The 60948-nt window shown below is 41.7% G+C and overlaps 1 protein-coding gene across 1 annotated transcript; it reads right to left on the bottom strand.

The window, feature by feature from the left end:
- Positions 1–16005: 16005 nt before the first annotated feature.
- On the bottom strand, positions 16006–33893 carry LOC134909740 (protein starmaker-like). The gene is made up of 6 exons (XM_063916964.1): positions 33830–33893; positions 30442–30534; positions 30324–30362; positions 26143–26193; positions 22708–23019; positions 16006–20992 (listed from the first exon to the last, which is right to left on the bottom strand). The coding sequence occupies exons 2-6, from the start codon at positions 30493–30495 to the stop codon at positions 19250–19252; spliced, it is 2199 nt and encodes a 732-aa protein (XP_063773034.1). The 5' UTR covers positions 30496–30534; positions 33830–33893; the 3' UTR covers positions 16006–19249.
- Between the last annotated feature and the right edge of the window lie 27055 nt (positions 33894–60948).

Genomic DNA, 60948 nt, shown 5'->3' with positions numbered 1-60948 from the left:
ATCCTGCATAACTGCAAGCGCACGTTTATGAGAATATACTGCAGGGGACCCCAAGGAGGCAGAATCAGACCATACGACCATAGAGGACTGAAGGACCTGAGTGGCATGCTCAGTCCTAGCAACCCTATCAGAAATCTGAGAAATAGTCCCCCTCAGAGAGACTAACCATTCTGGCTCTCTAACTGGGATCTGCGCTAAAACTGTGCAATCCTGATTACATGGAATGGAGTCTTCCTGGGAAGACAAATCCTCTGCAGCATATGAAACAGTGTCCCTAGACATGTTGACATACACACTCAAACACCCCACAAACACACAGGGTATTATGCAAATAGAGTTTCCCCCCCAAGAATGGCAGAGAGACACAGAGATTGGAGCCAACCCACACACAGCGCTCTTGAGGCAAAGGGAGTCCCTTCCCAGCGCTGACTGTGTCCTTTAATAGGTGACACAGCCTTTAAGCAGTCTCCCCCCCTTCTACAGCCCCCTGGTACTGTACAGACTGCTGGAAAAAGCTCTGATGGGACCTGGATCCAGTGAACCGTGACTGCAGGCAGGAAAAATGGCGCTGAATGCCCCCTTCAATGGCACTGTCTTCCCGCTCACAAGATGATTATACTGGCCGGAGGAATATGCTGACCTGGGTCCGCAGACCCCGACACGCTGTAGACAACCAGTGCAGGGTCCGGAGCTGGCTCAGGGCGCTCCCTCCCAAGCGCCACACCAAGGTACCACTCAGCCTTCCTGGAGCGCGGGAACAACCGCGCTCCTGACCCGTAGCCACCCTCTTCACACTGTACCCCCGCTTGCAAGGGGGGACAGTGCCTGACTCGCCACACTTCAGCTTCTGAGGGGGTGGCGTCCTGCTGCCGGGGCGAGCGTTCTCCTGCGATGGAGCCACCGTCCAGTCAGCGGGAGCAGTGGCTCAAGACCCCGCGGGACGGACACTGCTCCCCCCCCCAGTCCCACGTTGCAGGGAGGCTGTCGCCAACTGCCTCCCTGTAAAATAAAAAAACCTGAAAGAAAAAATTACTCTTTACCAGAAGGACTCTGTAGAGCTCCCCTAGCTATGACCGGCTCCTCCGGGCACATTTTCTAAACTGAGTCTGGTAGGAGGGGCAGGGAGGAGCCAGCCCACACTATTAAACTCTTAAAGTGCCCATGGCTCCTGGTGGACCCGTCTATACCCATGGTACTAATATGGACCCCAGCATCCTCTAGGACGTAAGAGAAAGGATGGATATTGCAATTAATGACCGATGGTCATTATCGCGGTACCCTATTACAGGCCGTTTTCATCGGCCGAAAAAAATCGGCTTGCGATCATGCGAAAACACATGGGATCGGGGATAAGTCCCCTGATCCCATGTATTATCGTGGCTCCGGAAGCCCACTTATCGCTGATTATCATTTGAAGCATAATTTGCAATAAGTGCAGGCATCTGGGGGAGGAGCCCGCCACATCGGGGCTAATAGGATAACCCCCAACTATACAATACCATGGGTAATTAGATACCACCCAATGTGTAGTGAGCACTGTAAACAGTTCTCTTTGTCTGCCTATTACCTACTAAAGGCTTGAAAACCTTGTTCAGGTTTCAGCACAACTTGAATTTTAGGCGGAAGTAGTTGCAATAGCTGTAAAAGGACACTTACAGTACATCAGATAAGTCATATAACATGATATCTTCTTATCTCCTGCAGTTTAAGGGTACAAAGATATATAGTGGAAATTTTTGACTACACTGACCTGAGAAACACTCTTACACTGTGCACACGCATTGTAATATCAAATTAAATGTGTGTGGGTCCCATCTTGAGCGCAATGGGAAAGATCTGGACAAAGTAATTCTTACGGTTTCAGTAACATAGCAGATACTGTCGTAAATTTGGTTGGAATATGACTGCTTGTTTCCTATGCGTTATCTTCTCTTGCAACTCCCATGTAGTCTGGAAGTTTTCTGGGCACTTAGCCTGAATGCTGGGCTTTTGTATCTTGTCCAGTTTAACTTAATTTTATATATTTATATTGCATTTCAATGTAGTGTGTGCAATGCTTGTGTGGTACTCTAAAGTTTTGAAAGGGTTGGAAAGTAGGTTAATATTGATGTTTTAAAGTGTTGAACACAAAGTCATGTTTCTTAATTGTGGTATTTTCTAGAGATGAGCGGGTTCGGTTTCTTTGAATCCGAACCCGCACGAACTTCACTTTTTTTTTTCACGGGTCCGAGCGACTCGGATCTTCCCGCCTTGCTCGGTTAACCCGAGCGCGCCCGAACGTCATCATGACGCTGTCGGATTCTCGCGAGACTCGGATTCTATATAAGGAGCCGCGCGTCGCCGCCATTTTCACACGTGCATTGAGATTGATAGGGAGAGGACGTGGCTGGCGTCCTCTCCATTAGAATAGATTAGAAGAGAGAGAGAGAGAGAGAGATTGTGCAGACAGAGTTTACCACAGTGACCAGTGCAGTTGTTGTTAAGTTAACTTTTATTTAATATATCCGTTCTCTGCTATATCCGTTCTCTGCCTGAAAAAAACGATACACAGCAGTCACACAGTGTGACTCAGTCTGTGTGCACTCAGCTCAGCCCAGTGTGCTGCACATCAATGTATAAAAGCTTATAATAATTGTGGGGGAGACTGGGGAGCACTGCAGGTTGTTATAGCAGGAGCCAGGAGTACATAATATTATATTAATTTAAAATTAAACAGTGCACACTTTTGCTGCAGGAGTGCCACTGCCAGTGTGACTAGTGGTGACCAGTGCCTGACCACCAGTATAGTAGTATATTGTTGTATACTATCTCTTTATCAACCAGTCTATATTAGCAGCAGACACAGTACAGTGCGGTAGTTCACGGCTGTGGCTACCTCTGTGTCGGCAGTCGGCACTCGGCAGGCAGTCCGTCCATCCATAATTGTATAATTATATACCACCTAACCGTGGTATTTTTTTTTCTTTCTTTATACCGTCGTCATAGTCATACTAGTTGTTACGAGTATACTACTATCTCTTTATCAACCAGTGTACAGTGCGGTAGTTCACGGCTGTGGCTACCTCTGTGTCGGCAGTCGGCAGGCAGTCCGTCCATCCATAATTGTATTATTATAATATATACCACCTAACCGTGGTTTTTTTTTCATTCTTTATACCGTCATAGTGTCATACTAGTTGTTACGAGTATACTACTATCTCTTTATCAACCAGTGTACAGTGCGGTAGTTCACGGCTGTGGCTACCTCTGTGTCGGCAGTCGGCAGGCAGTCCGTCCATCCATAATTGTATTATAATATATACCACCTAACCGTGGTTTTTTTTTCATTCTTTATACCGTCATAGTGTCATACTAGTTGTTACGAGTATACTACTATCTCTTTATCAACCAGTGTACAGTGCGGTAGTTCACGGCTGTGGCTACCTCTGTGTCGGCAGTCGGCAGGCAGTCCGTCCATCCATAATTGTATTATAATATATACCACCTAACCGTGGTTTTTTTTTCATTCTTTATACCGTCATAGTCAGTCATACTAGTTGTTACGAGTATACTACTATCTCTTTATCAACCAGTGTACAGTGCGGTAGTTCACGGCTGTGGCTACCTCTGTGTCGGCACTCGGCAGGCAGTCCGTCCATCCATAATTGTATTATAATATATACCACCTAACCGTGGTTTTTTTTCCATTCTTTATACCGTCATAGTGTCATACTAGTTGTTACGAGTATACTACTATCTCTTTATCAACCAGTGTACAGTGTGGTAGTTCACGGCTGTGGCTACCTTTGTGTCGGCAGTCGGCAGGCAGTCCGTCCATCCATAATTGTATTATAATATATACCACCTAACCGTGTTTTTTTTTCCATTCTTTATACCGTCATAGTGTCATACTAGTTGTTACGAGTATACTACTATCTCTTTATCAACCAGTGTACAGTGCGGTAGTTCACGGCTGTGGCTACCTCTGTGTCGGCAGTCGGCAGGCAGTCCGTCCATCCATAATTGTATTATAATATATACCACCTAACCGTGGTTTTTTTTTCATTCTTTATACCGTCATAGTCAGTCATACTAGTTGTTACGAGTATACTACTATCTCTTTATCAACCAGTGTACAGTGCGGTAGTTCACGGCTGTGGCTACCTCTGTGTCGGAACTCGGCAGGCAGTCCGTCCATCCATAATTGTATTACAATATATACCACCTAACCGTGGTTTTTTTTTCATTCTTTATACCGTCATAGTCAGTCATACTAGTTGTTACGAGTATACTACTATCTCTTTATCAACCAGTGTACAGTGCGGTAGTTCACGGCTGTGGCTACCTCTGTGTCGGAACTCGGCAGGCAGTCCGTCCATCCATAATTGTATTACAATATATACCACCTAACCGTGGTTTTTTTTTCATTCTTTATACCGTCATAGTCAGTCATACTAGTTGTTACGAGTATACTACTATCTCTTTATCAACCAGTGTACAGTGCGGTAGTTCACGGCTGTGGCTACCTCTGTGTCGGAACTCGGCAGGCAGTCCGTCCATCCATAATTGTATTATTATAATATATACCACCTAACCGTGGTTTTTTTTTCATTCTTTATACCTTCATAGTGTCATACTAGTTGTTACGAGTATACTACTATCTCTTTATCAACCAGTGTACAGTGCGGTAGTTCACGGCTGTGGCTACCTCTGTGTCGGCACTCGGCAGGCAGTCCGTCCATCCATAATTGTATTACAATATATACCACCTAACCGTGGTTTTTTTATACCACCTAACCGTGGCAGTCCGTCCATAATTGTATACTAGTATCCAATCCATCCATCTCCATTGTTTACCTGAGGTGCCTTTTAGTTCTGCCTATAAAATATGGAGAACAAAAAAGTTGAGGTTCCAAAATTAGGGAAAGATCAAGATCCACTTCCACCTCGTGCTGAAGCTGCTGCCACTAGTCATGGCCGAGACGATGAAATGCCAGCAACGTCGTCTGCCAAGGCCGATGCCCAATGTCATAGTACAGAGCATGTCAAATCCAAAACACCAAATATCAGAAAAAAAAGGACTCCAAAACCTAAAATAAAATTGTCGGAGGAGAAGCGTAAACTTGCCAATATGCCATTTACCACACGGAGTGGCAAGGAACGGCTGAGGCCCTGGCCTATGTTCATGGCTAGTGGTTCAGCTTCACATGAGGATGGAAGCACTCAGCCTCTCGCTAGAAAACTGAAAAGACTCAAGCTGGCAAAAGCACCGCAAAGAACTGTGCGTTCTTTGAAATCCCAAATCCACAAGGAGAGTCCAATTGTGTCGTTTGCGATGCCTGACCTTCCCAACACTGGACGTGAAGAGCATGCGCCTTCCACTATTTGCATGCCCCCTGCAAGTGCTGGAAGGAGCACCCGCAGTCCAGTTCCTGATAGTCAGATTGAAGATGTCAGTGTTGAAGTACACCAGGATGAGGAGGATATGGGTGTTGCTGGCGCTGGGGAGGAAATTGACCAGAAGGATTCTGATGGTGAGGTGGTTTGTTTAAGTCAGGCACCCGGGGAGACACCTGTTGTCCGTGGGAGGAATATGGCCGTTGACATGCCAGGTGAAAATACCAAAAAAATCAGCTCTTCGGTGTGGAGGTATTTCACCAGAAATGCGGACAACAGGTGTCAAGCCGTGTGTTCCCTTTGTCAAGCTGTAATAAGTAGGGGTAAGGACGTTAACCACCTCGGAACATCCTCCCTTATACGTCACCTGCAGCGCATTCATAATAAGTCAGTGACAAGTTCAAAAACTTTGGGTGACAGCGGAAGCAGTCCACTGACCAGTAAATCCCTTCCTCTTGTAACCAAGCTCACGCAAACCACCCCACCAACTCCCTCAGTGTCAATTTCCTCCTTCCCCAGGAATGCCAATAGTCCTGCAGGCCATGTCACTGGCAAGTCTGACGAGTCCTCTCCTGCCTGGGATTCCTCCGATGCATCCTTGCGTGTAACGCCTACTGCTGCTGGCGCTGCTGTTGTTGCCGCTGGGAGTCGATGGTCATCCCAGAGGGGAAGTCGTAAGCCCACTTGTACTACTTCCAGTAAGCAATTGACTGTTCAACAGTCCTTTGCGAGGAAGATGAAATATCACAGCAGTCATCCTACTGCAAAGCGGATAACTGAGTCCTTGACAACTATGTTGGTGTTAGACGTGCGTCCGGTATCCGCCGTTAGTTCACAGGGAACTAGACAATTTATTGAGGCAGTGTGCCCCCGTTACCAAATACCATCTAGGTTCCACTTCTCTAGGCAGGCGATACCGAGAATGTACACGGACGTCAGAAAAAGACTCACCAGTGTCCTAAAAAATGCAGTTGTACCCAATGTCCACTTAACCACGGACATGTGGACAAGTGGAGCAGGGCAGGGTCAGGACTATATGACTGTGACAGCCCACTGGGTAGATGTATGGACTCCCGCCGCAAGAACAGCAGCGGCGGCACCAGTAGCAGCATCTCGCAAACGCCAACTCTTTCCTAGGCAGGCTACGCTTTGTATCACCGCTTTCCAGAATACGCACACAGCTGAAAACCTCTTACGGCAACTGAGGAAGATCATCGCGGAATGGCTTACCCCAATTGGACTCTCCTGTGGATTTGTGGCATCGGACAACGCCAGCAATATTGTGTGTGCATTAAATATGGGCAAATTCCAGCACGTCCCATGTTTTGCACATACCTTGAATTTGGTGGTGCAGAATTTTTTAAAAAACGACAGGGGTGTGCAAGAGATGCTGTCGGTGGCCAGAAGAATTGCGGGACACTTTCGGCGTACAGGCACCACGTACAGAAGACTGGAGCACCACCAAAAACTACTGAACCTGCCCTGCCATCATCTGAAGCAAGAAGTGGTAACGAGGTGGAATTCAACCCTCTATATGCTTCAGAGGTTGGAGGAGCAGCAAAAGGCCATTCAAGCCTATACAATTGAGCACGATATAGGAGATGGAATGCACCTGTCTCAAGTGCAGTGGAGAATGATTTCAACGTTGTGCAAGGTTCTGATGCCCTTTGAACTTGCCACACGTGAAGTCAGTTCAGACACTGCCAGCCTGAGTCAGGTCATTCCCCTCATCAGGCTTTTGCAGAAGAAGCTGGAGGCATTGAAGAAGGAGCTAACACGGAGCGATTCCGCTAGGCATGTGGGACTTGTGGATGCAGCCCTTAATTCGCTTAACAAGGATTCACGGGTGGTCAATCTGTTGAAATCAGAGCACTACATTTTGGCCACCGTGCTCGATCCTAGATTTAAAGCCTACCTTGGATCTCTCTTTCCGGCAGACACAGGTCTGCTGGGGTTGAAAGACCTGCTGGTGACAAAATTGTCAAGTCAAGCGGAACGCGACCTGTCAACATCTCCTCCTTCACATTCTCCCGCAACTGGGGGTGCGAGGAAAAGGCTCAGAATTCCGAGCCCACCCGCTGGCGGTGATGCAGGGCAGTCTGGAGCGACTGCTGATGCTGACATCTGGTCCGGACTGAAGGACCTGACAACGATTACGGACATGTCGTCTACTGTCACTGCATATGATTCTCTCAACATTGATAGAATGGTGGAGGATTATATGAGTGACCGCATCCAAGTAGGCACGTCACACAGTCCGTACTTATACTGGCAGGAAAAAGAGGCAATTTGGAGGCCCTTGCACAAACTGGCTTTATTCTACCTAAGTTGCCCTCCCACAAGTGTGTACTCCGAAAGAGTGTTTAGTGCCGCCGCTCACCTTGTCAGCAATCGGCGTACGAGGTTACATCCAGAAAATGTGGAGAAGATGATGTTCATTAAAATGAATTATAATCAATTCCTCCGCGGAGACATTGACCAGCAGCAATTGCCTCCACAAAGTACACAGGGAGCTGAGATGGTGGATTCCAGTGGGGACGAATTGATAATCTGTGAGGAGGGGGATGTACACGGTGATATATCGGAGGGTGAAGATGAGGTGGACATCTTGCCTCTGTAGAGCCAGTTTGTGCAAGGAGAGATTAATTGCTTCTTTTTTGGGGGGGGTCCAAACCAACCCGTCATATCAGTCACAGTCGTGTGGCAGACCCTGTCACTGAAATGATGGGTTGGTTAAAGTGTGCATGTCCTGTTTTGTTTATACAACATAAGGGTGGGTGGGAGGGCCCAAGGATAATTCCATCTTGCACCTCTTTTTTCTTTTCTTTTTCTTTGCATCATGTGCTGATTGGGGAGGGTTTTTTGGAAGGGACATCCTGCGTGACACTGCAGTGCCACTCCTAGATGGGCCCGGTGTTTGTGTCGGCCACTAGGGTCGCTAATCTTACTCACACAGCTACCTCATTGCGCCTCTTTTTTTCTTTGCGTCATGTGCTGTTTGGGGAGGGTTTTTTGGAAGGGACATCCTGCGTGACACTGCAGTGCCACTCCTAGATGTGCCCGGTGTTTGTGTCGGCCACTAGGGTCGCTAATCTTACTCACACAGTCAGCTACCTCATTGCGCCTCTTTTTTTCTTTGCGTCATGTGCTGTTTGGGGAGGGTTTTTTGGAAGGGCCATCCTGCGTGACACTGCAGTGACACTCCTAGATGGGCCCGGTGTTTGTGTCGGCCACTAGGGTCGCTAATCTTACTCACACAGCTACCTCATTGCGCCTCTTTTTTTCTTTGCGTCATGTGCTGTTTGGGGAGGGTTTTTTGGAAGGGACATCCTGCGTGACACTGCAGTGCCACTCCTAGATGGGCCCGGTGTTTGTGTCGGCCACTAGGGTCGCTTATCTTACTCACACAGCGACCTCGGTGCAAATTTTAGGACTAAAAATAATATTGTGAGGTGTGAGGTATTCAGAATAGACTGAAAATGAGTGTAAATTATGGTTTTTGAGGTTAATAATACTTTGGGATCAAAATGACCCCCAAATTCTATGATTTAAGCTGTTTTTTAGTGTTTTTGGAAAAAAACACCCGAATCCAAAACACACCCGAATCCGACAAAAATAATTTGGTGAGGTTTTGCCAAAACGCGTTCGAACCCAAAACACGGCCGCGGAACCGAACCCAAAACCAAAACACAAAACCCGAAAAATTTCAGGCGCTCATCTCTAGTATTTTCTCAAATTCTAATTATTCCTCAAATCATATATTTATTTTATCCTGTTTCCTCTCGCCCTGCTCTAGTATAACTTAGTGTTACTCCTGGCATTTCAAGAACCATTTTTCATAGTTGAACTTATAAAGGGGGTTATTCAGGTTTGTTAGCAAACCAATAAATCACTAATGGGCAAAACCATGTGCACTGCAGGTGGGGCAGAAGTAACATGTGTAGAGTTAGATTCGGGTGGGTTATATTGTTTCTGTGCAGGGTACATCAGTGGCGTAACTACTGCCCCCGCAGTCCTCGCGGTGGCTTGGGGGCGAGGGGCTGCGGGGGCGCCACTGATATAGTACAGATTGACATGCGGACGAGCGTCCGCATGTCAATCTGCGGTCTCCTTCCCTCCGCTGCTGTGTTGGAGGGACACGGAGGGCACAGTGCGCGCCTCTCCCGTGTCCCTCCTGGGTCTCCGGCCGGTCTAATAAAGGAAGTGCCGTTCGTGAGCTCTGATTGGCTCACGAACCGGCACTTCCTTTATTAGACCGGCCGGAGAGCCAGGAGGGACACAGGAGAGGCGCGCGCTATGCGCTCCGTGTCCCTCCAACACAAAGGAGCGGGGGGGAGCAGGCACTTAGGAGGGCATATACCTGGCACTGTGGGGGAATATCTGGCACTGGGATCATATACCTGGCACTGTGGGGGAATATCTGGCACTGGGGGGAGCAGGCACTTAGGTGGGCATATGTGGCACTGTGGGGGAATATCTGGCACTGGGGGGAGCAGGCACTGAGGGGGCATATGTGGCACTGTGGGGGAATATCTGGCACCTGGCACTGTGGGGGAATATCTGGCACTGAGGGGAGCAGGCACTGAGGGGGCATATGTGGCACTGTGGGGGAATATCTGGCACTGGGGGCATCTGTGGCACTGGGGGGGTATATTTGGCACTGGGGGCATGTACCTGGCACTGTGGGGGAATATCTGGGACTGGGGGCATATACCTGGCACTGTGGGGGAATATCTGGCACTGGGGGCATATACCTGGCACTGTGGGGGAATATCTGGCACTGGGGGGAGCAGGCACTTAGGAGGGCATATGTGGCACTGTGGGGGAATATCTGGCACTGGGGGGAGCAGGCACTGAGGGGGCATATGTGGCACTGTGGGGGAATATCTGGCACTGGGGGCATATACCTGGCACTGTGGGGGAATATCTGGCACTGAGGGGGCATATGTGGCACTGTGGGGGAATATCTGGCACTGGGTGCATATGTGGCACTGGGGGGGTATATTTGGCACTGGGGGCATGTACCTGGCACTGTGGGGGAATATCTGGGACTGGGGGCATATACCTGGCACTGTGGGGGAATATCTGGCACTAGGGGCATATGTGGCACTGGGGGGGTATATTTGGCACTGGGGGCATGTACCTGGCACTGTGGGGGAATATCTGGCACTGGGGGCATATGTGGCACTGGGAGCACGGCCCTAGCAACAAGCACTACCCCCTAGCAACGAGCATGACACCCAGTGCATGAAACCCCTGGAAACGAGCATGACACCCTGAGCATGAAAATCCCTGGCACCGTGCATGGAACCAAGAGCATGAAACCCCTGGCAACGAGCAGGTAATTTAAAAGTAATTAGAAGCCTTACTGTAGAACTTAATGTATAATGGGCATTGCGGTGTGTGGCATAATGTATCACGGACATTGCAGTGTGTGTCATAATGTGTCAGGCATTACGGTGTGTTGTATACTATATCACGGGCATTGTGGTATGTGGTATAATGTCTCAGGATCATTGCAGTGTGGCATAATGTATAACGGGCATTGCGGTGTGTGGCATAGGGTATAACGGGCATTGCGGTATGTGTCAGGCATTACGGTGTGTTGTATACTATATCACGGGCATTGTGGTATGTGGTATAATGTCTCAGGATCATTGTGGTGTGTGTCATACTGTGTCACAGACATTGTATGTGCTATAATGTATCAGGGGCATTGCAGTGTGTAGCATAATGTATAACGGGCATTGCGATTCCTGTCATAATGTGTCACAGGCATTACGGTGTGTGGCATAATGTGTCGGGGGCATTACAGTGTGTGCATATTGTGTCATGTGCATTATTGTGTGTGGCATAATGTCTGAGGGCCTTTGCAGTATGTGGCATAATGTATACTGGGCATTACTATAAGGAGGAAAAATGACAAATAATGTAAGGGGCATGAATCAGGATTATTTTTCTTTCCTGTGGTGGCTAACGTCTGGGCGTGCAGGTTGCAAAACTGGGGTATAAGGTAGTCTTTTCCTGCAATGACACGCCCCTTTAGGCGAAGCCACGCCCATTTAAACAAAGCCACGTCCCCTTTTTTGGCGGTTTACTAGTGCCAATCATGGGATAGGGGGGGGGGGAGCGCCAAATAATTTTTTGGCTTGGGGGAGAAAAATTTCTAGTTACGCCACTGGGGTACATAGTAACTGGCTGCTTCATCTTTACACTGCAATTTCGATTTCAGTTTGAACACACCCCACCCAAATCTAACTCTCTCTGCAAATTTCACATCTGCCCCGCCTGTACTACAACATGGTTTTGCCTATTAAGGTGCTTTTTTGGTTTGCTAACAAACCTGAATAAGGCCCAAAGTCTTTTACAGGAGCAAATAAATACCAATAACCCACAATAAATAATATTAGTAATAATTATTATTATTATTTATTTTTATTTTGTTTATTATACCTGTAGTCACATCTCTGATTATTTGACAGCTTTGGGAAATGTTACCATTGCGACTTTTTGCCATTACAGCCAATGCATGTAATGACTTGCTTCATTTCTATTCTATAGAAATTCTTTGTGTTACCCACTGACAGCCTATCCTAAAAAATGAGTAGCTGGGAAACCATATTTCCTAAGTTCTCCTGGAAAGTCCTATTATTAAGTTTAGTTTTCTAACCACAATATCCACAATGGCTAGATCTTTGCACACATCCATGACAATTATTAATTTACAAAAAAAGCCAAATATCCTGAATAATACTTAATGAAAAGATATCCAGTCATATTTAAGTAATCTAAATTTTTGTGTGGCCTCCTGAGGATGCTAATATTACTGTAACTACTGCCCCATATCATCTACCCTCTTTCTGTTCTCACATTTGTGTTCATTTTTTTCCTTTCATTTATCATTCAAAGTCAATAGTCCTTTCTTTTCACTCTGCTTTCATTACATAATTATTGTTTTGCATAAAGATTGCTTTTAGGATTTGACTACCAATGGACTAAGCAGAAGAACATATGATGGAAACATACGGCTCCTGTGGGTGTACTTCTCTAGGTCTGGAATAATCATGCTGTGCTTTTGCTTTTATAGTTTGATGCAGTCTGAATCATTAAGGAAAATACGCATTTTGTGATAACCTGTACATCTAATAAAAGCTACATGTAAAGGAATTATTATCATTTGTACTCAGGGGCGTAGGGAGGGTGGAGCAAGTAGAGCTCAAGCTCCAGGCGCCGCTGGGCACACAGGACGCCGGCTTCCTGTAACACAGCTGAGAGCCGGGATCTCGGGGGGTTGGTTCTATATCGGAGGGGCTGAAGGGACCTTGTGACGTATTGAGGGGAGGAGCTACATCACCAGGGGGAGGAGCTACGGGCGAACAGGGTACCCGAAAAGTACGCTCGCCACGCTTCGGGCACGGTGGCTCGCTTCGCTCACCACCTAATTACTAAAGGTAATAGTTGGTGGCGTGGATAGTAGAGGAACTATCCGGTTGGCCTAGCTCCTCCCCCTTGCGTCGTAACTCCTCCCCCTTACGGAAAAGGTCCCTTAGCCCACTTGATTCTAGCATCTACCAATCTCGGGGTAGGAGGAGATGACTAGAAGAGAGGGAAGGGGTGGCCACCACACTGCCTGCATGTTCCATTTCACTGATTGCAGTGCAGAGTCCAGAGCAGTGTAGTGTGGTGTGTTGTTAGGGAAGTGGGGTTTGGAGGCTTATCAGAAGATAGATGCTTACTGGCTGTCAGGTATCTGCATTCAGTAAAGTGGAACATGCAGGCAGTGTGGTGGCCACCCTTTCCCTTTCCTCAGTCCTTTCCTTCTACCCACGAAGGCCCAGCCTGTCAATCACATAGAAGCTCTGCCCCTCCAGGCTAGAACGAGGAGTTGCTCTGCTGCTGTCCTCTTGGTGAGAATTAATGTGTGTGTATATGTCTGTGTTTGTGTGTGTAAATGTGTGTATACAGTATGTCTGTGTGTATATGTGTGTTTGTGTATACATGTATGTGTGTGTTTGTGTGTATATATCTTTGTATACAGTATATGTATGTGTGTGTATATTTGTGTTTGTGTGTATATATCTGTTTATATGTGTGTGTGTGTGTGTGTGTGTGTGTGTGTGTGTGTGTGTGTGTGTGTGTGTGTCTGTGTGTGTGTCTGTATATCTGTGTGTATATGTGTGTTTATGTATGTCTGTATATCTGTGTGTATATTTGTGTGTTTGTGTGTATGTATATATCTATGTATGTGTGTGTTTATGTATGTCTGTGTATATCTGTATATTTGTGTGTATAGATATATATATATATATATCTGTATATATCTGTATATGTGTGTATATATCTGTGTGTGTATTTATGTATATCTGTGTGTATGTGTGTGTGTGTGTGTGTGTGTGTGTGTGTGTGTGTGTGTGTGTGTGTATATATATATATATCTGTGTATATGTGTGTGTTGATGTATGTCTGTGCCTAAATGTGTGTGAATGTATGTACGTATGTATGTGTTGTGGTGGGTGGGGGCGCCGTGACATGGCCCTGTTCCGGGTGTCATGTCTCCACGCTACGCTTCTGTTTGTACTTGTTAATTCAGACATACTGTACACACCAGTGGAACATAAATTGATTTTATTTGAAAATAATATACACAACATACATACATTGATGTTCCAGAATTGTATAAATCTATTATCTGGTTTCTGTGTATAAATTTAGCTTTGACTATTATTATTAGTATTGGGGGGCCTGATTCAGGGATGAATGCAGATCACATAGCAGCTGGGTCTTTGGATGCAGCTGTTGTAGGAAAATATGCTAATACTGCAGGTTGCAACAGTAAATACACACCTCCTGCCAGCTTCTCTGATCCGCTGTTGCACCCGCAGATGCAGCATTGGATCACTCTGAGTGACCATCAGGTTACTCACTTCCCGGCCACCAATCAGCCACAACATGCCAATCATGCTGTGGCTTAGGGGATACTGCAAAAAGGTCTGCACATGCGCAGCACACATCCTGCTCATGCGCAGATCTACAACCATCAGAGATGTACGCAAACCATTGAGTCTGTACATCTGTGAATCTGCCCATTGGTAGGTACAGATGTGTCCTCATACATCTTGCCTCAATATCTCATGTAGCGGGAGATGCCTGGCGTGAGTGAGCTGACAGGTCCCATGCAACTCTGTTAGCGTTGGGCATCTTTTTTGCCGAAAATGCGTCTTATTCGCATCGCTACGTGAATAGGACTCACAAGCAGACTCTGCTGATTAACCTAATATGCAACATGCCTATATTCTGTGTGCATCTGCGTATGTAACTACATACGAAATGCTATGTTACAGTGTTTTCTAGGGAAATACTGTAGTGTACCATTTCTTATGCAGATACAGCCTCAGTCACACACAGAATATAGGCATGTCATATATCATTTTAATTAGCATAAGCTACTTGTGCGTCCTATTCCCATCATTTTGCTAATAAGATGCATTTTAATGGGAAAATACACTCGTAAAGATGATCAGCACTACAGAGTTACGCCACGGCATAGCTAGAAGGGCTGTTTAACGTGCAGGGAGGCTAGATGGAAGTGGACACATCTGTATGCATCTAGTGTATCTAAAATAGCTAACACAATAAAAATTAAATAAATACATTTTGTAACAACATATACCGTAATGAATTAATATATAAACCTAACTTTTTTCAAAAGCCATTTTTTTCATGTTACTTAAGTCAGTGTCATCACATAAGTATAAAAAAAACAACATTATCAGATATAATATGTACTTTGCAAAATTGCATTATATACTTTTCAAATTTACTGTCAAATTTATTCAGAACAAACAACAACACAAATAAAGTGTTTATTTGAAGGTTTACATAAAAATATATAGTAATACATATATAAGCTTTAAAGTCATCAGTTTTGACATTACATATTTTGTCATTAGAGTAATTTTATTTGTAGTTATCTGTATTATTTTGTAATTCTGTGTCCTAAATAAAATATGTATGTCTATTTTAGTGTGCATTCTGCTGAATTAATTCTTTAAACCATGTAAATTATATTAAACAGTAGGGAAATTAAACAACTCTTTGAATAGCATATTAAAATAACTATAAAATACATATACAATAGAACTGTCATAGCTGATAATTGTTTAGGGATAATTCTAAATGTCATTTTAGTCATTGATTTGAAATCTAGCTATCTCTATTTATAATAATTAATGCTTAAAACATTTTAGGAACATCCAATAAGATCCACGTTTACAGAAAATAGTATATTTGGATTTTTTGTAATGTATATGGAAGTATTAAGAACATTTTGGTGTAGGTTAGTAACATCTACAAATAATGATGTTGTACTGTAATTATTATTAATAAATAATGTTGTTGTTATTAATTGCTAGAATAAAGCAAAGTCTCCAAACTTAGTATAGCACTAACAATATTTAAATATAAAATTAAAATTGATTTTACATTTCCAAATTAGGATTTTCCATTTGAAGTTTAATTTACAGATTTTAATCTGAACATAATATTTAATGTACATCAATATGCACATAATTTGAAATAAAACATTTTTAATAATTGATATTAAAATGAATATATTAAAAGTGTGCTATTAACAAAACGAACACTGGTAAAATTTGGAACAAATGCATATGTAGTACATAAATAAAACTGACAGTAAATTGTAAAGCGCAACGGAATATGCTTCGCTATATTATAACCCTTTCACATCGCAATAATAATAATATATTGCCGGGTCAACACAGGTCACTGTGCGATGTGAAAGGCCCATGGAGAATTCCCGGGTCTCTTGATCCAGTAATTCAACCTGGGATATAAGAAGGGTTTTTTCCTGGTTGAATACCGGGGCAGTGGCAGTGTGAATGGGTTGCCAAGTCGATGAGACCCGGTGCCCATTCACAGCATAGGGAGAGGCGCCACTATGACAACCCGAACCGGCATATTGCCAGGTCAGGAAGCCAGATCTTAGGGTCCAATGCCAGGTCCCTCCCGGGAAGGACCCGTTTCCAATTCCCAGGGAGGGATCCGGCATTGGAGATGTGAAATGGCTTAAGAAACTGTTAATAAATAAATAGATGTCAATGCTGCTTGTTTTTTTTGGAATCAGGATCATCAGCTTAGTTAAGTTTAGAACTGTTAGAAGTGGTGGAAGCCATTTTGTGGGCTGAATAATTATTTTTTGAGAATAAAGGCTACCAATTTACTGCAAACTAGAGCATCTTGGAAACTGTTCAGACCTCTAGCACTCTGGCCATGGAATGCCTAAGGCTGGGTACGACTAGAATCGTGGCAGACAGGATTACTGATTTAACGATACATTGGTCGCTTGTACACACAGAATAATATATATCTAACGATACATTGGTCGCTTGTACACACAGAATAATATATATCTAACGATACATTGGTCGCTTGTACACACAGAATAATATATATCTAACGATACATTGGTCGCTTGTACACACAGAATAATATATATCGTTCAGCGGTCGCACGCTGTATCGTTCAGTGGCCACATCCAGGAGCATGCTATTAGCCACTGGGTCATCACATCTGATGTGCAGAACATCAAATGTTATGACTCTGATGTTGGCGGGCAGAAGCAGAGGCGGATTTAGACTTCATGGGCCCCTAAGCAAGACACCGATTTGGGGACCCCCTTCCTCAAACAAACTAAAACACTATATTTTCATGTTATAAAATGATAGTTTACATGGCAGCGTGAGCTTGGTCTCTCTCCACTGTGCCCCCACTGCCTGTGCAGCCAGGTTCACTACAGTCCATCTCGCTGGTTTACTCCTCATCTTCTCTCCCTACTCCTCAGTACCCGATGCCACAGCCTGAAGACAGCTGTGCATTTTGGGGTCTCTGAAATCGCGGCTGTGGCTGTCTCACATCTCCTACACTAGAGCACGAAAGTCATATGCCCACTCAGAATAATCCAAAAGAGAATTATGCCATCAGTGCCCCTTTATACTAATCTCTGTATGGTGTTCTGTCCGCAGCTCTCGCCCCTGTCTGGTCCAGCAGGAAGTGGGGGGTAGGGAGGGGGGCATGGCGGCAGTGATCTCCCTGCCTTCCCTCTCAGCTCCAGCCCTTGAGACCCAGCAGTCTACTTGTCTTCTGGGCAGCAGAAGGGTAATGACAATGGAGGCGAGGGCTGTCTGTGGCTGTACCATCTTCCTACAAAACCTCCCAGCTGGGCAGCAGAAGGGTAGAGGAGGGCATGTCCGCTGCTGTACAGTCTTACTATCCTCCCTCCTAGCTGCGCACGCACAGCAGAAGGGTGATGGCGGCAAAGTTGGGACAGAACAGTTGCAGCTGCATAAAGTATAGATGTATGGACCTGTACCATCTTACTACATTCCATCCCAGCTGGGCAGCAAAAGGGTAGAGGCAGAGGTGTGTGTGTGTGTGTGTGTGTGTGTGTGTGAGTGGGGGGGTGTGTGGCTGCACCATCTTCCCATAGACCTGTCAATGGGCCCTCTGTGATCAACCGGGCCCTAAGCAGCCACTTGGGTTGCTTTCCAGTAAATCTGCTACTGGGCGGAAGCACACTATCACGGGTACACATCAGATGATGTGTACAATATGTTGTTCCTGTCCACGGGATCGGACAACATATTGTCTGATGTGTACCCAACCTAAGTGAGAGACCTTTTTTTTAGCAAAAGACTCAAGAATACTGAAAAAATCATCTACAAAATAATGACATATAAAGAGCTAATGCTTTCTACCATTTAAAGAAAGTATTGTGCTTTCATGACATTTGCATTAGGTACACTTTCATTAAATAAGTCTTGTCCTATGTAAAAAAAACACATACTATAATTATACATATATTAATAATCTGTAAATGTATAATATTATTCATAAGTGTTCTACTAATTTGTATGGACAGCACTTAATATTTAGGGACGCTTACAACAGGTATCCATACTGTTATGCCTCTTTCTCCAAAGCTCAAAGGGGCGATTCAATTAGCCACAAGATTCAGTTGGAACCTTGCCCGCTAATACTAAACGGGTTATTCAGACAGGATAACCTCGCTGGTTCCGGATAATACCCCACTGAACCATGTGCAAAAAATGAGTGAGGTACTCCTCCATATCTAATTGCCCTCTGTGTATGCAGACAGAACAAGTCTCCCCCAGTCTGCTACATTTACTCAGTCCCTAATTGAACTGGAGATTTTTCTAAACAAACAGCAGCTGCATTTACTGTGCACACGCAGTGGGAGCTTGAATATCCGTTCACTTTTCATTGCCATCAGTTTCTTCCCTTCTCCCACCTGTCACTGCTAACAGTATGTGGCTACAAACTTGCAATGAAGAGACTCTCATAAAAGAACGTTTACACCCTGTAGTGCCATTTACCCAGAAGAATGGCTGAGAGGCATTTCTATCCTTGGGAAACTGTTCATAAATTTATGTCTGATAATACAAGGTATGGAAGCATTGTTGAGAGATAAAAAATTGTACACTAATTGTTGACTGTGCATGACATTTCAACCTTTCAGTGTGTGGTGGTATTGAAAATCACAAGTTTCTATTAATGGCTACAGTAATTTCAATTTGAGGTATTGATCTGGATATGCCTATACATAACTAGCTTACATTGCTTCTGGTTTCTTCCTCCACAAGGAAGAAGTGATGACACATACTGTATTTTAAATTACTGAGCTGTTTGATGTAACATACTGTACAATAGTGGATGGCAACATATACATTCACATCAGTGGGCAGTACCTTATCTTCCAGTACATGTTACAGTTGACCAACAAGAAAAACATATAAAAGAATGTTATAAATCTTCATACTGACAGAGTCGGGGGGACCTAGTAGCCATCTTGACAGTCATTATCATTTCCAATGGCTGTATGTTGATAAATATCAAACATTAACCTTCTGCTGTCAATTTCAGAACTAACCGATGCTCTGCTGACATCTTCAGACTCACTGGAGTCATTCTGCTGTCTCACCTGGACTGACTCATCACTTTCTCTAGAATGGCTTTCATCCTCTTCTGCTGTTATACTCTCTGTGTCATCAATGTCTGTGGAGTCATTGTCCTCTTCAGTGTTCTCTTTGGAAACACTGGTGAGCTCTGTTGACTTGCTGGAAGATTTACTGTCACTTAAAGAATTATTTCCTAGCACAATGTACCTCAGCTCTGTTGACTCGCTGCTTCCAGCTTGCTCTGTTGTGGTATCAGACTGATCTAATTTTCTGGCATTCTCTGCAGAATCAACATCCTCAGAGTCTTCTTTAGAATTTACATTACTGTGCAAGTCTTCCTCAGATTCACTTCTATCTTTCGTGGATTTATCTGAATCCCTATTTTCTACTGATATACTTTTACTGTTTTTTTCTATCTTTTGATTTTGGTCTTTTTTCAATTGCAGTATTTCTTTGGACTGACTATGGCTAAATTGACTGACATTTTCTTTTGACTTACTGTCACCCTCTTCTGATTGATTTATGGCTTCTACTGTTTTATCTTCATCTGATTCCTTAGACTGAGTGATATCCTCATTTGACAGACTGAATTGTTCTAATGAATGACTTCTATCCTTATTTGATTGTTTGACACCTTTAGTCAACTGCATATCTTTGCCTGGTTGCCTGGCACCTTCTGTCAAGTGAGAGTCTTCTTTTGAGTGAGTGTCTTCTGATGAGTGAGTCTCCACCTGTGAGTGATCGTCTTCCGCAGAGTGAGTGTCTTCCACAGAGTGAGTGTCTTCTAATGAGTGAGTGTCTTTTGGTGAATGAGTGTCCTCCTGTGAGTGAGTGTCTTCCTTTGAGTCAGGTTTTTCTTTTGAGTGACTATCTGATATTTTTGAGCTCCCAAGTTTCTTATGTAGCAATCTTTCTATGCTATCTAAAACTCCAGAATCTCGGTTTTCAAAGCTATTATGATTCTCTGATACCGGTTTGTCCTCAGATTTGCTTCTGTGTCTATCTGAATCAATTTGGCCGGTATTCTTTTTGTTTTTTCTCATAGGTCTTATGTGACTTTTAGTCATTTTTTTAGTGTTCTGATTTCCTTTCTTTTTCTTCCTGGTAACTTCTTTGCTTTTTTCTACAGAAGAACTAATTGTTATATCCTTATTTAAACTGGAATCACTATTAGTATTCAACAATGTGTTTGTGTCATCATTTTGCATTTCTCTCTCATGTGATTCATAGCTGTAGTGACTTTTTTTAAGTTTGCTGTTTACATAATCACCATTTCCTTTACTGTCATTATTGCAGTCCTGATCATTCTCTCTACTATTTCCAGATTTGACACTTACATTGTCTTCATAGTCATCCTCCTCACTGTGCTTAAAATCATCATTATCTACATTTGCTTTATCATCATCTTCCCCATCTTTACCATTGTCATCATCAGTTTCATCACTTTTATCCACATGGTCTCCATGTCCAGTATCACCTGCTAGCTTTATATCATCTCCTAGATGACTCCCATTACTTGATTTTTCATTTCTGCTTTCATTCGCTTTATTCTTCTCATCATTGTCACTGGGGGTCTCAGAAACACCTGTTTTGTCAGTGCTGTCGTCACTTTCTGGGACTTCCTGTATGATATAAAGTAGTAGAATAATGTTTTCTTTTGAAGAGTAGTGTCCTAAATACACTGTAAACAAACTATTGCATGTTTTTGTATTTACATTTGTCAAAATGCCATTTAAAAGCATACATCTGGCTTGCTCGTTGCATAAAGCAATATGGAAATGGAACTTCCTCATTGCGATTGGTAATCAGGATGGGAAAGAGCCAATTCAGTTGTTCCCTACATTTCTGCAGCTATCGATCACTTATAGTAGGGGCTGGTATGCTGCAGAGATGCATTGGATCAGTCTGCACCAACTTGGTCAACTTCAGGAATGAAAGTTCAACAAAAATAAGAAACTGCACTGAAAAATAAATAAAATATTGTTTCAAATATAATTCTTGCCTCACTTTTTCCCCAGCATAAGTGTATGTACAATCATGGGGCGGAAATATATATATATATTTTTTTTTATTATTCCATATACCAAAAAAAAACACCAGACATTTTAACAAATTACTGCGTAGGCATATATGGGTGGTGGCAGTGTGTGTGTGTGTGTGTGTGTGTGTGTGTGTGTGTGTGTGTGTGTGTGTGTGTGTGTCCGTCCAAACCATTTACCCCCAGATTCTGCATATACTGAGTGGTAGCAGATTCTCCTAACAAGTTTGCTGTGTTTATGAATCTATTGTGCTTAATCAGCACAATAGACCAGAGAGCAGCTGCGAGCAACATGAGATGGGAGAATGTGTGCTACTGTAAGAAAGTTCAGTTCTGTCTACTGCTGGTTTTATTACATATATTTAATTATTTATTATGGGATTTTAACCGTTTCTAGACTGCTTATGCTATTTATATTGAGGGAAATTTGTTTTATACAGAAAGTTTGTTTTTTTAGACCCTTTACCCTTTAGCTTATGCTAATATAGACCATAGTAATAATTATTTATATTGAATTACATACACTATCCAATGTATAAGGAGAGCAGTGTGTATATATTGTATATGTCCAGGACTAGATAGGTAGGGCCCTCTTCTAGAGACATGGCATTGTTCCAAAGCTCCACAGAACAGGGGACATGGATTGTGGAATGGTGCCCCCACATCCAGATAGAAAAAACAAGAACATTCCGCTCAGGTGGGCCTGCCATACTTCTGCAACTGATGGCGTATAATGTGTAATTGCTTGAATATGGCTGAAGCATTACATACACTGCACTTTGTATGAGTTAGACTATAGCTTGTAATATTCTAATGATTCCGTCTTCATGGGCTGGCCACACTCACTCTAAAATCCAGCATTTCTAAACTCCCTTCTAGAAATCCTGTGTGTGCCGCTGCAATGAAAGCCTTATTTGCCTCAAACAGGAATATTACATCATGTAAGATTAGGGGCTGGAAGTAATCCCGCCCATGTCCGGTGGCCGTGCGGAATGCCGGCAGAACTCAGACTTTTTTTTTACAAAGCAAAACCATGGTGGCATTACATCCGGCCCACAGTATAGAAATCTTATTCCCAGTGAAATTGGCCCCGCTCTTGGGATTGCTGTCATGAAGGACACCAAACTCTCAAATTGTCAATTGGTTGAAATACATAAAATAAACTAAGAGCAAGCAATGAAAGCCAGGTACATCTTAACTAAACTATTCTTTAGCAGCATATACGAAAATGTTCTTTTTAAAAATGTTTCTAAAAAAACATTTAAAAAATGTATGAAAATATAAATATTGAGAACTTACAGGAGAATTATCTTCATGGCTCCCAGATTCATTGTGTTTATTATTCTCATCTCCAGCAGCAACATGCCTTATATTTTCTTCCAGATTATCTTCCTCCTTTTCCTCTTTGGAGCTGCTGTGGACTGCAGTGAATAGAGCAGGCTCTGTGTCTTCATCATTATCTCTATCATCTCCATCTGTTAGTTGCTCTTCAATATCTATGCTATCAATAGCAACTGAGATGTGATCTCGAGCAGCCTTATCTTCATGTTGTTGTCCACCACTAACATCCTCTGCTTGCTGCTCAGAAATTGATTCCTCACTTGAGTCATACTGATGAATTGATTGAAAATACAAAAATGACAGTTGTAAAGTTCATAAAATATAATGTGGTCTTCATAAAATATAATATAGACTTCAAGATGTTTAATATGTCTATTCATCTCAAATGCATAATGTAAATCTAGAGCCTGATCCGCATTTATTGCAGTAGCAATTCCAGCCACTTCCAATGATCGGTAATCCCATGCAAATATCCACCTGTATTCTGAGTTAGACGCATCTGTGCTACTGCACCACCCTGTAATGCCCATACAGCCATATGTAAGAAGTGAATGAGATGCGGTGGAATCATTTGTGATGCTATAATTTGGAATTCTAGCCAGTGACACATGTGCAGGTTGCTAAAAATCAGAATTGCAGGCAACACCGAATCATGCCCTAAGTGTTAAATCTGAATGGAAAATATGACAATAAGCAACTTAAACATCACCATTAGGGGCTCATTTAGTAATGAATGTATGTCGTCTTAAAGTTTAAAATGTTTTTGTTATGTAAAAGTAGGGGGTTTTCATATAAGCATGGGACAATGAGGAAATTACTTATTTTGTGGGTGGGAGTGTAAGGTATAAGTTCTTTGTAGGGGGAGGCTGCGGGCCAGTCATTTAATATTCGTTGGAAGCTTTTCATTTATTGGTGGGGTGATCAGGATGGCTATTTATTAGATGGTGGGGACTATTTAATTTACTCATGTGGTTATTATGTGGGGCCTATTAATTTTAAGTGGGCTAATTATGCAATTATGTTAATGCTGGCATGGTTTAGTGGGTATTAATTGAACATGGGATTGGGATATGAAAGAAAGTTTGCTATCTCTTAAACATGAAAAATAATTATTTAATGTTTGGGAGGAAATTAGTATTTAGTAAATGGGAACACTTTTACATTAACATTGAAGCTGGTTGGGTGAAATATGTCTATTTTACCCAATAGTTTTGACCTGGGAGTTTCTGATTTTCACGGTTGTAAATATAAATGAGTGTTAACAATTTGGTAAATCTATAGAGCTGTAAATTTGAGACGTCTTAATATAAGTCTATATTAATCCATGGTTCTTGGCGTTACCCGAGGAGTACCCGTAGCAGAGATGGTCAGGCTTGGACTGGCCCTCAGGGGTACAGGGGAAACCACCGGTGGGGCCCACTGCCTGGGGGCCCACCTCCTACTCTAAAGATCAGGTTCTAGACTGTGCAATTGAATTATACATTATACATCTGTTACCTTATACTGGACTATGATATATTTTCTACAGTGCATTGCTGTTATTAATCTCGTACATTATCATGCATGCAGCAGCTGAATTTACTGTATATAGTTATGAAGGGGCCCAGACATTGCACTCTCTAATGATTAGTCAAACCAAAGAGGTGGCAGGCCACACCACCTCAGCAGACTGGCACCAGCCCTAAACATGGGCCCCTACCCCTGCATTCCCCCGGTGGGCTCTACATGCTCCAGTCCGACACTGGATACGGTAAAACGTGTCAGGACCATTATTGTAGTTTATTAAATTCTACACACTAGAGCTGCAATCCAAAATTTGCTCAGATTGTCCATTTGGCATTGTTGTTTACGCAACACAAGCCACGCATCGGTAATTATGTAATTATGTTAACCCCCTTTTCATTCCTTTAGAGGAGTTTTATTAAAATTCTAATTAAGTAGTATTCCTATTTCCCAACTGCAGAATACCTATGTTCAATTTCAGCTTCCTAACTTATCGGGAAGTAAGAGAATTAGTGATGAGTCAGGGAGTGAGTGAGCGAGGGCTTTTGCATTTTTTGTAGTTTATGAAATTCTACACACTGGAGGTGCAATTCAAATTTTGATTGATTGTCCACTTGGGTGTTATCGTTCACGCAACGCAAGCCACACATCGGTAATGATGTCATTATGTCAACACCCTTTTCATCCCCTTAGGGGAGGTTTATTTAAATTATAATGGTGTAGTTTTTTATTTCCCACCTGAAGAATACGTATGTTACATTTCAGCTTCCTAACATATCGGGTCGTAAGAGAATTAGTTATGAGTCAGTCAGTCAGTCAGTGAGTGAGGGTTTTCGCATTCATATACAGGTTGAGTATCCCTTATCCAAAATGCTTGGGACCAGAGGTATTTTGGATATCGGATTTTTCCGTATTCTGGAATAGTTGCATACCATAATGAGATTTCATGGTGATGGGACCTAAATCTAAGCACAGAATGCATTTGTGTTTCATATACACCTTATACACACAGCCTGAAGGTCATTTTAGCCAATATTTTTTATAACTTTGTGCATTAAACAAAGTGTGTCTGCATTCACACAATTCATTTATGTTTCATATACACCTTATATACACAGCCTAAAGGTCATTTAATACAATATTTTTACTAACTTTGTGTATTAAACAAAGTTTGTGTACATTGAGCCATCAAAAAACAAAGGTTTCACTATCTCACTCTCACTCAAAAAAGTCCGTATTTCGGAATATTCCGTATTTCGGAATATTTGGATATGGGATACTCAACCTGTATACTGTATATAGATAAATACTAATGGAATTAATTTAATCTTGGGGTTGTTAGGAGTGCTAAACTTAATGTTGGAGCTGCTTGTCATAAGGGAGGCCTAATTATTAAACATGAGTGCTTTTATTTTAATGTCAGGGCTGATTAAGGGAAAGGTGACCTAGAGTGTTCACTCATTGGTAGACTTTCGATTTTTCATGTACCAATCCTTCTTCCAAACAGGGCTCCAGACAGCTACTTAGCATAACTAAGACACCAGCAGCAGCAATAGGCAAAGAAAGCCCCCCAAAAAAACAGGTAGGAGAAAGCAGGCCAGTCCCTTTTTTTGACAATGATCCCGCCCAGTTAGGACTTTATCCCAACTACATGGACAGTCTGGAGGTCTGCACTGCCCATTTAGAGGGAGACATATCCACTACTGCCACATAAGTAAACCCCTTTAATTAGCTAAAGACTGCACTACCATTCCATGTAAATGCTTAAAATGTAGCACCTGGAACCTGTATGTATGGGCACAATTAAGAATCAAATTTAGCATTTAATCAACATTGATATATTATCATTTAAACATCTCATTTCACATATATTAAACTCTGTGTGCCTACCTGCTGCTCTGAACTTTGCAAGTTGGATTCTGATGATGATTTGCTGTTGACCTGTAACAAATATGTTCAAAGTTCAAACAGATTGCATTATAGCAGAGAGACAAACAGATATTTTCAGACAGATACTATTATGTTAATTTGTCATCTCCATCATTTTACCTTATTATAACATAGTTTTAGCAGCCTTTCCTTTCCTTCAAAATAGCAACAAGTTAAAGGATGGCAAAGTTTTGTGTTTATTGGCTTTTATAGCACAATATGCAGTTATGGCAATACAATATTTGAGTTCCCCTTTTGTTTAGCTATTCCATATAAGTGTTACAGCATTATGTAAATGATGCAATCTGCATTTTGTGACAAAGTCATTTCATTCAGCGCTGTGGTGTGGTTGGGGTTTGGTTTGGGAATTCTTGGGGTATAACAAATTGATAGAAGAATTTCATACACAATATCCGAGGACAAATTCTGCTGGAGAAACTTGCAAAATTCCTCTGAAATATAAACCTTGAAAATTAAAAATATACAGATCCGGATTAAGGCAAGGACGACAGGGGCGGTCATCCCAGGGCCCCCACACATTAAGGGCCCCCACACACTTCATTTTGAATTGCAGATGTCACCCTATTACTCTGGCCTGTCAGCAGGCATTAACTCCGTGGCTGGGGACCATGCTGGTGCTGCTGGCGGCAGGGACGGAGGAGACTCCAGGGCGGAGAGGACGGGCTTACTGCTCGGTGTAAAGGTATGCGGCAGCTATGAGGCAGGAGACCCCGCTGGCGGCAGTGAACTAATAGCTCTGCTCCTCCTTTCACTGTGCAGGAGTACCTCGGTGGCTCAGCTGTTTAGTAACAATGACCGCCGAGGTACTCCTGCACAGTGAAAGTGAGATCAGAGCCATTGGTGCGCTGACGCCAGCGGAGCTTGCAGGAGCTTATCTCTTGTAATAGTGATCTAATGTTAGATGACATGACACTGTGTAATAGATAACTATAGTACAGATGTATCAAACCTTAGAGAGAGATAAAGTGGAGGGAGATAAAGTACCAACCAATCAGCTTCTGTCATTTTTCAAATACAGCCTGTAAAATTACAGTTAGACGCTAACTGGCTGGTACTTCATCTTCAATGTTTAATACATCTCCCCCTATGTCCATGCCCTGATATGACTGCACCCAGGGCTGGAGAAAGTTATGTTAATTTAAAAATGATGTCACAGTTTCTATGTCAAACCCAATGCAGAAATACATTGTGATACATAGATGTAATACATAGAGACCCATTTATAGTAAGCTGTAAGTAAAGCTAGTACTATAGGTGCAGTTTTTTACCTTGGCAAAACTGTGTTGCGCTGCAGAGTAGGGTCAGCATATTTACAATGTATTGCCAGATTTAGAGTTGGGAGGAGGGCATATACTACCTAACTGTAATATCACAGTATAAATATAAAGGTGCCCCTGCAGGGGTGTATCTGGGGGCCCGAGCTCCACTGGCAAAGTAAGATACGGGCACCCCCCCCCCCTCCTCCTGCCCTCCCCCCCAATACTTTGGAATAATAAAACTCTGTACTTATAACTTGTTTTCCTCTCCCACCACCTTCACTTATACCTTCACCACCATTAGTCCTAACACCTCCCTCAACTCCACTCACACCTCCACCAACATTAACATTCACATCTCCCTCAAATGCATCAAATCTGTACTTTAGATTTTGTCTATGTACGATTTTGACTACAGGGGGGTACACACTAGAGAGATGCGTGCTGAGTGACCTATCACAGACCGCTCAGCACACATCTCTCCCCCCACTCAGCACAATGTGTGCTGAGCGAGGGGGAAGACGGAGGGACGCTCACTTCACACAGCGCTGAAGTGAGTGACCCACTAGATTGAGCCTGTATGCAGGCTCAATCTAGCACCAGCGATAGCGATGCCGGGGCCGCACATCGCTATCACTGGGGGCATACACACAAGAGATCCCTTCCTAAAATCTAAGCAATCTATACTTTGTACTACTTAGTACACTAGATAGTCAAGATTAACTTGCATGCACAGTCTATCTAGCCTTGCGGGAGCGCGAACCGGGAGCGCAAGCTGCCTAACACCGTGTGATTTTGACCATATAGTCAAAATCGAAAGGAGAAATCTCACCGTGTTTACACACCTTAAGAGTGTACAAGAGCATGCAGTTTTGTAAAAAGATTGTATTGCACCATTTACAATGCAACATAGCTTACTCGGATGCAAATTTGTCAATCAAGTTATGAAACATGGGTTACTGCTAGAGATCATCTTCAAGGCTGCTTTGAGGAATGTTGCCTCATTCTAAATGTGGGCCACAGAATTTTGCCTGTTTCTTTTAACCACTTAACTGACAATTTTTTTCTTTCAAAATTGTTCACAAAATAGTTTTTATTTTTATTTGTATTTAATATAATTTAAAAAGTATTTTTTTTTTAAATATTTCAATATTATATTATGCACATCTGCAGAACGGATCTAGGGGACACACTGGGGCGGCCTGGTCGCATATTATCTGACCATCCCAATTAAGTGCTTATGGAATTTAGGGGTACATTTACTAAGCAGTGATAAGAGTGGAGAAGTGAGCCAGTGGAGAAGTTGCCCATGGCAACCAATCAGCACTGAAGTAACATCTATAATTTGCATACTATAAAATGATACAGAGCTGCTGATTGGTTGATGGGGAAATATCTCCACTGGCTCACTTCTCCGCTCTTATCACTGCTTAGTAAATGTACCCCTTAACCTTATGTGTTCCAAGCCAGAATCACCGACTCCTACAGTACCCCAAACACAAAAAAGAGCAGAAAGAATGTGCAATTTTTTTTGTTTCAGCCCCAATTCTAGGCTATAAATCACCCCTGAAGCGTGGTATTTACAAATATGCAGCAAAATGGCACAGCAAAAACAGAGTTACAGCATGCATTGCTATCATTTTGCACCTATTCCATAATCAGGGCGGTAGAGGGCCTGAAGAAAATACAGAAAAAAAAGTATTTTAAGCGCTTCCCTGGGCACACTGCAGCCCAGAACACAGCAGCGTGTGCTGGGATGAGGAGATGACCTGCAGCTGCTGCTGCTGCCAGGTAAGGAGCCACTCCATCAGATCTGTGCCCCCAATGGGCCCTCATCAGACCGGGGCCCGGGTAATTAGTACCCTCTTCCCCCTCTCTCGGCACCACTGTCCATAATTGCCTGTTCCACCTAGAAGTTTAAAATTATTCTGCAACTTTTCTCATCTTTAGTTATTGTAAATATGAAAATAGGTGTTCAGAGAGCAGAGCATTATGTATAAATGGAATGGGTTCATTATGAATATATTGGTTTCAGATAAGAGTATACTAACACTGAGACCAATGAGTAGCAAATATAAATAATACTACAGATACTGTAATGAAATGTCCACCTATTTCCAGAATCATTCAGCAGTGCCATTATTGGCTAGGTGGCCCTATAGCCTTCAAAAAGGGACGCACATTGATCTTACTCTCAGTGACAATTAAAGTAAAACGTGTAATTGTAGAAAGAGACATTTATCTGTAACTTGGCTAATTGCCCAGAATGTTTGGGGTATGCCCAGAAGAATATGTGATGCTCCTCATCTCACCCACCTATTAGTGAAATGATGACACGTTTCTCAGAAAATCTCATCATCTTAGCCCTTCCCCCTACTTAGTGATCTGCTTGTGATATTATGCAGGCAAGGAGTGGTGCCTAATCAGAAGCCCCAGCCCCACAGTGATCAGCTGTATCTCCTCTCGAGGAGCTCTCCCAGAAGGGAAGATTTAAAAGTTGGCACGTATGACCTATCTGTAATTAGATATCAGCAAACATATTAAACATGTATTACAAACTTTCAAACTAGTAATAAAGCATGAGAGAGAGCGGTCAGGGAATACAGGGAAGGCTACATGTGGCACTAGGTCTGCATGTTGTCCTTCCCTAGTACAGTATATAACAACACTTGTTACAGTATTTCTCCAATTACATTTGAAGACTAAGACCTGTTTGCCTGCCTTATGGGTTGTAAAGCAAAAACATAAAATCAATCTGAATTATAAAAGGATAGAACATCATGTTGTTATATGTTCATAGGTGACATAACAGGCAACAAAACAGGCAGTTTCTAAGTTCGTCTAAATGCCAGGATGGTAACTTACCTCAACATATTCTGAGCTATGGGAAGGAGAATCTGGAACCTGTTTGGAAAATAAGACAGTTAATTATAGTGAATGTAGAACTATGGTATCTTGTTTTTTTTTCTTAAATCCCACTCACCGGATAACCAAAGACCAGACTGATGATGCAAACACATAAAAGGATATTCTTCATTGATGATGTAAATTTATAGCTGAGATTTAACGAAACAATCTGCAAACAAGAAAACTGGAATTGTATTTATTTGTTGTCTATTGACAAACTGTAATGGTTGGACAAGTCTCCTAAGAATGGGTCCCTTAAAAATAACAATGCACCTGGTGCCCTCACATTCCCTTAGGAAAAAATACAGACTAGGGGCTTCTTAATGGTTAACCAAGTCTCTGGAGGCTGGCCACACCCCATTAGCATGGGCCTCTACCACTGCTTTCCCCTGGCGGGCCCTTCATGCACCAGTCCAACACTAGCCAGAGGCCAGGTATCCTACCAGTATATTTGTGGGAGGAAAACGGAGAACCCAGAGAAAATCCACACAAGAATTGGGATCGCACACAAGTGCCACACAGATAGGGCTTTGGTCAGGAATTGAACTCTTGAGCTCAGAGCTTTGCAACAACAATAATAACCACTATGACAATCATGCTACCCAAATCTTTCACTTTTGGAGCAATTCCCCCATTTAATAAGTGCTCCCTGGGTTCTGCAAAGCTCCTATCAAGTCAGGTAATTTACCCGATTTCTGGAATTTATAGTGACAGTGGTACCTAATTGGAAATTAACCAAAGAACAACCAAGCAGGTGATACAGTAGTCTCACTCTGGTCTCTATAGTACAGTGAGTGATACTGTATGAATTAGTTCCCACTCTCAATGCTCTTTCCACTTACTAGGAAGCAGCCCTGATGTCAAAGTAATAATATCTAGGTAGGAGCTTTTGCTAAATTACTAGGTAAGGAGCACTAATTAAAGAAGTGGATTGTTTAAAAGTGGTGTCTTAAAATTATTTTAAATATAATATTGATGCAATTCGATATAAATAAATGGCTGTCCAAAAGTTCTATGTACAGTACAATAGTAGAATTAGTTCTATATATAATAGATCTATCTAAATAATAGTAGAATTCAAGCAAGCTTTAAAAATGACATAGAATAATTTTTCATGTGATTCAAAAATAAATTGGGCATAGCACACAATTTAGGTGACAATAGTTCATGTAGGTGCACTCAGGCCTATACCATAGGCAGTTTTTCCTCCTGGTTCTATGGTGTAGGCCTGAGTGAGTTATCATGACTAGAAAGTCACTTACATTCATAATACTAAGTAATTAATACAGATACTGTAATTATTGCATAAAAAGTTTACAAAATTTCCTTTTTGTTGTTGTTGAAAGCCTGGAAATTACTACCGCCATCGACCATCTCACATGCTTTTAAAATAAGAACCTAGTTGTTAAGATTTCTGAGAAATTGTCTTATTTTATCCTCTGTCTTTGTTGCAGCCATTTAATTGTTTTCACGCTATAATTTGTGGCCTAAATTGCATTCTTTTCTTAGTACTGTTTATGTTTCCTTATTCATGCAAGACAAAAAAGGCTGAAAAAATAGATACCGTAGTCTTAAGAAAGAGGCTTCTACAGAAAAAAGTGACGCTTTAAACATTAAGACAAGTATTTAAACCGTAATTATACGCAAAGTAAACATGTAATTGTAACCAGTTTCTAAACATTAACTCAAAGTAACAAACAGATTTTATAAGACTTATACTTACTGAATAAAATGATCAGGCACCAGATCGAAGATAGAACTCTTACAGTACTGAAGGACAGAATATCAACCAAAGGCCTAGAGTTTTATATATATATATATATATATATATATATATATATATAAAACACAAATCCTGAGCGCGCTCTGTTTGATGTATAGATATAGCGGAAGTCCTTCCAAGTAGGTGTATCTTATACTATGGATAATTGGATTTCTTGGGTTCCTGCAATGGATAACCCCTCACCAGAAAGTCACCCAAACAAATGGCCCAAGGCCAATTAGAATAAAATATTTAATACAAAAAGAATTCATAAAAGTCTTTGACATGAGAATTTTTTTACAACAGGTTATACATGGATTTTGATAACTCTGACAGCAGAATCCAGTAGGTAGATGTAAACACTCCCTCACCTTAGCAAGGTGTGCGCTTGGTGAAGGGAGTAATTTTCCTAACTGGAATACTGACTAATGATCAGTCATTAGTCTGGTGAGGGGTTATCCACTACAGGAACCCAAGAAATCCAATTATCCATAGTATAAGATACACCTACTTGGAAGGACTTCCGCTATATCTATACATCAAACAGAGCGCGCTCAGGATTTGTGTTTTCTATCTTATGTTTGTCTGAGATCCGGCAACGGAGGTCTCGCCTGTAGTGCTGCTGGTTCTGCGAGCGCAAGATAAGGATATTTTTGTATTGTGTGTATATATATATATATATACAGGTTGAGTATCCCATATCCAAATATTCCGAAATACGGAATATTCCGAAATACGGACTTTTTGAGTGAGAGTGAAATGGTGAAACCTTTGTTTTTTGATGGCTCAATGTACACAAACTTTGTTTAATACACAAAATTATTAAAAATATTGTATTAAATGACCTTCAGGTTGTGTGTATAAGGTGTATATGAAACATAAATGAATTGTGTGAATGTAGACACTTTGTTTAATGCACAAAGTTATAAAAAATATTGGCTAAAATGACCTTCAGGCTATATGTATAAGGTGTATATGACACATAAATACATTCTGTGCTTAGATTTAGGTCCCATCACCATGATATCTCATTATGGTATGCAATTATTCCAAAATACGGAAAAATCCGATATCCAAAATACCTCTGGTCCCAAGCATTTTGGATAAGGGATACTCAACCTGTATATACACATACAGTATATATATATATATATATATATATATGTATATATATATCTGTATGTGTGTGTGTGTGTGTGTGTGTGTGTGTGTGTGTGTGTGTGTGTGTGTGTGTGTGTGTGTGAATTACTGTATAGATATTTGGCTAAAAAAGATGTAACTAATCTAAAAGTCATATTTTGCTAAAAGTATTGTTTATAACTATAATAATTATTGTTAGGTGTATATCACCACCTTATTATGCAGAATACATTGGCTCATTCTCATCAATTGCTGTCCCATAAAAATGATTTAACCTATATATTCCACATGGATATTGTTCCTGTCGAAGTTGATGGGAGGCAACAATTATAACTGTTGTCTATTTAATTCAGATGTCTTAAGTCCTCTACTTCTGTATACATGCTATAATGTCAAAGAAGACCATCCCAAGTTTTATATTCTACTGCCATGTATATGGGCCTGTTACAAAGAAGAACGGTGCTCTAGACTTAATAAAATTATAGTTGTTTTCTTCATATCAATATAGGTAAATGGTGAGAACCACCCATTACAGAAAACATTCCGGAAAACATCTAGTTACCTGTACTGTAGGGTCCAGTATATGCTGATGAAGGTGGCAGCTGTTCTGTGTGATCTTAGTTGTATATCTTTTCTTTTTATTGTGTTTTTGAAACCTTTCTGATGAATTTAAACAGTGTATGAAAATGAATCAACCAATCATCTTCTCAAAGGCTATTTGTGATGGTACAAGGTGTCTCCTCTATTACACCCACACTTCCACTAGTCTAAGAGGCGAATATCCGTTATGAACTTGTGGTTTCAAAATAACTATTCTAGCTTCCGCTTAATTAGATGACCAATGTACTATAAGCCTTATTTTAAGTATATCTATCTACTTGCTTTCCAGATTCTGTATGCTAGAATAAACATTATAACCCCACACAGAAAGAGCCTGTGATACTCACAAAATACACAAAACCACTGTTTCCTATGTAATGTTTCTTATGACTGTGGTTCAAGTTAGAAAATTTTACTTTATACATTAAAATATATATAGGGCTACAAAAATGTTTTTTGTTTTTTTTCTTAACCAGGAAATCTAAAATGTACATAAGTAATATTTTGCCTGAGACTGAAGAACATGGTTAGCAAAAAAACAAACATAAAAAAAAGACACAAAATTCAAAACCAAACAAAAATGTAAGGATAGTTTTATAAAGAAAATATATAAAAAAAAATATATATATACATTTTAGAAAATCTATTTATATAAACTTTCAAAACTCATCATAAAGAAAAACTGAATTAACAATACTAAACATAAATTAGATTTTCTGAAAAACAAAAGCCAATAAATAAGGAAATCAGTCATCAAATATTCTGTACCACATGTATGATCACTGGGGAACAACAAATATTATTATTTTTTTTGTTGCCAAGGATTTAAATTCAGTTTGTGAGTACTTGTGGTTCCTATTTTCGCATTAGATCTTCGCTATAGCTGAATTGGCTCCAGTAATTATTATCTTACTAGTTTAGGCCACTTTGCTTAACAGAATTGACTTCGTTTTGCTTTTTTAACAACTACCCTCTTTCAACAATAACAAGATTTTGTTTTATTTGTGATAACGTAACTGACAGTCACGTTTCAGATACAGAACACATTCATATCTCCTCACTAATGCTGGGAGGAGGCATGGCAGTGCACTGCTGAGCCTGCTGGGACATCCTCAGACCACAGCCAAGAGCGTAGCTGCCATAGGTACAGGGAGTGCAGCTGCTATGGGGCCCAGAGCTGAGAGGGACCCATCTTCCTTGTCAAAGATACATGTATATATATTTTTCCCCACTGGGTGAGACATTTACAAACTTTTGCCTTGGGGTCTACAATATATCTAGCTATGCCCCTGGACCTGCTTATAGTAATGTGGTATAAAATTAACATGAGAGTACTATACTGTTACATAATATGAGTAGGGGCACTGTAATGTGGCATAATATGAACTAGAGGCACTGTATGTTATAATATGAATTGGGAGTACTGTGTTGTATAATGTGTACTGGCAGCCATAAAATGTGACATAATGTGAACTAGGGCACTATTATGGTTCATAAAATAAACTAGGGCATTACTATAGGGCATAAAATTAACTTCTGCAGAGCATTGTGACAGGGCCCCTTCAAAATGTTGCTATGGGACCCACAAGGTACTGGCTACGCCCCTGACAACAGACACGCCTTCTCCCAGCATTCAGAGAGGAGCAACGGAGAGGATCGGGTGACGCAGTTAGCACACCTCCTGTTTCTTTGTTCGGCCCTCTTTCTGTCCCACTACAACCGATTTCCCGCCAGTTGGGCTTGTTTTGTTCAGTACATCCTTGGCTTTCGTTGGGAGTTAGCACTGAATGTGTGAAACAAAATGGTTTCGGCGTAAAAATGAATTCTTCTTGGAGATGGTGTAGTAACAACCCTGATGTTTTTTGTTATATTTGTGGCAAATATGTATGTCGTTTACTGCTGTAGTTATGCTTAATTACCCTGTACTTGTCCTATATTGTCTTCAACTGTGTCACTGTTTTCCTGTTTTGATTATGTCCATATGTACTCTGTAATTGGGTGCTGCAGAACCCTTGTGGCGCCATATAAATAAAGGATAATAATAATAATAATAATAATAATAAAATATAGTGTTGCAAAAAACAGAAAAGATATAACTGTATTTTGGACGTCACATAAGCCAGCAAGACAAGATATGGGTGCTTCACAAAGTTTGTAAAACCTGCATGGCATCACTCCGCATTTGGACTAAAGGTGATCGAAAAGGACTTTATTTCGGCATACCTGTGATGTGGTGTGAGCCAAAAGATCACTTGAGTGACTGCTATTTTTGTGCTATAAATGTGAATGTGATGATGTGGAAATGTTAATTTCATCCAGTGCAAGTGACAACACAGGATCTCCAAAGTGAGTTTGAAGATACTGTACTCCAAACAAATTTTTTAAAAAGTAACTAAACAATATAATTTAATATAATTTGTGACTTGAATTTATTGAATAAAGGAGCTGCGCTTTTAGCATCCAGACTTCAAGAAAAGCATTGTCTTGAGCCAGATGTTACTATAACGTCATATAGAACTAGAGAGCAAGCCATACTGATGTTCTTTAGCGAAGATAAAAATCTTGTGTATTGCAACAATATTCCTGAACTTCTCCAGATGATGGGTTTGCCAGAATATTGAGCAGAAGACTGGCAGCTCTTCTTCAATAGTTCTAAAAGGATCTTAAAATGCATATTACTGCACAATGAGAATAAATTTGTGTAAATTTCTATGGGTCATTCATGAAAATATCAAGATAGTCTTAGTAAAAATTGTTTATTCTCAGCATCAGTTGTCTGTGTTGATTTAAAAATAATAAACTTTCTTCTTTGGCAGCAAAGTGGATATACAGTACTAAGTAAGCTTGTACATATGCTTATGGGATAGTTGTGCAAAACAAAAGCACTGTCAGCAAAGGGTATAACCTCCAAGGGAAGTTATAACTGTAGGAGAAGCCAACATCATTCACAGAAAAAAAATCATACTGCCGCCTCTCCATATCAAACTGGGTTTAATGAAACAATTTGTAAAAGCATTGGACAAGTCAGGCAATTGTTTCATGTATATTTGTCGAACATTTCCATCTCTTAGTATTGAAAAATTAAAGGCAGGAATCTTTGACGGCCCACAGATATATGGAAACTGGTGAAGGATCCAAATGTTACCACATCTATGACTGAAACCGAATCTGAAGCATGGCTGAGTTATGTGTCTATCATTCAAAAAATTCTAGGCAATCACAAGGCAGACAACTATCAGGAATTAGTCCACGACTTCACAACATGCTAAAATGTTGCGACAAAGTAGGTGCCAACGTGAGTATTAAATTACATTGTTTGTACAGCCATTTAGAGCACTTCGCAACGTGAGTATTAAATTACATTGTTTGTACAGCCATTTAGAGCACTTCGCATCCAATCTAGGAGATTTAAGCGAAGATCAGGGTGAATGGTTCCACCAGGATATTCAGGTAATGGAAGAAAGATATCAAGAAAGGTGGGATCGTCACATGATGGCCGATTCCTGTTGGAGTCTGCAGAGGGACTGCCTGCAAAAAGAAAAATGTAATCAGAATTAAAAAAAATATCTTTTTAACTATTTTTAATATTGTTTAATTTAATTTTCCATAAATATTATCTCAAAAACTAGAGCCATTTTTAAAAATAAGCATGGCATATTCATAATCAGGAGCACAAAATTAATCAAAATCAACTAATCCCTAGCAAAAGATTGACTATTCCCAGTTATGTTTACATGTTTAGATAAGATAGTGTGGTGGCAGAGAGACTCAGGTTAAAACGTGGCTCGGATCCATGGAGAAACCATAGTTCCAGGCTTACAACCTGGGTATAGTACAGAATCCAGGTTTTCCAAGGAGCACATTATGGATGCCTCAGCTGCCCTATTTAGAAGGATTACTCTTTGTTTCTGGAGTCCTGATACTGGATAGCCGGCCAGGCCATAGTCAGAGTCATGTACGCTTAGTTAGTGTTAGGTTCTTGGTGTCTGGTCCTGTGCATTTGAATTGCTGTAACATCTGAAAACTGTTAATTCTGTGTGACTGTCTCAAATAACATCACACTCACCTTTTCACTGTGGCTGGTTCCTGTGTTTACGACTGAAGAGTTCCACAATATGTAGAAGATAAATCAATTTCTTTAGTAAAACTTTATTTTGCACTGTTCTTTATACTAGGGGTGGATTGGGATGGAAAACTAACCCAGGAAATTTATGGAAGCAGTCCTACTAGAGACGAGGTCTGTTTAGATAGTGGGATATGTTGAGAGGGCTTGATCCCTCCTCATAATGCCTGATTTTGATTTGGATGCACTTGCGGCCTTCCTTGCGACTTTTGATGCAGACAATGCAATCATATTGCACTAATGAAACTTTCACAAGCATCCGTCTCTGAATATATCCCCCAATGTGAGCTATTCAGCATCTGTATACGCAACCACTTTCAGCAACACACGCATGTTACTCCAATAACACACCCATACTATGTTACATCTGCGTCTGATTAGCCAGCCCCGGTAACTGCCTGGAAATTCCCAACACATTTCTAAGACATTTCTCAGAGCATGCATCTGAATCTGTACTGCAACTCTGTATGAACACCATCAGGACGCATGTGCTGTGCAACTCAGATGGAAAACATTGCACAATAACAATATAAAACACATTGGCCCCATAGGAAAAAACACATATATTGGCCCACACAGGAAAAAAATTAAACACATTAGTGCCTACAGGGGAAAAAAAAACATATTAAATGAAAAGTATATATATTATATGTGGAATACATACTATATCCCGGCAGTCTGGATGCCGGTGGTCATGTGACCAACCACAGCATTCCAACATTGAAGATCCTGACATCAGAGGGCGTAAGTATTTCCCTATCCCTAACCCTCGGGGGAATGGTATCTAGGGCTAACCCTTCTGGGGGTGTCGGCTATGGCTAACCTTTTGGGGGATGGCGGCTAGGGCTAAACCTCACCTATTGCCTAACCCTAACCACCCCCCTTAGTCCCTAACCGGTACCCCAATACTCACCTTTGGAATGTCAGCTGTCAGCGATCCGGCGCCAGTGTCCTGAGTTGTGTCAGGATTCTGATGTCGGTCACATGACCACCGGCATCCCAACAGCTGGGATGCTAAATGCATACCCATACATATATGTACAAAAAATGGTTCGGCCTATGTGTGCGCCGTACCATTTTTGCTGCATTTGGATTTGGCTCTGATTCGGTATCCGGTTTTGGATTTGGATTTGCCAAACTGCCGTGACAGTCACATAATTTGGGTATTTTTGGTCATAGAGTAATATTAACCTCAATAACATTAATTTCCACTAATTTCAGGTCAATTTTGACCACCTCACAGCTTACAATATTGTTTTCACCAATATTGGCCAAAGGCTGCAGTGACAGATCAGTGGCACAAACACACAACAGTTTTATCACATGTTTCCAAATCTCCTGATATTCTTTACATTCCAGTTACTAGGGCCATCTGCAGTTTCCAGCACCTTTCTGCTTTATGTGTCCTGGGTCTTATTTTCAACTTTATACTCCAACAGCAATATTTATTTTTTATACCATGCTATGCTCAATACACTGCATCATTATACTGCATACTTACCTACTCTCCTGCAAATTGCAGGAGACTGCTGATTTTTCAGGTAGTCCCCGCACTCATGGAACAGTGGCCGCAACTCCCACTTCCCGCCCACAAGCTAGTGAAACCGGCAAGATGAGGAGATTAAACAGTTAATTTCCTGTGCCGAGTGCAGCAGTAGCAGAGAAAGGAACTTTGCCCCGCGAGGGTACACGTTTCCACTAATATGGCTCAGATATGGTGAAACATAAAAAATGACACAAAAAAACCCCAAAACTATTTGTTATAACCATTTTTGTGTCAACCATTTTCAGGTCAACCCTGTCGATCTTTTGTACCTATCAACTTTTTCTACTGTCTACCTTTTCCATGTAAACCTTTTGACCCTGTCAACCTATTGCATGTCGACCGAACATTTGGGGTCAATCTATTGACTGTCTATCCTTTTACTGTAGATCAGAGGTTCCCAAACGCGGTCCTCAAGGCATCCCAATGGTCCTGATTTTAGATGTATCCATGCTTGGCCACAGGTGACTTAATTAGCACCTTAGTCAATTTGATTTTACCATCTGTGCTGAGCCATGGATATACCTAAAACCTGGACTGTTGGGGTGCCTTGAGGACCGCGTTTGGGAACCTCTGCTGTAGATCTATTAAACCACACCCCCTTAAAAGTTAGCAAGTATGATAAACTGTATACTGTATAAAATAACTATACTCAAACAACACTTGAACAGTATTATATATATGCAAGGTGTATATATATATATATATATATATATATATATATATATATATATATAATAAAAAACAGTTTCCCAAGTGCGCTAAATAAGACTGTATCTACAATGATTCTTCCAGTGTTGTTTCCATAAGACAGAATTGAATATTGGAGAAGATTTGTACCTGAAAACCTGTAACGGACTCCCCTCACCAAGATGGTCACCCAAACAAGAGGGCCAATTAGTAAAAAATTGTTTTAATAACACGTGTTAAAACAAATACAGTTTTCACATAAAATTCCTCATATAGTGTTCACAAAGATGTGTTTAAAATGATGACAATAAAGGATAACCAGTATGTTTGTTGTGTGGTCTTTAACTCTAGATACTCCCTCACCTTTTTCAAGGTGCAAGCTTAAGAGGGAGTATCTTCACAAACTATGCTGGAAACTCCTGACTGACAAACCCAACGCGTTTCGTCTTATCGACTTCATCAGGGGTAATAAATATATAAAACAGGCTTATTTGCCATTAATAGATTTGTGTGTGGAGAATCACAACCTTGGATATAGTGATAAAAAGGGATTCTCTTAAGTTTGCTCCTGATAGGAGCTTTCTTGGTGGTTCCTTTTTGGAATCCTAATGGTCCTAGATATAAAATTCTGCCTTAAAGATAATTATTCGAGACTCCTTTGTGGAGCTCCTTATAGGGACAATTGATTGAGGTTCCCTTTAAAAATACTGGCAGTCAGATTTTGACGCACTGACTGAATAAGATATCCAGATCTTACAATTGGGACTATTTCTGATTCAGGTATTAGCCCGTATAAGGAATACTTCTAGGAAAAAATACTTCAAAAAGTATAAAGCTGTGCCACTTCCATTCACAGCCAGAATCTCTCAGGATCCATTCTGTGAGTTTTACTGAGGAGGTTTTCATTGCGTTGTGATTGTCAAATCAGCTTTATACTTTTTGAAGTATTTTTTCCTAGAAGTATTCTATATACGGGCTAATACCTGAATCAGAAATAGTCCTGATTGTAAGAAAACAGAATTCTCATGGGAGCTAAACCACCTCAGAAGAACAAAACATTAAAATAAAAAATTGTTTATTAATAAAATTAACAATGAATCTTATAACATTGTTGTGAATGTTTGTAACACAAATGAATAAAACTTCTTTCTTAAGATCATATACATTAAATGAACAGAGATATGTTGTTTGACAATAAGTTGGTGAATTGTATTCTGATGATATCAGCTGTTGCGTAAGATATCTAATCTTCAATTAAGTTGTTCAGATGCATGATCTAATCCACATGCTTGAAGAAACCCAATGCGTTTTGTCCGTTAGGACTTCATCAGGGGTTATAATCAAATATCAATATTTTGTGAATTTCAATATCATATCCAGACTATGCTGTGAAATTAGCAAGATATCGGTTTAGCTTCACCAACAGATATCAATAAGTAGTATAAAATGTGGTACTGTGAACAATTCCTTTTGAATGTATCAATTGGTCATTTCACAACAATAAGTGGAAGTGAAGAATAGAGTGATTCAAGGACAAGTAAGTTACTCCCTTTACAATGCCTCAGGATTCACTTCACAGCTACTGTATATCATCTATATATATATATATATATATATATATCACGTAATGGCAGCACTCTAAGACTCATTATAGAAAAAGATTCAGTTTAATTTATCGACGTTTCGGGATTGCTCCCGTTATCAGGACAAGTGACAAAGTGAATTCACATACATATATACCCCCCCTCCGAGCAATCCCCAAGATTACTTGATCCAGTTCAGCTGTGCCCACGCCTCACCCGACTCCCCCGGCATCCGTGCTGCGGGAACGCTGGTCCGGGCAGCTGGTGACGTCAGCGGAAGTGTCATGTTGTCAAGGGCAACCATACATTTCACTGCGTGATACAAAACAAGTGATACAAATAACTTACAATTTAAAAACTTACTCTCTTGTTTATGTTAGAATCTTAAATCGAATGATATAGTCAATGTATGTTGTTATTGTTATAATAAGCTCATAATTTACCGATCCCCATTATTCAGGATCCATTAACCCTTACTAGGGCGGCTATAATAGGACTCATATAAGCATACAAATGTACAAAGGCATGCATGTGGATACATTAATAAACACTGATCAGCTCACTTATATCTAAGACCCGATTAATGGAGTATTGTAAAGCTCAAATTCCAAAAGGAAAGGAATTTATACTTGATATGAAGCAATTCTAGAAAGCACTGAAGCCCCAACATCTCATTTAGCCCTTTCGGCGCTAATGCATCTAGTTGAAAGATCCACCTACACTCTAGTTGTAGTCATTTCTGTCCCCTGTTGCCCCCTCTTATATTATATGGGACATGGTCTATAATCTTGGATCTGATGCTAGCAATGCTATGTTTGGCTAGTACACAATGGCGTGCCATGGGCTAATCGCTATGACCAGTTTCCAATGCACTCCTTATAGCAAATCTGTGAAGGGCCATCCTCTCCTTAAATTGTCGTTCTGTTTTGCCCACGTAGATCAATCCGCAAGGGCAATACAGAACGTACATTACGCATTTTGTAGTACAAGTCAATGGAAAATGTATGGTGTATTTCTTTCCCGAGTAGGGATGTGAGAAAGAGTCGCCCACTATCATAGAGCAACAGGTGACACAGCCCAAGCATTTGTAGCAGCCTGCTTTGTGCATAAGGAAATGCTGTGGTCTCTTCTGGTATAGACTTGTGATATCTCTTTTTACCAGTTTATCACTCAAATTAGACCTCCTTGTATAACTAGACATCAACCTACTGTTATTAAGGGATCTGTATGAAATACCTCCAATCAAAATCCCGACGGTCAAAATCCCGACAGCAATTGACTGATGGTCAAAATCCTGACAAGGTCAAAATCCCGACATGGACAAAATAATGACATTTAAAATACCGACAAAGTCAAAATACCGACATGTAAAATGCCGACAGTTCAAAATACCGACATGCACTTTTCATTGTTTTTTTGTATGTCGACATGGACACCATATAAGTGTACCGCGTCCCCTCGCATGGCTTGCTGCGCTCGCCATGCTTCGGGCGCAGTGCCTCGCTGCGCTCGGCACACTATTATATTCCCCCTCCAGGTCCACTGGGATGGTAAAGTATGAACAAGTCAGTTTCAATGAAAAAACCATGAAAAACTCATGTCGCATTTTGACCTGTCGGCATTTTACATGTCGGTATTTTGACCTTGTCGGTATTTCAAATGTCTGTATTTTGTCCATGTCGGTATTTTGACCTTGTCGGGATTTTGACCATTGGTCAATTGCTGTCGGGATTTCAACCGTCAGTATTTTGATTGGAGGTAAATTGACTGCATCTTGTTATTAAGCAATGGTAGATCTTTATCTGTATTGATTAAAGTCCAATATTTTTTGGCTTCCTTCAAAGAATTTGCACTATTCACTATTAACCCAGGGAATTACTATCTCTGTATATGCATTCTTTTGTCTGGGTTGTAGTGTATTCTCTCTGGGTATATTCAACACCTTATTTTTAATCTGTATTAATTCCTAACATGTATACCCCCTATCCACAAACTTGTCAACCATACTAGTTAGATCCTTTTCAGTTTGACTTGGATCACTCATTAACCTTCTTACTCTTAGCATCTGGGGGTAAGGTAAACCCCTTCTCAATGGAAGGGGATGGAAACTATCATGTTTAAGGATCGAGTTCCTATCTGTTCCTTTTACATAAATTGAAGTGCTTAATGTGTTGTTGGTCAGTGTAATATTTACATCTAGGAAATAAATTTTATCTTCCCTCATCTCATAAATGAGTTGTACTGGATGTTGCGTAGCATTATGTGTTTCTATCAAAGCAGACAATTGTGTTATTGGACCTACCCAGATGATCAGTAAGTCATCTATATATCTGAGATATACCCTCAGTAGTGCCTTAACTTCGGGATTAGAGTAGAAGATATGTCGCTCAACCATGTACATATAGACATTGGCGTACGATGTGAGAAGTTCAGATTATTTCTAATAAATATTTAAAATGCCAGTGTTAATATATGCTGCAGACGCAAGGCGCATCTTATTACCATATATGGTAAAAGTGTGCTGTACGTCGCAAACACTACATCCCTTAAAAGAAAACAAACAATCACACACAGTGGCTGAGGTCCAAAGCTCAGAGATGTATATATTTGATATTAAAAGGATATGCATACAATATAACACATGTACAGTATATATATGGTTACAGTGTTGCAATTACACAAGAAGCAGTTGTAGTTACATAAGGATCAATTACAGCCAGAATACTTCACCCTATCCCTCAATGCACAGTCCGCTCCATCTTTGAATCTGCCCCAACAGCAACAAAAACAAACAGCAAACCAGCCCTTCTTGGGTGAGGGAAAATACCTATATACTGTGTATTGGGGGAAGTACATGTCTGGGACTGAGTCTTCTGTTATTGGCCAGTTCATATGCAAGCAATTTCCAGCCTTGAAGAGGGGTTAGCCACTGGTTTTTCAGGAAGTTCTTTTGTTCACTTTAGAATTGTGGCTTCATATTCCTACATTTAATCATAACTATTCGTTGCAATGTGCTACAATCTAACCATTGCCATCAAATTAACACACTTTGACACCAAGCATGACATGTTTATCTGGTTCCATTCCAATAATACATATATATCTGATGTTATAACTCTCTTGTATAAATACATTATAATGTCTGGTGCTTGACATATTTAATTTATGTGTTGTATGAAATATGTGTTGAATATATCTTTGTGGCTTGTCTGTGTGAATGCGTATGCTACCGTATATCGCTGTGCACGCTGCGTGTATGCGCACGCAAAGCAACCCATCTGTTTGGAGTTTGTATTTGCTGTGTATGTAATATTTTTACTTTGACAGTCCACCCTTTGTCAGTAGACAATAACTGTCATAACTGACACACTAAACATAATTACAAAAAAAAAATATTTCAAACACATAATCTGTGACCTAGACGGACGTATGTATTAATTTCGCAAATCAGACATTGACTATATTTGGGGAAGACAGGGAGGAGGAAAGGACATCCTCTATATGCACTCGGCGGTCATGGGACCACTGGTTGGGTGTGGGACAACATTTAACCTATAGAGTATGCTGGGACAGTGCTATGGCCTATGATGTCTAACTTGAACGAACATTGCACACATACATGTACCTACGTCTTTGCACACTGATGTTCAGATTCGATAGAGGTTTTGCTGAGTAGAGGGAGAAAACACAAACAAATCGTGAATTTCATGGTATATATTCCTATCATTCCCTGAACATTGTTTCCATTTCTGGATCGTATGCTAGGTCTGTTTCATCATTGAACAAGGGTTATTATTTCAGATAATGTCCTTCCTAGATAACATAAACCTTTGGAGTTCGGGGAGAGCCACTCATAAACTTTTCTTCCACATATATTAATGAGCTCTTCATAGACAAATGCAGGGGGGGTTTCTGGTTACCCAGAAACCCCCCTCCTCTTGGAAAGTGGCTCAAATTATGACAACAATAGCAATGGTATATAATACAATTACTAGAGCTGCCGCCACATCATGCAGTTTAAGGGACAGAGTAGAACTGCTGCATATGCCCAGTGGTAGCAGCTTCTTCTACCGAGTTTACTGCGTGTGTGGATCTGAGTGCTCAATCAGTGCAGAGCCATACCATAAGGTGGAAAAATGTGTGCTTACAAAGTGCAGTACTGGTTTAATATATCTGCGTATTAATTTATTATGGTATGTTTAACATTTTCCTGACCACTTATTTAGACTATTTAAATATGTTTGATACAGCTTATACTATAGACAATCTATAGTGTTAAATATTAATACTGTATTCCATACAGTGTTTTAAAATACCAATGTTTACATTAATATCCAGGGTCATTACTGGGTTCTTCTACCGCTCCCTCAGACTCCTGCAGAGTAGGAAATTGTGGACTGCATTTGGAAACCCCCCTCTATAAATCCTGCGTTTGCCACTGCTCTTTATCTGCTATGTGTGAATAGGCCATTTGTCTGATTGTTTCCGATTCCCTCCCAATTTCCTGATTTCTTGAAATTGGTGAGATTTAAACATACCAGGGATTTATCTATGGTACTGGTGGATCTTAAGACTAGGGGATCAAGTTATATTATATTTCTTGTCCACCTGTCCCCCCCCCCCCTATGTAATTCAAGTACCTCAGCCAACTCTAAAGAATATGGCACTAGTCCTGCATTATTTGGTCTTAGAGGTACCTGTGAGCACATCTAACATTCCGTGTGGTTTAAGACCTTACCCACTAGTGAGTGGTAATCACTCAAGGGATGTCTGCCAAATGCTGCCTTTTTGCTAGACTGACATCTCTGTATGCACTCAACTTCAATTATAGGGTCCCAATAACTACAAAATACAGTATTCCTCAGACAATAGCCTATCAAGTTACCTCCGAACTCCGTAACTACTAGACCTTTGATTTTCTCTGGCTTTAACAAAGTGATAGGCTGATCCTGGGATCCTATAAAGACATCAAAGATAGAACAAAACAAATCTTGCCCATAGCAAATCCATTACAATGACTGGTCTTTCTGTAATCTTTTAGTACGCTCAGGTAGTGTTCAACAGTGCCGCCTCTCAGTCATCACGGAACAGACTCTCGGGTGATACTTCTGCGATCTCACTCCCTTTACGAGTTCCTTCCGGACTACCGACTTTCCTGCAATGGGAATTCGTGGACCCAAGTCTCTCTCTCGGCTACTTTCACTGGGATCGTGCTTTCAACAAAACTTGGTACTGTCCTTACCACCTGTCTATTAGGCAACCTGAGCGTAAGAACAATCACACAGTCTCTTGGTTCACAATCAAGACAGTTAGTAGTTGGCATACCAGGAATCAACAGTTTCAAGTTCTTTTGTTAACTTCTCAAATGCTGGCTCATCTCGATAAGGTACTGTACTGTCACCTCATTGGTGTATTTCTGACTATGGTGCGAATCAATCATGACATGAGGTTGTCTTCCAAAAACAAAACAAACAAAATTTTTTTTTTAAAGATGGTGATTCGTTAAGTGGGCATCTGGGAGTGGTTCCGATGCTACATAACACTAGTGGCAATGTCTATAACCACAATAGTCCAGTTTCAAGAAATCACTTTGCTCCTACTCCTAGGGATACCATATCTACACACAAATTTCTGCACAATTTTCTTTGCGGTAAACACAGCAGTATTTGTGCTGGCAGGAAATGCCTCTACCCAGTTTGAGAAAACATCAGTGCACACCAATACATATTTCAAATTCCTACAGGGTGTTAACTGTACGAAGTCGTTTTGTATTACCTGAAAAGGTCCGTCTGCAGGAGTAGTATGGGATGGCTCTGTCACTGCTACCTTACCAAATGTTCTTCCTCATGCAAGTAAGACAGGTCATTGTTTTCCAGCTTGTCTGAGAAGAGAACCTTGGTACACACCAGTAAGCTCTTATTAATTTGCACATACCTTCCTTACCCTAGGTGAGTCAGACCATGTGCCACCTCAGCTAGGCTTGGGAGATACGTCCTGGGGGCCACTGGCTTACCGTGTCCATCTCTCCAGAGTCCTGAGGACTCCTGACCATATCCCTTCACCTTCCAGACATCCTTTTCCTGTAGGGAACACAAATTTGCATCTTAATTTAACTGTAGTGTGTTTGCAATGCATAAAAAAAAAAAAAAAAAAACATCTCTAGAGTGAAAAAGGAAAAACAATATCAGGTCTGCGTTCACCAACGGGCTGTCACTTATGTCTGGTCTCGTAGTAAAGTTCTGATTCAGATATTCCACACCCTCATACATATCAGTGTCTATACAAAATTTTCCTTCACCAGTATTCTCATCCTCCACCCTTTGTGTATGGCAAGGAACACTGCAGTAATACTGGTGCCATCGTGCTGATGAGACATACCGGGTTTGGGCAGAACTTTGAAGGTCCAATACGGCATGTGATGTATGAACTGTCAAATCATGTACCAGTACTACATCCCAGGTATTTGACCATTGTCCCACACAACTGTAGTTTATCCCTTGAGACCTTGTGTCCTGTCTGGAAGAGACGAAACAGAAACTTTCGTATCTGCCAGGGACGACTCAAATGAATCAGCGCACAACAACAAGTCATCAACATATTGTATCAGCACCAACCCATTCTCAGGCTGAAAGGACTGTAAACAGTCATGTAGGGCTTGGGAGACAATACTCAGGCTGTCACTTGAAACCTTGGAAGAATCTGGTCCATGTATTGTACCCCCTTTGTGAACGCAAAAGATGAAGAGGAAACTGTGAAGAAACAGAATAGAGGTTGGTGACAGATAAGTTTGTAGAGGTGGAGAGGATTTTATTAAAATGACAACTGGATTGGGCACTACGGGGAATCGATTAACTACTTGGTCTACCCCCCTTAAAGCTTGTGCTTGCTGTGTCACTACTGGGACTTCCTCAGCCATCAATCCAGTGTCCTGTCCATCCTAAGTTCATAGGGAACCCGGTATCTGTGAGATAATTTCCTCTACCTGTGATGGACATGAATCTAGAACAGTGAAATGCAACATTAGTCTTTGAGGAGTATCTGACATACCTTGTACTTCCTGAGCGGGAGCACAATATATGTATTTCACATTTCAATTTACATAACAAAATCTCTGTCAATTAAGTTAGTCAGGGGCCACTGCTGCTAGGAAAAAAAGAAAAGGGTTTAGCATCATAGAGGCCCAATCGTAACTTCAGCAGGTTTTGTCCAAGGGTAATGTTGCACTTCTCTCGTTCCTCCCATTTGCCGAATTAGTGTTTACCAGTAATCTTATCCTGATGGAGAATTTTCTAGTACTGCAAAAAAAACACAAACAAGCTTCTAGGTCATGCAAAGTATGCATTCAATCCTTCTCATCCCGTATTAAGGGTCTGTACATGGTCCAACAAACATTTCCGAGCTTATCTAGACAAGGGCATTCCTAGAAATGAATACTTCTTATGTGGTAATTAAAAAGAAATACCCGGGGGTTACCCAATCTCTGTCCGCTTTCCTACTTAGAAAAACTAATGTGCGGACAGGATATTCTCCATTTATGACATTACTTTCTTGATTTTTATTTTATTTTTGGGTTTTACTATATATGTACTGGAATGGCTCCACACTTACCAGTTCCACTGGTCTCAGCCACTTCCCCTGCAGGTTACAGCTCCTCTTTTACCGGTTGGATACTCCTCTGAGTGCATGAGAAATGACTGAAACCGGAGTTGGGTCACCATCTCCTCCTAAATAAAACTTTGACATTCATTAGTACATATATAGGTTACATTCACATTTCTCATATTTTTATTTTCATTATTTTCTATAGTTTGTATGCTGGCTGTAACTGCTTCCACATCCACATATGGCAGTGTACTTGCTTTATCTTTTTTTTCTTATTTATTGTTGCTACGAGTTCAAACAGTTATTATGTTTTCGTTCTTGTCTTATATGACTTTGGTTAAACATACTACATGCAATACCTCATGATCAAAACCACCAATCACTGGAAATGATATTCCACCATTCATACGTACTCAATCTTTACAAAAAGCCTCTGTGTGGACCATATTTCCCACACATAATATACCGAGCGCACCCTCTTGGTCTCTGCTTCTCAGCCTGAACCCTGGCTCCAAAACGCCTCTTGCATGCCTATTTGGCTCCCATTGTGGGCTTTTTTCACAACACACCAAATGGCCCACACGAGACAACGGTGAAAAGTTCCTTTTCACCCGCTCCTTCACCACTGGAATGTACCACGACTCACTCCATTAGTGATTCCCCACGTACCCAGTGTGGATCCCTACCAGACCCCTGCACTGGAAGTATGGAGCATTAACAAAATTAACACCACACCTTTTTCAGTGGAGGTTGAAAGCCTGTTTGAATGTTTCCTGAGAGAGTCAGCAAAACTTCCTTTTCTTTACACAAATCACGTCTGTGTATGCTATCACAGCACGCATGATGATGCAATTTGCGCAAAATAACGCAAATGGTATCACGTTGCGCCGCATATCTCACACACAGACGTGCGGTCCAATTGCACAGCTTATAGATACTTGTTATCTATACACCCTACGATCACGGGAGTCGAATTCCACTAGCTGCGCTCCTCAGCCGGAGTGTAACATCAAATCATGCTCCACCGCACGTTCTTCACAACGTGCGTCAATCTCAATACGTAAGGTCGCTAGCCTTCACGCTGCCAAGCCTCTGCTAACTCAGTATTTTCTACGGGAACCCGATTTCCGGGGTTCAATACATTCACACTTTCTTTTCAACAACCCACACTTTTTGATTTTCTGTACAGAAAAAAAATAATTTACCAGTGATTGATAACATCCCCTTAAAGGTATTACACTTTAAACAAAGTATTATAGTAATGTGCTTTAAAATCGGATAGTTACCTGTTAAAATGTGTTTTATCCCACCTTAACAATCAATTTCTATTATGCGGCTAACTTCCGCTTGCGTAAATATTCACTCACGTTTCCCGCCTGTGCATCCACGTGTGTACCTGTGCGTCACTATATACTATTGTACTATGACACATGTATACTTGCGTACGCAAATGTGTATCGCTGCGTACCTTTGCATGCAGCTTGCCACACTCTGTTACCCAACTCTAGCAATACAATTAAAAAAAATAATAATATTTGTATTGTATTGTAGTAGTTAGAAAAAATGCTTCCCCGTTCCCTTAAAGCACCAGAAATCACCTGCCGGAAAGCTTCCTCTACGTGCTACCTAAACTTTTAGGCAGGAACGGAGCTCCACTTATGAAATGCAAATATTTTGCGAATTTTCGTTAACAATAACACTTTAACATTCAATTTTAAAACACTTCAATATAATATGGCTATTGTCTATAATTTAAATGCTATGATTCAGATTGGATAGCTAACTTGCAGAACATATGCTGATATAAATACCCATATAATAATAATATAACATATATATATATATATATATACATACAAATATATATATATATATACACATTATTTATTACACGTCTATGAAACCCCTCAAACAGCACATGTATTCATACACACATACTGAATGAATGTAGTTTTCTACAGAGCCTCTAATTTGCATATCAACAGATGTTCACATGCTTGTGTACCAGAGTAGATGAACAGGTTCATTAACATTTCAATTGAGCAAGCAGAGGGTTAACAAATCCTGTGGAAAAAAACTCTTCATCTGTGTGCAATTCTTACATTAAGCCAAGTATTTATTTATCTCACTATTTCTATCTCTAGGCCCAATTGAAACACTATTTGTAATTGACTATGGCATGGGTTAGTTAAATTCATTGGTAGCTTTTAAATGGTGTTGGATTTGTACATATATATTGTTTATTTGTGACAAAGGAAACAGATTGTTTAACAAACTGGAGGTCAGCTGTTAGCTAAGTGGATAGAGGGTGACTTTACGTACCTAAATTGGCCACTGCTACTCCCCCTTCCCAAGCCATGTGCATGGACAAAATGGTGTTCACACCATGTGGCCAGAATACCATGTGGCTAGCTATTTTGTCACAAATAAATCTCAATTTATACAAGCACCGGAAGTTGCCCTAATAGACAATTCCCACTGCATGGTAACAACGCTTTCACACGCTTTTTCAGCGTGAACAAAGCTTTGCTGCTTCAGGCCTACGTTAGCAGTATGGGAATAGGCCTCAGTATGCTAACACAGCTATATCATACCTATGCACCAACTTTTAAATGCTCTTTAAATTTACTTAACAGATAAACAATCCAATCTGAATCAAACACAATATGACTTATTGAACTTTGTTTAGCAACAATAAAAATACGCTGTAGCATTTCAAATATGGGGGGGTCATTCTGAGTTGATCGCTAGCTGCTTTCGATCGCTGCGCAGCGATCAGGAAAAAAAAGGCACTTCTGCGCATGCATATGCGGTGCAATGCGCACGTGCGACGTACTTTTACAATGGCCGATGTAGTTTCACACAGGGTCTAGCGAAGCTTTTCAGTCGCACTTCTGACCGCAGAGTTATTGACGTGAAGGGAGCACTTCTGGGTGTCAACTGACCGTTTTAGGGGAGTGCTGGGCGAACGCAGGGCATGTTTGTGATGTCAAAACAGGAATTGAACTTTGTAGCCGCTCTGTGATACATTTGTAAGCTAAAATACACTCCCAGTGGGAGGCAGCATAGTGTTTGCACGGCTGCTAAAAACTGCTAGCGAGCTAACAACTCGGAATGACCACCATTGTGCGTTTTCTTTTCACACTCACACAACAAAGAAATATATTCTCCCTTGAGTCATATCAGCGCCTTACTGATAACAAAAAATAAATAAATGGCATGTGGTTCAGCAGCATCTAGATGCGTCCATCTTTAGCTGGTAGACCACAGCGTGGCTGTACAGTGCATCATTAAGTACGTGATATCGCGGATGCAGCCCCCAACTGAGAAGTTCAGATTATTTCTAATAAATATTTAAAATGCCAGCGTTAATATATGCTGCGGACGTAAGGCGCATCTTATTACCATATACGGTAAAAGTGTGCTGTACGTCGCAAACACTACATCCTTTAAAAGAGAAAACAAGCAATCGCACACAGTGGCTGAGGTCCAACGCTCAGAGATTTATATATTTGATATTAAAAGGGTATGCATACAATATAACACATATACAGTATATATATATATGGTTACAGTGTTACAATTACACAAGAAGCAGTTGTAGTTACATAAGGATCAATTACAGCCAGCATACTTCATCCGGTCCCTCAATGCACAGTCCGCTCCATCTTTGAATCTGCCCCAACAGCAACAAAAACAAACAGCAAACCAGCCCTTCTTGGGTGAGGGAAAATACCTATATACTGTGTATTGGGGGAAGTACATGTCTGGGACTGAGTCTTCTGTTATTGGTCAGTTCATATGCAAGCAATTTCCAGCCTTGAAGAGGGGTTAGCCACTGGTTTTTCAGGAAGTTCTTTTGTTCACTTTAGAATTGTGGCTTCATATTCCTACATTTAATCATAACCAATCGTTGCAATGTGCTACAATCTAACCATTGCCATCAAATTAACACACTCATTCCCCTCATAATTTTGACACCAAGCATGACATGTTTATCTGGTTCCATTCCAATAATACATATATATCTGATGTTATAACTCTCTTATATAAATACATTATAATGTCTGGTGCTTGACATGTTTAATTTATATGTTGTATGAAATATGTGTTGAATATATCTTTGTGGCTTGTCTGTGCGAATGCGTATGCTACTGTATATCGCTGTGCACGCTGCGTGTATGCGCACGCACTGCGACCCATCTGTTTGTGGTTTGTATTTGCTATGTATGTAATATTTTTCACGTTGACAGATGGGGCCACATTAGACCCCATTGCACACCCTGCCCGCTGTAGGTAGTATTTACCCTTGTAAAGGCATTCCCAACCGTGGTCCTCAAGGCACACCAACAATGCAGGTTTTAGTGATGTCCAGGCTTCAGCACAGATGGTTAAATCAAAATAATTGAGGTACTAATTAAGACACCTGTGTTCAAGCCTGGATATCACTAAAACCAGGACTGTTAGTGTGTCTTGAGGACCGTGGTTGGAAACACTGCCCTTGTACATGAAGTAATTACTCATAAGAACCAGTGTTAGCAATTTCAGAAACAATTGTATTGGTGGTCATATATATCTTGGGTTATCCACAATCAATTCCTCAACAGCCTTTACTCCCTCATCGTGTGATATGCAGGTGAAAAGGCTACTGACATCAGCTCTACACAATGTGGTGTTCTCTAGTAGTGTGACAATCTCTGCCAATTGGGTTAATAAAGCCGTTGTATCTTTAAGGTTCGATGGAACACTCTGTATACAGGGATTCAGAATACTATCTAAAAAGATAGAAATAGAAATAGACTGTACAGGGATCCCCGGGCTGATATTATAGGTCGCCCTGGGGGATTCTCACAACTCTTGTGCACTTTCGGCGCTGTGTAAAACAATGGTGTTATAGAAAAGTCCACTCTGAGTGCTGTTCGTAATTCAGAAGAAATGTGACCTTCTTCTTCAGCCTGTAATAGTATGGTGTCCAATTCCTGTTTATATGTCGCTGTGGGGTCCTTAGCAAGCAGTTCATAGGTGGAGACCTCGTTCAATTGGCGGAGACACTTCTTGTCATAAGCTTCCAAATCCTGCACAACTATTGAGCCTCCTTTATCAGCTTTTCTTATAACGATGTCAGTTCTTTCACTTAAAGAGTTGACAGCTTCCAGCTCTTCTTTAGTCAAATTATTTCTATAAGTTGTATTGTCCATTTTAATGGGTGCTTGCTGTTCCAGGATTCTTGAAAAGCTTTTAATTGACAAATTGTTGCTTATAGTTTCAAATTTGGAACGTGGTACTATTAGTTTAAGTTGAGGAGGGATCTTCTCACTACTGGTATTTGTAGATTGCTGTTTATTTACCTGCTTACCAAAATGTTCTTTAATTTTTAAATTACTCACAATACCCCATAATGACAACATGAAAAAAAAAATTGTTGAGAATTTGGGCAAATTTCTTAAAAATAAAAAACTAATAAATCACATGTGCGTAAGTATTCACAGCCTTTCCTCAATACTTTGTTGATGCACCTTTGGCAGAAATTACAACCTCAAGTCTTTTTGGATATGATGCCACAAGCTTGGCACACCTATCTTTGGGCAGTTTCACCCATTCCTCTTTGCAGCACCTCTCTAGCTCCATCAGGTTGGATGAAAAGTGTCGGTGCGCAGCCATTTTCAGATCTCTCCAGAGATGTTCAATCTGATTCAAGTCTGGGCTCTGGCAGGGCCACTCAAGGACATTCACAGAGTTGTCCTGAAGCCACTCCTTTGATATCTTGGCTGTGTGTTTAGGGTCGTTGTCCTGCTGAAAGATGAACTGTTGCCCCAGTCTGAGGTCAAAAGCACTCTGGAGCAGGTTTTCATCCAGGATGTCTCTGTACATTGCTGCATTCATCTTTCCCTCTATCCTGACTAGTTTCCCAGTTCCTGCCACGGAAAAACATCCCCACAGCGTGATGCTGCCACCACCATGCTTCACTGTAGGGATGGTATTGGCCTGGTGATGAGCGGTGCCTGGTTTCCTTCAAACATGACGCCTGGCATACACACCAAAGAGTTCAAGCTTTGTCTTATCAGACCAGAGAATTTTGTTTCTCATGGTCTGAGAGTCCTTCAGGTGCATTTTGGCAAACTCTAGTCAGGCTGTTATGTGCTTTTTACTAAGGAGTGGCTTCCATCTGGCCACTCTACCATACAGGCCTGATTGGCGGATTGCTGCAGAGATGTTTTCCTTCTGGAAGGTTCTCCTCTCTCCACAGAGGAATGCTGTAGCTCTGACAGTGTCACCATTGTGTTCTTGGTCACCTCCCTGACTAGGGACCTTCTCTAATGATCGCTCAGTATAGACAGCCGGACAGCTCTAGAAAGAGTCCGGGTGGTACTGAACTTCTTCCATTTACAGATAATGGAGGTCATTGTGCTCATTGGGACCTTCAAAGCAGCAGATATTTTTCTGTACCCTTCCTCAGATTTGTGCCTCGAGACAATCATGTCTCGGAGGTCTACAGACAATTTGACTTCATGCTTTGTTTGTTCTCAGACATGCACTGTCAAGTGTGTGACCTTATATAAGCTGGTCTGTGCCTTTCCAAATCATGTCCAATCAACTGAATTTACCACAGGTGGACTCCAATTAAGATGTAGGAACATCTCAAGGATGATCAGTGGCAGGGCCGTAACTAGATGTGGGAGGATGGTGCCTAGCACACAGCACAGTTGAGCTGTGTGCGCACCATCTGCATCCACACTGATTGGCCTCCACAGCTGCAGTGCTCCCTGCTATAGTATACGGTATATTAGCGTTGCGCCGGCTCCTTCCCTGCTGGAGGCAGCGCTGCGAATATACATTAAAGGCACATCAGGCAGCGCTGGACAGTCTGTCTGTAGTCTGTGTGCTCGGCGTTCTGGACAGAGTCTCTCTCTCTTCCCTGTATGCTCTGCTCCACCCCACCTTCTCCTTCTCTCCCTGCAGTGCACTGTACACTGACTTCCGGTTACTAGAGACAGTGCAGTAACTAGACATTTTAGCAATGTGTGCAAGAAACAGCATCGGCGCCCCCACCCATATTTAAAACAGGTCAGTGCACGCGTGACCAAAATGGTTATGTTGCTTGGAAACATAACAACGGAGATACTGTTCAAGAGACTGGTTCACTCGCTCAGTCTGTCCATTGGATTGTGGATGATAACCAGAGGACAGACTAAGACTAAGAACAGAAAGCTCGCCAGAATCGAGCAATAAACTGAGTTCCTCTGTCGGAGACGATGTCCTGTGGTAATCCATGTAATTTAAAGATATGTTGGATAAACAAGGTTGCCAATTCTCTGGCACTGGGGAGCTTGTGAAGAGGAACAAAGTGAGCCATCTTACTGAACCGGTCTACCACAACCCAAATGGTATTGTACCCTGATAATTTAGGAAGATCAACCACAAAGTCCATAGAAATATGGGACCAAAGTCTTGAGGGAACCGTAAGAGGCAAAAGATGTCCCATGGGAGCTTTACGAGGAGTTTTATGTTGAGCACAGATCCCACAAGCAAGAATGAACTCTCTAACGTCTTGACACATAGAAGGCCACCAAACTGAACGAGACAATAAATCCAGAGTCTTAGAAATCCCTGGATGCCCAGAGACTCTTTTTACATGAAATTCAGATAAAACTGTTTTCCTGTACTCTTTAGGGACAAAGAGGAGTCCTGAGGGGATCCCCATGGGTGCGAGAGACTGTTTGGCTTGAATCTGGAAGACTCAATCTTGAGCAAGACCAGCATGGATATTGGAAACAGGAATAATTTTGTTAGGTGCCACGGTCCGCGGCGCCGCTCGGTCTGCTTCCGAGCGACGCTCATGGCCGCCGCACCTCCCTCCCTGCCCGCCCGGTGCCTAGCAACGCCACGACGCCGTGCGTACTGTAGCCGCCGGGTCCCTGGCAATGCTAGGACGCCGGGCATCCTCAGCCGCTGGGTCCATAGCAACGGGGACGCCATTGGCGGACCGCGTTCCCCGTTGCCAGATAAGAATGATTGGTTGTTCGTGCAGCAGGGCAGCTGCACGGCAACTAGTAATTAGGGTCTGGAGGCTGGTCTTGCTGGCCCTCCTGTCATTGGCCAGCAGGGTCTTTTTATGGGAGCCAGCACATTGCAGCCTCGCCGGTGATAGCTTCCTGTATGCTGTTCCTGCCTTGCAACGTCTGTTCCTGGTCAGCTGTATCTGGTCGATCTTGCTCCCTGTGCTCCTGAGTCCTGGAGTTCTGAAGCCGGTCCTGGGAATCCTTACTGTCCAAGTGAACCTGTTGCAGTCATCTGGGGGTTCTCGCTTGTTGGGATACTCTCCCGGTTTCGTGAGTAGCGTCTTCTGCCGCGTGTTGCGGCCAAGGCCGCTTAGTCCTTGTGTTAATTTTGCATTGGTGGTTTTTGCGGAGGTTTCCGCTTTTCACTGTCCTCCCCGGTACGCGGCGGTGCCGTGTGGGGGTGTGGACAGTGTTATCTTTTGTTGTTCTTTTCCTTTGGCGGCGTGCCACACATACATTTAGTTTTGGGGTAATTAGTAGCCCCTAGCTTTCTGTTTGCTTTAGTTAGAGGTCCCCTTGTTATTATCCTGTCTCGGTTCACGCCTTGTCTCACTCTAAGACCTGGGGGCATCGGAGTTGGACAGACCTAATCCGCCCTTCAAACGCGGCTGCCGTGGGCCCAAGAAACCATAGTTACTCAGGCGTGAACTGACCACACGGGTAAAACAATGGAGGTAGGGTGCTAGGGGCTATTCCCGTACCATCCCTTATTTCAGCGTCACGTCCTGGTGCTCTAGACTCTCTACACAACATCTCTCTAGTTCTGAGCATCAGGAACGTAACATTATCACCGGCCCAAAAACAAAACAAAAAAAAGAATAATATTAAGAGTTATTTGTTTTTGGTGGTCCTTGAAATTCGGCCTCATGAATCCGGCAGTATTAGGACCGAATCCCAGCCAGCCTTTGGCCAACCAGATTCAGGAACTAACTCAGATGGTTCAGGATCTTACTCTTTGGGTGAGATCGCAGGAAGATCTTTTGCGAGCCTCCCCGAGTATGATTCCAGAACCAAAGATGCACCTTCCTGACCGTTTTTCAGGTAACCGAAAGGATTTTTTTAATTTCAAGGAAGCTTGTAAGCTTTATTTTCGTTTAAGGCCCCGATCCTCTGGTACTGAGTCTCAACGGGTCAGGATTGTGATGTCATTACTACAAGGCGATCCGCAAACCTGGGCTTTTGGACTAAAAGCCGATGATGTTGCCTTGCTATCTGTAGATGCCTTTTTTAAGTCCTTAGGCCTTTTGTATGATGACCCTGATAGAGAAGCGTCGGCTGAGAGCAACCTGCGTGCACTTAAGCAAGGGAAAAATCCAGCAGAGGGGTATTGTACCGAGTTTCGCCGTTGGTCGAACGACTGTGGCTGGAATGACCCGGCCCTGCGCAGTCAGTTTCGCCTCGGTTTGTCTGAAGTTATTAAAGACAGTCTCCTTCAGTACCCCGCTCTAGAGACTTTAGACAAACTCATGGAGCTTGCTATTAAAATTGATCGTCGTCTCCGGGAGCGGAGGGCTGAAAGAGGAGCTAGTTTCAGGCCTAGTCCATGTGTGTATACTTTCCCTGAGGACGTCGAGGAGCCCATGCAAATGGGTCTCTCCCGGCTGTCCCCAGAGGAAAGAACCAGAAGGCTAAATTCTGGTCTTTGCTTGTATTGTGGTGGCAAGGGACATATCGCACGTAATTGCCCGAATAAGCAGGGAAACGCTCTGACCCAGTGAATTGTGAGGGGGTTCACTTGGGTCTGCAGTTGATCTCCTCTAATGATTCCTTATTAGTTCCTGTAAAAATTTCCTTTGGTAGCCTCAGTTCGTTGGTGTCGGCCTTCGTCGACAGTGGAGCTGCGGGAAATTTCATGGATCTTGGTTGATCAGCTCCGGACTGCCGTTATCTTTTCCAAGATCGATCTTAGAGGGGCTTACAATCTCATCCGAATAAAATCTGGGGATGAGTGGAAGACGGCTTTCAGCACACAGTCGGGACATTATGAATACCTGGTGATGCCGTTTGGGCTGTCTAATGCTCCTGCTGTATTTCAAGATCTCATTAACGACGTCCTTCGCGACTTTCTAGGAAAGTTCGTAGTCGTTTATTTAGACGACATTTTGATTTACTCTGAGTCTTTTGAACAACATATTACCCATGTGCGACTGGTCCTTCAGAAGTTACGGGAAAATCATTTATACGCCAAACTGGAGAAATGTGATTTCCACATCACAGAAGTTTCCTTCCTGGGGTATATTATTTCTCCTAAGGGGTTTTTCATGGAACCAAAAAAACTCCAGGCCATCCTAAATTGGGCACAACCCACGAACTTAAAAGCAATTCAGCGCTTTTTAGGGTTTGCAAATTACTATAGGCGTTTTATTCATACCTTCTCAGATTTGGTTGCTCCTATTGTGGCATTGACTAAAAAAGGAGCGGACCCTTCCAATTGGTCACCTGAAGCCAAGTCTGCCTTTCTGGCCTTAAAGCAGGCCTTTGTCTCAGCTCCATTACTCAGACACCCTAACCCGGATCTCCCCTTTATTGTCGAGGTAGATGCCTCAGAGGTTGGAGTAGGGGCTATCCTTTCTCAGGAAGACCCGGAGTCTCAGGAATTACACCCATATGCCTTCATGTCCAGAAAATTCTCCTCCGCAGAATCCAACTATGACGTTGGTAATCGAGAATTGTTGGCAGTTAAATGGGCTTTCGAGGAGTGGAGGCACTGGCTGGAAGGAGCAAGGCATACCATTACGGTGTTTACTGACCACAAGAACCTGCAGTATATTGAGTCAGCTAAACGGCTTAATGCTCGACAGGCACGTTGGGCGCTGTTTTTTACTTGTTTCAGGTTTATTATCACCTTCAGGCCCGGTTCCAAGAATACAAAAGCCGATGCCCTGTCACGTTGTTTTCTTCCGGTTCACAATAACCACCCGGCTACTACCCCCATAGTCCCATCGTCTGTCATCCGGGCTGGCCTCACACAGGATTTATTTACACAGCTAGTCCAGCTTCAGCAGCAGGCTCCCAAAGTCACTCCTGCAGATCGTCTCCTCGTCCCTGAATTTCTGAGAGGCACTGTTCTAGCTGAGTTTCATGATAATAAGGTTTCTGGTCATCCGGGTATCACTAAGACCTTGGAGTTAATCTCTCGCTCAGTGTGGTGGCCTAATCTTTCTAAAGATGTAAGGGAATTTGTCCGTTCCTGTCAGGTTTGTGCTCAGTACAAGGTATCTCGATCGTTGCCGGTCGGGCAACTCATGCCTTTAGCCGTTCCTCTCAGGCCATGTTCACATATATCCATGGATTTTGTGGTGGACCTTCCTCTTTCAGCTGGATTTCGAGTAATTTGGGTGGTAGTAGACCGTTTTAGTAAGATGTCCCACTCCATTGCTCTCCCCCGATTACCCTCTGCTCAATGGTTTACCCAGGGATATTGTCTCTGATCGGGGACCGCAGTTCATCGCCCGTTTCTGGAACGTTTTTGTGCCTCAT

The sequence above is a fragment of the Pseudophryne corroboree genome, chromosome 1 (assembly GCF_028390025.1).
Source record: "Pseudophryne corroboree isolate aPseCor3 chromosome 1, aPseCor3.hap2, whole genome shotgun sequence".
In the NCBI taxonomy this organism is placed as follows: domain Eukaryota; kingdom Metazoa; phylum Chordata; class Amphibia; order Anura; family Myobatrachidae; genus Pseudophryne; species Pseudophryne corroboree.
The sequence above is the reverse complement of the archived record's forward strand: the minus strand, read 5'-3'. Positions and strand labels throughout refer to the sequence as shown.

Coding starts and splice junctions, on each gene's coding strand:
- LOC134909740 (XM_063916964.1), bottom strand. CDS start 30,495: ATGAAGAATATCCTTTTATGTGTTTGCATCATCAGTCTGGTCTTTGGT. Junction 30,363..30,441: donor GTCTGGTCTTTGGTTATCCG/GTGAGTGGGATT, acceptor TTTTCCAAACAG/GTTCCAGATTCTCCTTCCCA. Junction 26,194..30,323: donor ATAGCTCAGAATATGTTGAG/GTAAGTTACCAT, acceptor TATTTGTTACAG/GTCAACAGCAAATCATCATC.